Source organism: Drosophila guanche, unplaced genomic scaffold (assembly GCF_900245975.1).
Source record: "Drosophila guanche unplaced genomic scaffold, DGUA_6, whole genome shotgun sequence".
Classification (NCBI taxonomy): Eukaryota; Metazoa; Arthropoda; class Insecta; order Diptera; family Drosophilidae; genus Drosophila; species Drosophila guanche.
Window position 1 is genome coordinate 16430148 of NW_022995743.1, and position 50601 is coordinate 16480748.

Below are 50601 nucleotides of genomic sequence, written 5' to 3' on the forward strand. Positions count from 1 at the left end.
GCCCCCCCCCCCCCCCCCCCCCCCCCCCCCCCACTCGCCATGCCAGCCAGTGAAAATTGCAGGATAATCATAGAGACTTGAGTTCTCAAGTGAAAGCCGAAGGGGGAACTGAATGCCTTTGGGTGAGGCATGAGCACGGGAAGTATGGAGGAATGAGGAGCCAGACTCTGTTTATGCGTGCTAAGCCAATTCAGATATGAAGCCTTAGACCAAAAAATCTGTAAACGTGGGGAGAGATGAAAGCCGAAAAGGTTTGCCATTGTCAGAGTGCATGAGCCAAGTTATAAGATGATGAAACAGATTGGAATGGGCTGGCGATGGCGACAGAGTAATGACATTTTGAGCTCTATGACATCTTCACCTTCTACGAAGAAAATGTTAAATTGAAGTCATTTTTGCAACAATTTTTGGCTAAATAAATTTATGGCCATTCCTTAAACGAGTTAAGGGCTTTCCATTTTCAATGCATTGCAGCAATGCTGAAATCCATCAAGTCGGTATTGGATATTACTGCATTGCCCTTTTGAATGCAAGAACAGAGAAACCACATACACATTTACATCCAAATCAAAACCCGAAACGTTGTGTTGTGCTGAAAATGTATTTAATTTTTATTTCATTTCACATTTTCCCACAGAGTGTGAGACAGAGAATGATTGTAATGGCAGTCCCAGCTCAGGAAATACCCTGGAAGGGTCATATTTGACTCTGCTGCTGGTAGTTACCAGCAGCAACTGCTTAAAACAACTGCCAAACCGTTTTCAATTACGGAATTGACCCTTAAGCACAGCATTTTGCTGTGCAGAGTATTAGGGATTAGGTGGACTCGGCACTAAGAAATGCATTTCTATTATTGAACAGTGGTAAGGAAAACACTAAAAGCCGATTGGATAACGTTGTCGTATTCCGTTATTATGAAAGCTGAAAGCCCAATGCATTAAAAACCCTTTTGGCTTATGCAAAGAACATTTTTTCGCTTTGTTCGCTCCTTTTGGTGTATTAATAATGATGCATATTGGAAATCCCATTTATGTGTGTTAATTCGACAGACATTGAAATGTTTTTCTCTTTAGTTTTCATCGAATATTTTTCACTTGCGATCGAAAATGCCCCCCGTGATCTGCCCCGCTGCTATTTCCGCAAATCGTTTGTAAATCGTTTCAACTTTTCACTTGTGTCTCATTTTTGATGCACCCTTGAAAGACTTGTACTCAAATGCACGCTGGCCCCGCCCCCGCGGCACATACTCCACATAGCTCGGCAAATATTTTCCCATTTCACATGAAGCATGGAGCACAAGGACCATAAACCAAATAAATCAATACAAAATTATGCGAAGTAATGCATGCAAAAAAGAAATGGAAATGGAAATGGTAATGTAAATGGAGGAAAATTGTGAACGAAAAGCCGTAAGCAAGAGCAAACGAATCCGTAGAAGGCCGCAGCATTGAAATGAAAAACAAACTGTGCGCCACGGCATTCCTAGATGTTTTCCCATTCGTACTTACCGTATTTCCCCTTCATTTTTGTACTGACAATAAGAAATTTTAAACGGCATCTAAAGCTGCAAATATAAAACTTATGGCAATAATATTGATGTCGTCTTTGACTCATGGATACTCGAACCGAACCGAATCGAACCTGCTAAGAAACAGCAACCCGCATCAAAAGAGTGTGCCTGGCAGCGGCAAAAAGGACCCCGTTACGGAGCCCGCACCAGTACCAGTGGAAGATGGGGACGAGGAAGAGGACGAGGACGAGCTGAAGAAGGACAAACGAATTGCGATAAAGATAAATAAGCAGAGATACACTTGATGATGTCCTTGTTGCTCTTGTCGCGCTCACGGCTGCTTCTATCCTGTTGTGAAGAGTCCACCAGCGCAGAGGGGTAGCTTCATTTCTGGCAGATATTCGCAAGGCAACATAGCATATAGCCATATCGATTCCGTGCATAATCCAACAGGGTATCAACAGCTTCGTATAACCTTGTGGCGCTTTCCTGCTTGTTGTTGTTATCCTTGCTCGCTGTTGTTGGTTGCACGAACCGGTGTGAGGCACCACCACTCCGCCAGACGCCCTCTCGTATTGTATTATTTAAATTTGATTTTATTTCATGAAAATTGAGTTGCGTTTTTGCGGGGTTGTTGTTTTTTCATCCTCTTATTGCTGTTGTCCTTTCTGCTGCCTTTTTCAAGAAGGCTCGCCCTATCTGCTTATCATTTCTTACGTTTTCGTATTTTTCTTCGTTCTTTTGTTGCTGCCGCGCTTCGCTCTTTCGTGGCGTAGAAAGTTCGTAAACAAATTATAATATTGAACTTGTCATAGATACGCGCTTTTGATTGTGTCTTTATTTTTATAAGGGTAGAAAGTGGGCGGCCAGGACTGATTCGTGTAATCGGGAGGTAGGTCCGCCCCTTTTATAGGGATATGGCAAAGTGTGGGGCAGTCAGTCTATCGTTTGCGGTCTATCGTTGTTCTCTTCTTTGACGAATATTCCCTTTTATGAGGCCTATCCAAAGAATCAATTAATCCTGCCATCTGCCACCTGCCAGCTCCACCTCCCACCTGCAATCGTTTGCCACAAAGTTGTACGTAACGTTCTCAAATTTCCCGTTCATTCGCTTCCTTGCAGTTTTCCGCTTCATTGCGTGGCCATTAAACCACAACAGCGAGCTTCATTTATTTTCAATTAAAAGTCAATCATAACTTGCACTTATCAATGAAACCCCTCTTCATCCCTCTCTGACTTCCTCTCTTTGCCTCTTTCAACCCACTCCAAGAGAAGAGGAAAACAACTTTTCGAGAACAAAACAATAAAGTGGTTGCTCAGAGAGCAGCGACTGTGTGCGCCGCTCGCAGTTTCCCACAAAATGTTTGCCTTATGCGTTTTTCTATTTTCCATCGAAAACACACGAAGCCGAAGCTGAGCAAAGTTTTTTTTCTACCAATAAGCTCCGCCATTGTGCTCGACCTGGCGGTTCTGTTGATTTTTCCTCTTGCCATGGATTACCCATAAATGGGAATGGGATTGCCAATCTCTTCCCGATTTTGTTGCGGATTTTCCCTGGCTTACCTTTCGATGGCGGAAAAAGTTCTAATTAATGCAATGAAATACCATAAGCGGATTTTCATTTGTTTATACAGCTTAGCCAATAGTTTTTCCACTCTGTCCACATTCTTCAATATGTACGAGGATATTGTAATCATGTTTTTTTATTTAATTTGGTGCTTTAAATTCTCTGTTTTGTTTTGCTTACGACTTTAAAATATAAATCCACACATGTTTGGAATTATTGCAAATACAATTTAATAATAAATAATTCCCGAAAAGCGTTAGAAGAGTCCACTGTGCCAATGCTTTGTTAATATTTTTCCTTTTCTTATGCGAGTTTATGCTGGGGGTAAGTCCAACGAAGCATCCAGTGCAACAGCCAATTATTTTGATAAGGCAAAGAATACACGCCAGATAATCAGAGCAGAAATCCTTCAGGTGGAATCGCCACCCCAAGGAGCCCCATGTCTGTGAGCGACATCTACGCATTTGGGGCATTCAACCCCTTGATGGAATCGCAGGAGAATGGCCCTCTAAGCCCGCCACTAAGCCTCGTTGACGAGAAAATTTTCAGGGTTATGTTCAGCGAGTGTTTTGCTCCCCCTTGTAGCTGGTAGCTGGCGACTGGGTACTGTCATTGACGTGCATTTACAACGGGAAACAAACCCCAAAAGCATCAGACCAGAGCAGACCAGTCTCCAGCAGAAGTATGGGAACATGGGAAATGAAAGAGCATTTGGCAGGTCAGACCCAACTTGAAGTTTTCCAGACACTCGCCACAAATAGGAAGAAAGGACAATTCTTTCTGGCCAACAAAGTACAACAATTGCAAGGAGACAGATTCTGAGATAGAAAAAAAAAATACGAAAGGTTCGACCCAGAAATCCACAAAAAAATGTCTGTTTCAGTGTTTTTTAATGTGGGTGGATATTTTTACTCACGACTAAAGCCCCACAATAGGCGTAGACAGGGGCTTGAAAATTGAATTTCATTCGGTTTTCAATTTGCCTAGAGAGCGGGAGGGGTGGGTGGTTCTTTGTGATTTAGCTAATATATGGTCGTGCCCTCTAAGCTATGGTTTTTGTGGGTTTTGCTTCGCTCTCTCCTCTCTCCTCTCTCCCTCTCGCTCAGTGTCTCCATCCCTCTCCGGCTCTTAGAGAAAGTAAATATTTTATTACACACATTTATGACGCACTTTGGCTGCAGAGAAGGGAGCGCACGCTGCCAGAGAGTCAGTAGAAAAACTTTTGGGACGCAAAACTGCCAAGTGGAACTATTAAAGCTGTAAAAAAGTTTTCCCATACACACACACACACACACACACACACACATTAGAAAGAGCGACAGAGAGAGAGAGAGAGAGAGGGAAAGGATAGATAGTAAAGCCAGAGGGACACACACACAAACATGCGGCCGGGCTGTCAGCAGCCCAGCCCGCGTTCTCGTTCTCGTCCTCGACGTCGCTCTGTTTTCGTCCTAGTCGTCGTCGTCGTCATTTTGACCGGAAATGCGCAGTTTTTAGTGAAGTGCATGCCATTTTGAATTGCCAACACACACACACGCACACAGCTACACACACACACACTAAAACGCACATCCAGCTGGAGTCTGCTCACTCGCACACAGATGCTAACCACTGGCGTTTGTCAACACAACTCGCGCACTTTGGCTAAAAACAAAAACGAATAGGCAGCATCTAACCGTTTTGCCCGCACACCCACACTTACACCCACATGGCTTTGCGCTGCTGCATGCTGCCTGCATGCTGCATCCTGCATGCTACACTCGTTTGGTCAATATGCCGCGCTTTCCCCTATTTGTTTCGTTTTACTTTTCAGCTAAGCCTGGTGGCCCCTTCAAGAGATGTAAACGTGAGTGGTGCAAACACAGCTTATGGGTTTCTACTTGCATCTTGGTTTACATCCCTTTCTAATCAGTTTCCAAAATCAATTGGGAAGCACTAGAAATCAAACGATTATTTTAATAGTTTCTGCTCACTCGATCGGTGGGTTTCTGCTCCTCACGCTGCCATCTCTGGGAGGGAGTGTGTCGTGTCGTGTCGTGGTCAGTGAACCCCTTGCCCCATGTGTGCCAACTGTAAACTAGGCGCCTCTGTCGCTAACTGTCGCTGGTGCTGATGCTGTTGCAGTTCCTGTTGTTGTTGCTTCTGCAATGCTAATATCGACATTTCCGTTTAGGATTCATTTTGCTGGCGCTGCCTTGCCCGTTAGTTGTTAGCTTTACTTTTTTTCTTTGTGTGCCCTCCAATGTCTCACACATCTTTCACTCTCTGTCTCTGTCTCTGTTTCTGTTTCTCTCTATCTCACTTTCCCTTGTTCACATTTTCTCGTTCTTTGCTTGTGTTTATTGCACTTTGACCCATAGATAAATCGCCTCATTGTTGTCCGTTTCACTTTGCAGCTTTTCTGTGCTCTTTGAATTCGTTCCTCTCTCTCTGCTCGATGGCTTCTTGAAGTTGTTCAGGTTTTTACCCACTCGACAAGGCGTTTAATTAATGTCCACAATTTCTGCAAAGTGTAAATAAGTGGGGCCATTGAATGGCATCCGAAAAGGATCATTCATTGATTGTTTAAGACAATAGTTGATTTAATTTTATCCCAAACGAATAGTTATTCATTGTCCTCATTCTCTCTTTTGGCTACATTCGATTGCCCTAGCTTTCACGCTTTAACTTATGCAAATCTATTAACTGTTTTATTTCAAACACAACCCGCCGCCACCCCAACTTCTATCCTATTGCATTTGCCGACAGGAAAGTCTTTCGTAAAGTATTGGCCTACTTCCTCGCCCAGCAAGCCGCGCTCCTGCCAAGTTTTGCATTCGGCTCTTGCTCCCATTATTTTTGCAAAGCTGCAGGCTGCAAGCCCTCTTGGCTTTGGCAAGTTTTCTTGAATCCTTTCAGCGAACCGCTCACCCACACCTACATACAAACTTCTGTCTGCCACCTGAATTAGTTAGACTTTCCACTCAAGTCTGGCCCGTGTTTGATCGTCCCAACAATTTCTCACATTCCTATAGAGCTTAATTAGGCTTTCCAAGTTTTCGTTCTTCCTCTTTGGGACGACTCCAACTAGAGGTTTAATTCCCACATGTATCTTTCTAACCAAGCCAATTTATTGCCGTCTTTGTCCTAACAAGTCTGCAATTTTATTCTAAAATAAAACTAACACTTTTTTTATACTCAAAAATGTAATCAAATTCGAAACGTAACTCAATCAACTTTTGGGATGTTTCTTTTTCTGGCTACTCCCAATGACTGGCCAAAAGTGAGACAGCTCTATTCTGTCATTCAACAATTTTGTTGTGCTGTGTAAAATATTTGTCTCCCTACTTTTTCTGAAGTTGTATTCATATCTGCTCGTACTTGAGGCTTTCCTTTCTCTCTCCCTCTCTCTCTATCGCCGTGTTTGCATTTGTTGCTTACTCATTTGCCTGTTCCAGGCCCATTAGTTATATTAGTTCCAAGTGCAACTCATCCCAGCCACTGCCACCGACACCACTCCTGCCCCTTACAGGGGTGAGGAAACCTCTCACTTTAATCATACAATTTTGTATGTATGGATAGATGGATGGACATATTTATGTTTGTCTATCCATAATGACAAGTTGGTCCAAGCAACTATAAAAGGGGTTGAGGTAAAGGGTCCACAGATATGACATTAACTTTCCGCTATAAACACGCATAGTAAAAACATATGGAAGGTAACCCACCCACTCCCACGCTAAATTCATCTCTCTCCTTCATCGATCCCATGCACTGGAAAAATAACTTGGAAAAGAAAAGCTTAATATGTCAAGCAAGCGAGAGAATTATATTCAAAGAGTTGAAGATTGAAATCCCAACAATACTCATGTTTCACAACACGCACAAGTTCCAGATTATCTTTAGCTGTTTCTTTCGGTGTGGTAAAAACATATGGTTGCTGCTCCTCTCCCTCCCCGCATCAATCACCATATGCAGTATATGCGACACTTGAGCAAGTTTTAGCTTGAATGCGCCTGAAGATTTTTGATGGCTCCATTGAGTTTATTGCTAGATGTCGACGAGGACGTCGATTGCGCACTTTCTGCTGTACTACATCGAGGAGTACTCGAGCAGCGGCAAAAGGGGTTGGGTTTGGGGCGAGAGCCAATGAATTATTTTCATATTTTCTCTGTACTTTACTACCCAATCTATTGGATACTTGGATACTCTTTGGCCCAAGACGTGCCCTCTGCCCCAGTCACTCGCTTCAATCGCTCTCTGTCATTGTCAATCGTAAAAAAGCGTCCAAGAGCGCAGCAAACACAAAAGAGAAAATAACAACAAAAAAAAGATGCGATAAAAGGCTGCACAAATAATAAGCACAAAACAAAGATTTCGATATCAAGTAAATAAGGAGCAGAGAATGGGAAGAGCAGAGGAGAGAAGAGAAGAGAAGACCCTTCAACAGCGTCATTGTTCAGGGGGTGTGGAGTGGGTTGGTCGTGGGGTGGATGGTGGTGGTGTTGCAGCTCAGAGCGTTAACGGTAACTGTTAGCCAAGTTAGTCCAAGTGCGTGAAAAATGTAACAACAAGTGCCCTTTATGTCTGTATATCTTCCTATATGTGTGTGTGTGTGTGTGTGTGTCCGTGTGAGCCTGAATCTGTGGCAGTGTGCATCTGTGTGTGGATCTTATATTCATATTTATTGAATTTACGCTTGACAGCCTCAAGAAGCTGCAAGCCCGGGGGGAGCAGTGTGCGGAGCGGAGCGGTTCGGCAAGAGCCAGGGGGGTGTCTTTACTTTACTTAAGGGTAGCTTCTGGACCCACATGTGTGTGTGTGCATGTGCCTTAGTGGATATTTATATGGCTAACAGTGCTCTGCTCCCCAGCATCGACTTTAGTTTCTTTTTTCATAAATATTAAAACAGCTCAACGAGCAGCAGCAGCAAACAGCAGCAACAAGATCAGGCATGAACTTAGACAAAAACAACAACAGCAGAAACAACAACAACAATTACCCATTAAAGTCAAAAGTCGCATGCTACTTCAACCCCGCCACACCCCCCGCTACATTCATTCTTTTCGCGCGAGTTTGAGCAGCGGCATGCATAGCATTGCATACTGAGAAAGAGAGAGAGGAGACGGACCGCTGCATTGGCATCTGTCTGAATGCATTTAGCCAGACAGTCATGCAACCTGTCGCAACGCAACCTTGTCTGCTCAAGCATGTGCCAGTTGGTTGTGGTGGTTGGATGCGGTTGTTGCATTGGCTAAGGCAACTTCTAAAACGCGTGTATAAGAGCCGAAAATAAGTATGAGCTCGATTTAAGTAACAGTATAAGAGTTGCATAGGCATAGCATATAACAGTTCCATCGCTGCTCATGCATACAAGTTGCGTCTAAGCTGGAGTTGCAAGCATCTGCTTTGTTTACATCTGAAGGGTTCGACGCTGAGGCAAACGAACTTCGGCGCGCAACAGCCGACAACATGAAAGGGAGGGAAAACCTTAACGATATTTGGAGGAGGGGTTTCCACTAATGAAAATCCAGCTGTACGCTAAAAGAAACGTACGCTTTGGCAGAAAAATGGAAATTTAGTTTAGTTTATAATAATTACTTTAACATTTTCTATCCACTTTAATGACACATTTGTACCCCTCTTCGTTTTGGACAGTTCCCAACTTTTACTATCTAATCCTGTGCGAATTCCCTGGCCACCATAAAACCCCTTAAAAAAAGGAGCACAATGGAGCTTGATTAATTAGTCATCTAGGAGTGGCTGAAGTTCTCCAAGCGATTACCTTTTGTCTGCACGATTTCGTTTCGTTCTCCTCCACACATGAACATCCGTCAATGTTCCTTCCACTTTGCACTCAACAACCACCAAAATATAGTCGTCGCACACACACTCCCACCAAAAATGAAAATCTGAATAATTTGAAAAGCAAACGAAAAGCAGCATGACGATGAGGGTGCACCAGAGTCGAGTCAATGGGGCATGGTATGTGGCGCAGTGCGACGCGACGCAACGAGACGTAGAGCCAATAACTTCCAATTCTCACTCTCGGACACCGAGTTAAATGCACTGGACGATAGTTTTAGTTGCACTTGAAAGTTTCAACCTGCAGCCCGGCCACTCTACGGCAGTGGCTGAATGAGAAGTGCAATTCCAATGAAGGGGTTCAGGGAGAGCGGGGAACGGAGAACGGAACAGTCATGACCACCCGCAACTTTTTTGTGTGCCCGCAGAGCGGTAATGAAAATATTCTCCCCCTCTCTGTGTGAGTGTATGCCCCTGCCCCTGCCCCTGCCCCTGCCCCTGCCACAGCCACCACCCCTCTGTATTCCATGTGCATTGAATCGTGCAACGTTCAGCCCGTCAACTCGTTCATCTAAATTTCATTGGCCGCAGGCTGTAGAAACTGTAACTGACATTCCACCCAAGACCCGAAATTACGCAAACTGTCTGCTTGCTCCACAGGCTGTCCCTGTCCGCCCCACTCCCACCTGCCACAATTTTCAGCTAATTGAAATGTCTGTCTGTCTGTCTGTCTGTCAGCGAGGATGCGCCACATTGAGCGCTGAAATCTCCGCAAACTAAATGCAGCTCAATCAGTGAAAGTTTTCAATCAACTTTGGCAGCCATTAGACAAAGTTCTTCTTGCCCCCAAAAACCCAGCCCCATGCCCCCCACTAACCAGCACTTTTTCCTCTCTCTCTTTTTTGGTCAAATAATTGTACAAAAATAGCTGCAGAAGATGTGGAAGAAAACGATGCAGAAGCAGCAGCAGAAGCAAAAAAAATGGTGAACAATTAAACATGAATTATGTATTAACAATTTCTTCCACTGCAAGTGGGGTTGGGAAACACACACAAAGTGGGAGGAGCAGGGTGAGGGCGGTCTCCGGGTCCTGAAACTGATTCAGCTTCGTTGCTGCAACAGCAACAGCAGCGGCAGCGGTAGCCGCACAAAAGTTTTCTCAAACAAAACAAAACATTGAAAATGCTTCCCACGCGCCATCAAACAATAGTGGGAGAATTTTTCCGTTTCGTTTCGTATTTTTATGTTTTTCAGACATTGGATTGGTAATACTCGTACTACCGGCACAACACAAAAAGAGCTCCAACGACAGCCAAATACTGGCAAAAGAGGGCAAAAATCTTTTGGCCACATGCAAGAAACATAAAAGCAGAGGCGACCAGAAGCTCCAGAAAAGAATAGAGACAATGGGCAGATGTGGAATAAAACCAGAAACAAAGTTGTATCTGTGGCTATGGTAGTAATATTATGATGGCATATGTAAACAGATCAACACTCGGTTGGATTAAAAGATGCTTATTTATCAACAAAAATAATAAAAATAAAAGTGAAAACCAGCTTAGAAAGGCATCGATTAGACTCAATTCTTTGGTACTTTTTGCTAAATATAAAACTGTGATCAGATTAACAGACCTTTCCTCCCTAACACTGTATACCCTGGCAGTTGGAATTTCCAGTTTTTAGTCTTATTAAGCAACAAATTAAGTGTAAAAGTATTTATTTTTCTTACCGATAGAGAGTGATGATGCAACAAATTTGCAAGTAAAATAAATTTCATTTTAAATTGGTTTTACATAAATCTATGTACATATGTATGTACATACGTATATGAATATGCAGCAAGTCTAATTTGCCAAACTATTAATTATTTTCCATTTCCATTAAAATTTAAATCAGGTTTTTTGTTTGTTTCTGCTGATGGAACCATTTGTCCCATTGCAGCTCCGAGTGGCCCCATTGTGCTGCGTTTTGTTAAACAAAAGGCAAGAGAATTCTCACACACATACGGACAATGCGTGGGAGAACCACTGCAGTATGCACACACACAAATACATATATGAAAATTTGCACTCGTGTGTGCCGCCATTTTCATAAGCAGCCAAAGCCAACATTTACGAGTGGTATATGTACGTACGAGTATCTGGGGGTTATTCTGCCTGTTTCTATTGCTCTTTTTCCATATCATATATTCGTATTCGTATATATTCATTTAAGTATGTTTGTGTTGTTGTCTGGTGCTGCGGCGTCTAAATAAGTTTTTTCCGTTTCTTGTTTGCATATTTTAACTAAAGCAAAAGCAGCACGACTAAGTCCGTCTCTATCCCACACTCGAATGCCGTCTCTGTCTGGCTGATATCTGTATCTGCATCGCAGGCAGTCCTTTCATATTTATTCGTTTTCATTGCATTTTCATTGTGACTCTGCCTCTGGCTTTGGCACTCAGCTCCAGGGTCTTATCATTCCCATTTTAATTAAATGCATAAACCCAGCAGTCCGTTTGCCATCAAATGTTGTATTAAAAATCACTTCTCTCCCCAAAACAAACCCTACAAAAAAATGTTTATACATTATTATGTTGCCAGTATCCAGCAAAAGGGTATTTTAGTTTTAAGCAGATGTTTGTTACGTGCAAATGGGAGATGATTACATTTTGGAAGCTCTTAACTGGCGCAGACTTCACCAAAACAGACATCGTTCATCATATATCTTTATCGGAAGATGGTCAACTAAGCGTTGGAGAGTAACCAAAGATATGTACTCCATGTTGTGCCTTTCACTTGTGTTTTTACCATCTTTTTGCTCCACCAAACTGGAGACAAATTACCGAAGGGCCGCAGGCGGGGGTAGGGTCTGTTGCATCCTCCTTCCATTATGAGTTGTTTTTAATTGCATTGAATTTGCTGCTGGTAAAAATGCGGCAAAAATGCAACTCCACCACCCACACCTTTCCCACCCCCCAACCAAATCGAGGGCAGCAGGAAAACCACACAAAAACAGACCGAAGAAATTAAACTGTTAAGTAGGAAAAGTGGTGAACAAAAAAAAAAAACAGTGTGTTTGCCTTTGTTGTTGCCGGTGACGTTGATTAAAAACTTTTCGAGACACTTGACGTGGCAGAAAACCACCCAAAAACGGATGAAAAACTGGTAGCCGTGGTAGCCATCTACTAGAAGTCGCCTTGCGGAGTCGACTTTAAAATTAGGTTAGCCAAGACTTGTGGGGTGTTAGGGGGTGCCTGACTTTGTGGGGTCACATGTGCAATTTGATTAAAAACTTGCTGGCCACCAAAAAAACTGTTGCTAAAATGAGAGGGAAAACGAGTAGAGCTACTGACCAAATGGAAAGGAGCGTCGTCATGGTCAAGTCGCAGGCAATCGTTTGGTCAGGTAAGCGTGGGTCGGGTCGCCTATGACACAATTTAATTGATAAGCTGGATGGTGAGTCCAAAAATGTTAAAACATTCCAATGCTCCATCCATCCTATCGTGGTGGACACACCGCAAAATTGTCCCTTACATTTACAGATAGTTTATTGTGACCCAGGATCTTGGAAAAGATTCAGAAGCCCAAAAACATACAGACATAGCAGTACCATTATATGGAGAGATTCATTGAAAAGATTCGCAGAAATTCATCATCTTGATAATTTCTTATAGCATGCAGCTTTAGTCAGTCAGCGCCTGGTTCGTGTCTTTTTAGGTGGTTCGTGTCCACGTTATGTGACTGTACGTTTTAATGTAGCCAGTGATGTAGAGTTTTGGATGTGATTTTCTTTAGAAATAAAATCATATTTTTATATCGTAGAAAACATTATTCCCGATTCCCCAGAATAAATAAAACACACACAAACAGACATGGCTTCCATTGAATGATGTAATTTGCAATGCATTATGTATACATAATGTATTTAGATCTACATTTACTCTTCCTTTTCTTTACCAACAATCGACTCTTCCTACATTCGACTTATGTTGCTACATACATGTTTCCATCGAAGTGTTCCACGAGTCAAACGTCCTTTTATGCCTCAAGTACCTCACTTGTAGAGCCCGAATACCGTTAAACTTTTTGTAAATAAACATGGCCGCCAGGGTATGAGATACAAAGAGAGCGAGCGCGAGAGACTGTGAGAGAGCCAGGCAAAGAGTGAGAGAAACTCACTTGTTATGCGTGGGAGCGTTGGCTATGAATGCGCGCGCTTTTTTACACCACCAGCAACAAGAACAACAACCACGTAGAGTTGGGTGGCAGAAGGAAGCCGGCCATAAGGCTGCTAGAGTCAGAAGCAAAAAGCAGAAACAGCGGCAACGGCAGACAAGAAGCTTTTCCCAACAATTGCACAACATCGAGAGCGTGCGCAATTATTATTACGCGACTGGCAATCGGCGAGGCAACAACAGCGTGCCACGTAGCGCAATAACAAAAAACAAATCTATTTTCGAAGGGGGAAGAGGGGATCCCAACTAAGCCCCAACCCCCAAAACGCCCACCACCCTGTCGCGTCGGTAGCGCTCCTCCGCGACATTCATTCAGTTACACAGAACAGCAGCGCACTTTTCTCATTCGGTGTGTGAGTGTTGATGAGGTTAGTTGTGAAAGGGGAACGAATCGGTGCGTCTCCAAGAGATACTACTACGGTAACCCCAAAAAGTGCATCGTAAAAGGGGAGAAGTTCAATCGAAGAGGAGTATGTAAAATCATCACCCAACGGAAACGGAAGTGAATCAAAGAAAGCGGCTGACAAAATTTATTAGCGGTTGCTGTGAAAGCGGTTGAGAACCGAAGGAGGATTACGGATTGAATTGTGTTGCATACCTTGGGGCGGATCGCTGTAATTGCTGCGAACATGTTGGTAAGTGTAACTAACAAAAGCTGGCCATGTCAGCCATCATCATGGATAAGTAACTGTTTACAGGCAGATGGGCTGGTTGGCAAATTGATTTGTACGGGTCAATTAAAGACATTTTTCCCAACAGCATGATTTATTGATTTTTCCGCATTGCGTTGCCTTTCTCTGTGTTTGTTTGTGTGTGTGTGCGTACATATATTTTTCGGTATGCACTTTTTCCCAGAGAAACACCCCGCCAGAACAACAACAACTACTACAACCAACAACCCCCAAACTAAAAAGCGCCAACTTCTATTTTTCCATCATCAATACTTCCCCCTGCCACTACCTCCACCGCCACACGCAAATAGAGAGAGAGAGAGAGGGAAAATATCGCAATGGTAGTGGTGTGGAGCAGGCGCTCTCTATGCAACGGCCAACAACCCCCAAACAATGCATCCCCAACAACCCACACTCTCTCTGCCATTCGCTCACTCTTTCTCTCGCTTACGCTCTCCCAACAATGACTCTCCAGTGTTTTGGCATTTGAAAACTAAAAACCAGTTGTCAGCCCCTCCTACCAGTCACCCACATTCCGCCACCTTTTTGGGGGTGGGTCGTTGTTTTTCAGAGCCAGAGCCACATCATAAATTTCGTGTCTATAACAATTTTTGTTATTTCGCCCATGGGACAAGCCCACCCACTCTACTCTACGGAAAGTGCAAAGGAATTGTTGCAGTTCAACTTCCGCTCGCACGCTCTCACTCCGGGTGCAAGTGCATAAGCTTACGCTCTCTCCGGCTTGCTTTTGGCTCTCTTCTGCTGCCGCTTCTGCTGCTGCTGGTGCGTTTCTGCCGTTGATTCTGCCGCTGCTGCTGCTGCTGCTGACTGCACTTTCATTTCGATTTTTGGGGGCGTTGGGCGGTTTTTGCATATGGTTTTTTGGGTTTTGCTTTTATGCAACATATGCGACTTGCTAGTGTGTCTGTCTGTCCATGTGTGACTGTAATGGTATTGTATATAAATGCAAACACACTCGTACACACATTATACAATTTGTATTTGATTATTTTTGCCTTTGATGAATTCCCTTTATGGTATGGAGCTGAATGGCACCTAAAAATTTGTGACTCCTATGTTGCTAGGCAATGCATTCGTCCAATAAATTGTGGGCGGTCGTCTGCCATAGACTGTGGGGAGATAATACATATGCATACATATGTATGAATTGTAAAATACAGACATGCATTTTATAAATTTCTATATTCTATATTATATAAAATGCAATTTGCATGCACTTGAATTGCATGTATATGGGATTATGCTTATGTACATAGGTACGTACGTATGTACAAAATCCACATGGATGGGTGGTCTCCCTGGCTTATATGGAATTTAATTGTGCATTTAAGGCACCTCCCCTCGCAGACTGATAGCTTAATTGCTTTTTCCATGATTTCTGTATGGTGAAAATTGAAATTAGAGAGAAAACCAATGAAGGTAATGCGTAGAAGCAGACATTGCTGCCAGGCATTGACAATGTTCCAGATCGATAATGTAGTTTTCACAGTTCCAAAAGTTGTCTACAAAATGGCAATGCACTTTAAAATGGCAAAAGCATTTCCTTATTAACTTATCTGACTACTGACTGATACAAAGAGGCTCTTACAACTCCGAGATCGAATAATGAGATGAGATTTCTGCCGTCAAATTCCAACTAATCGAACAAGTTTTGTGGTCATAAAACAACTGAGAGGTCAACCATTTCCTGTCGATTCAATTTCATTCACACTCCACCATCAGCCATGGGGTCGGGACAGCCAGCAGAGCCAAGCAGTGACTCACACTCACCCAACCGCAGGCAAGAGAAGCGAAGACTGTACCCAACCCAGTACAGCACACACACACACACCCACAGAGACAGAGACGGCGGCCCACCCACTCACATGAGCCGCGTTGGAGTTTGAAGAGAATTGCGCATGCGTGGCCGTCCCACGCCCACCCGAGTAGGGGTGACGCCATATTGGATGTGAGAACGATCGTGAAACCACCACCCCAGGAGGGCTCGAGAGGCGACCCCCGGGCCCGTCGCTGTCGTCTTTTGTTGTTTTTTTCGAGTCTCCTGTTAAATGAGACGTGACAAAGTGCAACCCATTTCGGGGCTGAGGGAATGCAGATTTCTTCACCTCAAGTGGCGCCCATGAGAAGCCCTACGCTATGACAAAGGGGAACTTTCTCCCCGCCAAAAAGAAGGGCTTCGCGGGCAACAGGTTTTCGGCCAAAGGAAGCCATGTGTTACTGTTACCGCCGTTTTGTAATTGGCCCTGGCTCATTATGGCCCTTTGGTTATATCACAACCTCCACCGGTCCAAGGATGGACCAAGTAAAGGCTAACGGGTCCCCACATCCACCCAGCAAGATGTTACCATCAAGGTTTCCTTCACTTTGCAACGGCCAGAACCTCTTCTCTTTGGGGGGATTCGGACCGGTGTGTATTCCCCTCTGTCTATGTGTGTGTAGTGGTGGTGGCCCACATGTTGGATGGCAGCGTCGACGGCTGCTGTCAAACCGGTTCAATTTTTCCAGGCTGCTCCTTCAGCCCATCATCGTCGTCATCCACTTCCACTTGAGTGGCAATGAAGGTAAAGTAGGGTGCTCACGCTGCTCCATTTCGATGGTTAACCTGTTGCCTTCAAGCAAAGCATATGCGATTCTCTGGGCCAGTTGGTCACTCTAATCTTACCAACTAATATGATAGCAGTTTGTTAGATTTTGTTTATCCTCTAATGTTGCATTGGGTTCCTTAGATTAAGCCAATCCTAACGTAAGGCAGAGCATTTATAAGTCTGCCTTGATTGGCTATCATTTTTTTCGCTTCTTTTTTTTTGCCACAGTCTTTGGAGTTTTTCTTCGTTTCCTGGGGGGTGGGGAATACTCACGACGCCAGTTGCTTGATCAAAACGATCGGTCAACCACCACTACAAACACCATGGTCACCAGTGGACCCAAGATGATGCACTAGCGTCCCCGTTGATTGCGTTTAACTTTCAGTTTCAAAGAATTGTTGTTGTTGCTGTTGTTTTTGTTGCTGTCGTCGTTGCACTGCTTGAAGGCTAGGTGTTTCCCAATTTATGAGTCATGCATTTTGCATAGCAATTGAATCAGGGACTAGGCTGAACGGGAGTACGCAATGGTAACAGTTGAATGACAATACTTGAACCCTAAATCATATCGGGCTGGGATCAGACATCGATCCACGCCACTAAACAGCAGGTAGTGCCACCCAATACATATGCATGTACACCTTTACTATGTTATGTGTCTACCTGGACCATGTATCAGCACGCCCTCCCTCCTTCTGGCCATATAACAAACCAAACAAAAAAGCCCCGGCCCCGCTAATGAACGCAACAGTCACAGTCGCCTCCGCCACCGCCACCGCCACCGGCGCAGCAACAACAGCACCAACACAACCCACATGCAAGAAGATCATTACCAACCCGGCCAAAGCACAATACAAAATAGGTAGAAAAAATTAAAACACGTACGCAAAGGCCGAAAAATGAGATACCCTAATTTTATACAAATTTGACTGCCAAATAGTTTGTTGAATTTTATTGATAAATCCATCGCAATAAAAGAGCATTTCAAAAATCACATACTAACCTCTGCAAGGGTATACAAATCAAGTTGCTGACCTGCTTCTGCGCGACCCAAGTCGACCAAAAATTCTACCATCAAACCACCCTACGCTGTGCTTGTCTCTCCCACTCCCACTCTCGCTCTCTGCCGACGCGAACTGCGACGACGACTATGAGAGGAAGAGAAGGAGAGAGAGAAGGAACAACAAAAATAAACGTGAATGAGCGGGTGCGACCGACGGAATGCTTGCTTGTTGCAATTTCTCTTTTATGCGATCATTCGCTTGTAAGGTGGCCGTGTGCACAGTGGGCTTCAATGCATTTATTGTTGGAGAATGTTCATGATTTACTTAAGCAATTATACTGAATGTAACGATTCTTCAAAATAGCTTTAAACTGTTCACATGTATAAAATCATAATAAGTCAAGCATATCCATGGATTCTTTCTGCATGTGTGGTGTCTGTAGTTTAAGCTATCTCAAAGAATTTTGGACATGTCCATAACCCGAATAGGACTGATCAGACTATCTGACATATTGAAGTAAGAGAAATAGATAGTAACACATAAACAGCGTCATTGATGCTTGCCAAGTGCAAGGGTATATTATTATTATAAACATATCCCGACACCAAATATTTCGCTTCTCTCTTGCTGTTTGTCCCACTGTGCGCCGTTTTGTGCGTCGGCATCGTATCGCCAGCACGAGCAGCGCCAGAGCAGCGTCACTCCAAATTTAACCGTTGGCTCGCTTGGTTCGTCCGTTCTCGCTCGTCGTTCGCTTTTGTTGATAAATTTGGCACTATTCTTATTATAAAAAGTAAGCGATTAATTGTGCGTGGTTGCATTTGAATTGCACTTTATGGCAGTTGTCGCGCAGTGAAGAAATTGTGCAAAGTGATAGACTCATAAAAACATAAGAAAGTGTAAAAGCCGGTTAGGAAGCAAAATTCAGCAATGGCCTAAGGGCCGTTTACGCAAACTCGAAACAATCAACAGTAAAAGGTAGGCAAATCGTTATAGTCTACGAGTAGTGATTGCCAGGTTTGTCCGCGGGTGATGTGGGAATTTAAGTGCTGCTAGAAATTGATGTGATAAGGGGAAGCTTGGGAGTTTTACAGCCGTGAAGAAAATCAATCCCAGGAGAAGAAATTCTGAGAATGTGACGCATGTGTTTCCCAAGCTTAGCCCACTCAAGAAACTCTCGCACAGACCCGCGATCTTCGACCCATCCGAGAAATCATTCCGAAGGCCATGTGCAGAGCCCATCGGAGACAAGCCCAGCCAACCCACAGGTAGCTCTAATCGCAGCGCACAGAACCGGTTACCCAATTTCCAATTATACTCGAGTCCAAAAAAACAGCCACTCCAACGCCCAAAAAACTCTGTTGGGCACCCCTTTCCTGAGCTGGGACTGGGACGGGGTCTGGGTCTGCGATCGCGGCCCCAGAGACAAAAGATGCCAGCACACTCACACAAAAACAATCACGTGTGTGTGTACGCTCATCCAGGGCCCTCCCTCGCTTGGCGCAAATGCGACGCCGCAAGGGGCTCGAAAATAACCGAAAAAACCGATGATGAAACCCACCACCACCGCCAGCCAAATACCACCATCAATCCTTGGGCAGCTTGCGTGTGGTGGCCGCCTCTCCTACCCTCCCTCATTATCCTACTTTCTTCTGCGTCTGCTGCTTATCATCTTCGCCACACACACATACAAAGTCGCACACGTACACGGATATGGGAGTGGGTGATGTGAAAAATCTTGCCTGCCTTGGATCAACTCTGTCCCAGGGCCCAGCAACGACACAGAGAGTTGCTCAAGCAAAGCCGCCTACTCACATGGTCTCTCGTATTCCGCTGTGTCACATGTTCCTCTTCCTTTCCCTTTTGCTACCTCCCGGTGCCCTGCCCGGTCTGTCTCTTTCTATTACCCTGTTGCGCTCTTTAATTGCCGCTTCGTTGGCAGAGGGGTGAGCGAGACGGGGAGGGGCGGCGACTGACCGTCGCGACTCCCGCTGTTTCAAATGTTGATTTCTTGTAGGTTCTTATTTTGGCGGCACTCTCTCCTCTTTGCTTTATTCCTCCCTCTTTCTTGCACAGCCACACACACACATGCAAACCACTCTGGCATCATATACACACCCTCTTGTTGGTTTATCACAATTCTGCGACTTTGCCTGCCTGTGCACTCTTGCATTCGGATGAATTTTTTACACCCACCCATCATCGATGGCAACTTTTGCATTCAACCTACTGCGCCTTCTCCTCCTCCACCTCCTCCACCTTCTTCGACGTCCCCTACTTCTACTTCTGTTTTTTGCCTGCGTTGTCTCTGCTGGCGTCGCCACTGCCGCCCCCACAGACAGTCGCCCTCTATTATTTCCTTGTTTTCTTTGCCCCATCTTCGTGGATTGTGTATTTTTTTGCTTCTCTGTGTTCGTTTATTCTGCTCACTCAGCAAGGAGTTTATCTCTCACTGGAACGATCGACAGGAAAGGCTTGCCAAAGCTGATGCGAACAAAACCTGAGAAATCAATGCAAAGTTTATCCTTCACATTTCCCTTCTTTAATAAATTGAGTCATCTTTCTTCTCATATACTTGCATTCCCATTTCCCCGCAACTAGATGTACCCACCCCCATGCGAGACACAACTCCATGTTCCCATGACAAAAAAGAGCGACCCCAAAAAAAGGGCAAAAATAAATTACGCACTTCCCGTCGGTGCAGAGCAATTTTATTGGGCTAGTGGTGTCTGTAGGGGAGGGGGAGGGGAGCGGCCGCATGGAGGGGTGGTACACGACCGGTACCTGTCCTGTCACAAGGGAGGTTTTGTTCCCCTACTACTGCGGCTGGTGCTGCTGCTGTTGCTGCATCGACCCGATCGATTCGATACGATCCGATCTCGAACCCAGTGGCAGCAATCTTACCGAAAATCACATAGGAATTTCCTGTGTTACACCCGCCCCCTTCCAAACATCCCAGAAAAGTTACCTGCCCTCGATCGGCTTACCTGTTTTGGCCCTGCAGCAGTGGCAGGGACAGCAGCAGCAGCAGCTGTTTGTTTTGCGGCTTTCAAGGTTTTTACTTTTTACCTGTTGGCGTCGGAGTCCGATTCGGAGTCGAAATCGCGTCCCCTTTTGCAGCAGCCACCCCATTGCGTAGGATTCATTTCACTTTGGGCATCATTCCTTATTCTTTCTCCTTTTCTGCTTTGCTTTGTTCGCTTGGGTTCGGATTGGTGTTGATTGGGAGGGGGAGGAGTAGGAGGAAACCCACTTCTTCTTTACTTCGTCATTATCATCTTTCTTTTGTTGGCCCAAAACTCAAAAGGTCTTCAGAGTGGTCTCGTTTTTCGCTTTTGTGCTTTCTGATCATCATTATCTCCGTTTCGCTGCCTCATTCTATGGCACCACCACCACCATCATCAGCCTGGCCTGGCCCGACCCAGCCCCACCGTCGCATCTGCCTGCTGCCTCCTCCTACTACAATTTGCCTAAAAAACCTCAACCGTTTCGACCGTTTTTCAATATTCACAGCGGCCAGGCCAGGCCAACACAACACACAACAAAAAGGCAGAAACAGAAAAAAATAAGAGGAAGAAGACCACGACAGCAGACGGCGACGATGTCTGCTTGAAGGTTGTTGTGAAATTTCATTATGGGTCTGGGTCTGGTCTGTCTCCTCACCTCCACCTCCAACCACCAATCCTCCTCCTACTTCTTCCTCCTCCTCCCCCTTTTTGAACTCTTCTGATTGCCTGCTGCTGCCGCCGCCGCTGCTGTTATTTTTAAGAGGCGTCCAGCGTCAACATTTCAACGTTGGGTTTTCAGTTTTGGGTTGGGTTGGTTGGATATAGAGGGTAGGGTAGGGTATAGGGTATACATATACACAGTCGGCGGGATAGGCTGGCCGCCAGTCTGCTTCTGCCCGCCATGGGATGGGATGGGAAGGAATGATGATGGTGGAATGGTGGCCAACTTTGTGGCATTCCTCGTGTGTGTGTAGGTAGGTGGTTTCTTGGAAACCCATTTGTACATACATATGATAACCCAAAAACCAAAAAAAAACAAAAAAATTTACAAAAAACTGCCCGAGGAAATGCAGTCATTTGCTGACGCTGAGCTTAAGCCACAACCCGATCGCCATTCTGGGGGAAGAGTACGGATGGGGGGTACATACATAGTAGCTATGAAGATGTCATCCTCCTCTCCCACACACAGAAATTATATCAGATGGGAAGGGTTTTCATGAATGAGCAATGAAGAAATCGGAGACTTTCTGGGGTATTGGTAGGTGAATGCAGCCAGCGATTCAGCAGAAAGGAAAGTCACACTTAATGCATTTTCGGAGCAAACTAAATGAATACTGTGCCATACAAATCCATTTATCTGGTATTATACCAGACCTCCTCTCCTACACACGAACCTCACTCGTCACCCTCCCTCTTTCTCGCTCTCGTCTCGCTCTCCCCGAGGGAGGGCCTACGAGCATCCGTTAGTCCGCAACAAAAGCAACAGGATCAGTACTTAAACCCCTCTCCACTCCAATCTGCCACCACCACCCTATCCACAGCCATCAGTAGAATGGCAGCTGCAACCTGCAGCCCAGCCCTGCTTAGTGGCAACCCTAAAAGTGATCTCCGTCTGGTCCTGGGGCAGCAGGTTGTTCTGTGTCTGTGTCTGCGATGTGCGGAGAAAACCACCCCTAGCCGAAGAGGACAAAAAAAAAATAAATTGAAAGGACAAGAGGAATAAATTGCTACCCCATGGATGATCGGACAGGCACACCGACCGAAGCACATGTTGCATGCCTAAAGTGAGAGGCAAAGATTTCACAAGAAAGGGAGCAGGAGCAGCAAACGAAAGGAATGGGAATGGCAATGGGAGGGGTGCAACTGACACTCGGACCCAGGACGTGGGACAGGGCCAAGACGCCGTTCGAGTCGATTCGAATCGGGGTCGGGGCGGAGCATGTGCATCGTCTGCGCCTGCATTCTGTTGCTGTTTTTTTGTTGTTTTTGGGTTAGCCATTCGTTTTATGAGGGCGCGCACCTGCCAACAGCTGCCGCCAACGACTCCAGCAGCAGCAGCAAAGGCACCAGCAGCGGTAAAAAAAAAGAAGAAAAGTTATGCCAGCAAGCCATAAGTGATCATAGCCAAAAGCTAAAGTCCAAGTCAAAGACTTGACTTGTCTGCCCTTGAATGTATATGTTGAATGCCCGCCCACCAGGCGGCAGAGAGTGACCATTGAACCACCCAAAATTTCAGATGAAGAAACACTCATACAATATCTACGAGAAACCAGATTCGGAGACCATCAGCGACGATGGACCGAAAGCAATTTGCTTTTGTTGTCTGCTGGCCATCCGCCTCGGAAAGACGAGCTTAAAAAGTAGACGCCAAAAAAGAAGAAGTGGCGGCAACAGCAGCTGCCTTTCGGTTCGTGGTCGGGTCGGGTCGAGTCGAGTCCGTTCGACTGTTGGCCACAAAAAATACCACCTGCCGCCCATATACAGTCATACCTGTCCATGTCCTTTGTTTGTCCGCAGTCCCCCTCCCTCCCATTCACGCAACAAGGCATCAAGGATAATGAATTGGGAAGAGCTGTTGCCCCAAACTGCATTTCTATTTCGAGTCTCAGTTCTCAAATGTATAAGATACCCACGCAAAAGATTGAATGCAATCGATGACAGAAGCCACCATCCCTCACACACACACATCCACGTGTATACACACAGAGACTTGATGGCCTCACCTCTCCCCGCCCTTCCCACCACCCCCACTCCACCCGGCTTCGTCTGCGACTGCGTAGGCGTCGAAAGCCACAGAGAAACAGCAAGAGGCCGAGAGAATACCGTTTTGTTGTTGGTATTAGTGTTAGTGTTAATTTGGCTCGCATATAAAATCGAAGATTTTATTCGCCTGTCCGTTGGATCGGTCGAATCGTTTGGATCAGTGGGACTGGACTGGGACAGCTGTGGTCGGTCGGTGGCTAGTGCCAGTGCCTGTTGTTGTTGCTGTTGAGCACCACCCACCCACTTCGATGATTAGTGGTTGCTGCTAAAATGCTTCAGTCGGATCGAGTGCACAGTGGTACACAGAGATTTTGTTACGAATTTGGTCTAAAATAGTCATTAGTTACATTTCTGTGGGTGAACCCTATTGATATTTTCTTCTACCGAGATAAGTGTTGAAGAAGTCTTTAAGGACGTTTCCTTCCTTTCGTCCCACTGTGCCCGTCAGCGGGCAAAGCGTTTTTTAATAACTGCGTGCTGGCCTATAGCTTGTGGTATGATGGGGAGGGGGGTTCCGTTAGGTACTGTGGCGGCGTTAACATGTCATTAGCCAGGCGTCGTCTGCTGCGGGTACTCCTCCTACTGCAGCTCCCTCCCCCTATGCGCCCCTTTGTCTTTCTGTGGTTGGGCTATGGCCTTTCACCGCAACAACAAGTAAATGTTGTGGCTCACCCTGAGCTGCCAGGTCGCCGCAATCACTGATGCCTGATGCTGAATGCTGGTTTGGCTTTTTGCCCAACCCACGGGTGTTAAAAATTGTCCATATAACTCCAAACCACTGTATGCGTGTTCATGTCCATGTGTGTTTGTGTGTGTATTGTAATTTGCACTTTGATGACCGCCCCCGAATAGAGGCATTGATTAGCCGAAGCCATCCCGCAAATCTGGCACATAATAAAAAAGATATTGCACATAATAGCAAACAACACACAAATACCCAAATAAAAACCCCACAAAATAAAGCCCAGGAAAAGGGAAAAGCCAATAATAAGTTTACCGTTACCAGAAGCCCGGCATCTGCAAAAACAACTCCACCAAAATGCGACATCTGCCGCCAAACGACAGCTTCTCTCTCTCTCTTTTTCTACCTTCCTATCATCCTTCGTGTTTCTGCGGGGGATAAAGGGCAGGCACGATCACGAAGCGCTCTCACTTATTACGTGAGAGCGAAGCCAAAACGACAAACGCTAAAATTCCCCCAACCGGCATTTTTATTTCAGCTGCCCAACCGGTTCTGGCTCTCTCGCTGCCTTCGCTCTCCTCTCCCATTCCTACTCCCTCTCGTCTGCTCTTGCTGTTGCTCTCGCAACTCCCCCAAGTTGGCGTCTGTTTGAACACCCACCACACGACTCTGACGCTGACGTCGACGTAGCCGTCGACCGATCGCTGTTCTGATGTGCGCGCGTGGTGGTGTCGTCGTTGTTGTTGTTGCTGCTCTTTTTGTTGTAAATTGATTTTGTTGTCGGTGCTTGCGCGCCCATTTCAGCCCACTCCCGTTGTTGTCGTTGCTTCGATACCCTTCCTGAAAGAGAGTACATTGGCTTTTAACGAATGTTTTGGTCATAAAAGCCTTTTGTTTTGTAGTTCCACAACAGTGGGGGAATTTAAATAAAGATCAGCCCACGACTACACAAGTCTGATGACCACAAGCGATCGATCTTCAAGGGTATTCAAAGCTTCGGTAGTATTCCTTTCCTGTTTTGTTTGTTGCTGCTGTCTGTTATTAGCAAAGCGGATGTTGTTGCTGCCTGCTGGTGATGGTGGTGATGCCTCCCCCACACCCCACAACGGCACCCACTCGCGCGATATTTGCTGTTGCTGTTGGCAACGCATGACACTTTCTGTGTTGTCTGTCGTCTCGCCCACAATAGTTGACCCCATGTCTGTCGCCTTATCAGAGGAGGGGTGGGTGCTGCTGCTGGCTCCGGGAGTGTGAGCGAGTGTGGATGTGTGTGATAGAAATCTAGGGAGTGCTTTGAGTTTTATTTTCACTCTTCTCTCATTAAAGGAACATTTGAATGAATTGAGTTTATCTTGCATTTCCTATAAATTGGGATTTGTAAAAAAATCACAAAACTGGTATAGATACTCCTCTCAAACACTTGCACTTTCCACTCCCCACACTCGCACACACACAAACAGAGAGAAAGAGAGGGGCCTATAGTGCGGCATGATCTTGAGCATACCCCCAAAGTCAAACGGCAACAACCACAATGCCCTTGGCTTGAGAAACCACACGCAGAGAACTCAGAGTCAGGCCCAAGCCGCCAGATCAGGGCACAGATCGCAAATTCAGATCCCCAGACCCCCAGACCCCTGGCACACACACAAAGACACGACGAACAGGCCGCCACAGAGGCAAGGCAAACAGAAACAACAACTAACGAACGCCCCCATGGAGGCAGCAATGGCAGTGGCAGCCACAGCAACACCCAACTGTAAAAAGCACACGAAGCATAAAAAATCAAATATGCAAAACTCAAATACGAAATATGAACTCGAAAGAGACCAGAGAAACATGCTGGGGATCGTATCGGATCTGGGGACGCGGACTTTGACTGCGGGAGCTGCTATCGTGTGGGGGGCGTGGGTGGGCGCAGTTGGCGCGGTGCCATAGAACGTGCCCAAGGCACCACTACAACAACGAGGACAATTTTGTCGCCACAATGTGGCAAACGAAGAAATGTGTGTTGGCATCTCTCTAAAAACAAATGAAGGCGCAGCAACATGTGGCCAGGAGAGAGAGAGAGAGAGAGAGATAGGGAAAGCACCCAACCACCCACCCAAGAACAAAAGCACCGCCAAAAAGCGATTTAGCTGTTTTCTGATGCTGGAGATGAAGCCACTCCGGTGGGTTTTTGGGTTGGTTCACGTCACTCGGGTGGGCACGTCAAGGTGGTTCAATTTATTCAAAAATATGCAGCTGAAAGACTGAAAGAGATGTTGAGCACCCCGACAAGCCTGAGACTGAGCCCCAAAAATTAAGTAAAGTGTTTTGTGCGGGGGAATCGGCATATACAAAAGGTGGTGCTGGTGCAGCCGACAAATGTGTCAAAGACAATCTGTTGTGCAAAAGTAAAATAGGAAAACGGAAATGAATACATCTCAGTTATAAATAACCATCATAAAGAACCCGCCCGATCGTCTATAACAAAGTTCTTTTGAGTAAAAATGATTTCGACAAATTTGTCGCCTGTCACTACCTCAGCATCGACGCTCAATAAAGAAAAGAGCTGTAAACAAAAAGCGTGCTCCAATCAGTGGCGCGCCGGTGCTGACTCAGCTGATGCTGCGCCGTCGCCAGCAGCATCGTCAGAGCGAGCCACATCGCAACAAAAAACCCCCCACGCAAGCGCCCCAAGGCAGACCAGTCGAAGTCCCCGTCCCAGCTCCAAGCATTCACACACATACACATGCACATACTCGCACACCCAGGCCGCCCCCTCTCTCTGGGGGACAGACAGCCAGACAGACAGAGACCCAGAGACTAGCTTGATGTGTCAGCGGACAGTTCCCAGAACTGACGTCGCTCTGGGTATTTGTGTGCCGGATGTGGCTTCGACTTAGCTTAGCCAGATCGACTAACTCTCACTGTGGCAACCATTCAACTTATGCGCTCTCTTCCTCTCTGTTTTCGTTTCTTGCAGCTCTCGAAGGGTGGACGTCGTGGCAATAGCAAGAGTAGCAGCAGTAGCCGCAACTTGAGTGGAACGCGCCCGCAAGCCAAGGCCAACGGCAACTCCGCCAAAGAGTCGCAGTCGCAGTCGCTGTTGCTGCAATGGCAACACTAATCCCAGCGAACGGCGGCCATCCAGGAGCGAGCGCACAGTCCTCAAATGTTGAGGCTACATATGAAGATATGTTCAAGGAAATCACACGCAAATTGTACGGTGAGGAGACCGGCAACGGTTTGCATACGCTCGGAACGCCGGTGGCTCAGGTGGCCACCAGCGGACCGACAGCGGTACCAGAGGGAGAGCAACGTTCCTTCACGAACCTGGTAAGTGGCAGGAATAAAGTGCATCCATATTGGGCAGAAAACTAACCAGCTTTCTTTTTGGTTTCTCCAACTCTAGCAGCAGCTCGATCGCTCGGCAGCGCCCAGCATTGAATACGAATCTAGTGGAGCTGCCAACGGGGCAACAACCAGTAACAATGTGGCCACCTCCCAGGCCAATGTAATCCAACAGCAACAGCAGCAGCAACAGCAACAAACAGAGTCGGGTAACTCTGTGGTAGTCACAGCCACCAGCGGAGTAGGAGGAGCCACTGTGGTGCCGGCACCCAGTGTGGCTGTGGGTGGCTTCAAGTCCGAGGACCACCTAAGCACGGCCTTTGGCCTAGCAGCCCTCATGCAGAACGGATTTGCAGCGGGCCAGGCGGGACTCCTGAAGGCCGGGGGCGACCAGCAGCAGCGCTGGGCCCAGGACGGGGGTGCAGGTGTGATCGCCGCTGCGGCCGCAGACCAGCAGCCGCAGCTGGTGCAATGGACGACGGGTGGCAAACTGCAGAGCTATGCCCATGTCAGTCAGCAGCAGCAGCAACAACTGCAGCAGCAGCAGCAACAACAACAGCCACAGCAGCAGCACCACCACCAGAGCACACCCAAGTCCAAGTGAGTAGCATATACGCTGAATATTTAAAGAACTTTCACTAAAGTCTCTCCGTTTTTTGGTGTTCTTCCAGAAAACATCGCCAGGAGCATGCGGCGGAATTGATCTACGCCAGCCCCTCGACATCGGCCAATGCGGTAGTACAGAATTTAACCCAATCCACACCCACCTCAGCGCCCAGCAACAGCAGCGGCGGCAGCAGCAGTTCCGGGGGCAGTCGCAAGAAGTCCTCGGCCCAGGCGCAGGCAGCCGCCGCCGCCAATGGAGTGCACATCCAGAAGCGTTATGCCTGCACCCATTGCCCGTATTCCACAGATCGACGGGATCTGTACACACGGCACGAGAACATCCACAAGGACGAGAAGCCCTTCCAGTGCTATGCCTGCCTTAAGCAGTTCAACCGAGCCGATCATGTGAAGAAGCACTTCCTGCGCATGCATCGGGAGCTGCAGTACGACATCAACAAGACACGTCGCCATGTTTCCGCCGGCAGCAGCTCGGGCAGCGGCTCCTCCGGAAACTCTCATCACTCGGGCGGACGTGGCAATGTGACAATTAATGCCACGGGCGTTAATATCGATAATGCCTTCCTGGAGGCCCAACGGCATCCCACCTCGACCAGCATGAGCATTGTGGAGACCATCGAGGCGGTGGCCTCGGCCGGCGAGATGCCGCTGGCCCAGCTTAAGCAGGAGAAGATGGACGATGGCAGTGTGCTGCCGCTCCATGTGGGCGTCGTGATGAACAATGCCCAGCAGCCGGTGGCCAGCTCCAGTTCGGGCAGCAGCTCCGGTGGCGGCGGCAACGGTGGTGGCAACAGCAGCGGCTCGGGTCTGCTTAAGCCCAAGCGCGAGAAGCGATTCACCTGCTGCTACTGTCCGTGGTCGGGGGCCGACAAGTGGGGCCTGAAGCGTCATCTTAATACGCATACAAAGCCCTTTGTCTGCCTGCTCTGCGATTACAAGGCAGCGCGCTCCGAGCGCCTCGCCACCCACGTGCTGAAGGTGCACAACAAGCGGGCCTGCAGCAAGTGCTCCTATCTGGCGGACACCCAGGAGGAGTATCAGGTCCACATGAGTGATGTGCAGTAAGTATTCCTAAAAGCTCAATCCCCAAACCTCAGACAATGTGTTTCTGTGCGTGTGTGTGACAAAAACCAACTCTAAACAGCTTTTGAACTCTCTCTCTTTCTTACTCTCTCTCTCTCTCTCGTTGTTCTCCTAATCCTCCTTATCCCACAACAACTCCCAAACACACACTTTGATACCCCTTTGACCCGCGATATCAGTCCGCACGATAATCGACCATCTCGCAGCGGCAATTCGACAAACAACAATGGCAACAGCAACAACAATGGCAGTGGCGGTGGCAACAACAACAATGCCGGAGGCAACAATGTCTCACATAGCCAGAATCTGAATGTGTTGCGCACCATTGGCAATACCCTGGTGGCCAATAACCAACTAAACACCTATGCCGGCAATGCTTTTGGGTAACATTCTCAGACCGCCTACACTCCTCCCCCCCCCCCCAACCAAAAACCACACCTTCCCCCCACCCAAACAAAAAGTAAACCTTTAAACACACACAACCAAAACCGAAACCTGAACCCCAAGCCCAAGCCCCAAAAGCGCGCACAACGTTCCTAACTTTAGTTACTACCCTCCGTTCTCTCGTTCTCTCAACTCGCTCTCATGCTCTCGTGTCTCCAACTCTGAAACGACAACCGACAACAAATCCATTCACATGATCCTCATCATCATCATGATCACCATCAATCATCATCCACATCGACATCGACTTTATGCTTAGCTCCTCCAGTGGCAATGTGGGAAATGGGAATGGAGGCAATGCCGTTACCATCTACACCACATCCAACGAGGGCGGCGGCAGCGGCAGCGGAAACATCACTGGCGGCGGCGGCGGTGGCCCACTTCAAGAGATCATAGTGAATCCCACATCGATGGTCGGTTGGCGATTGAGCGCCAATGGATCGTTGATACCACCGCATGATCTGCTCACCGGCGGCCTTCCGAATGCTTCGACCCAAAAACGCGGATCGGAGCGTTTGTTTCAATACCTTGAGGCCGAGGGCAGCGATCCGGAGGACTATGCGCGGTATTTTGCATAAAATCTGTTTCTGTTTCTCTTTCTGTTTTGTGGCCCCCACAGTTATTTTGTGTTTTGTTTTTGCCGGTTTACCATTTTCTCGGGTTGTTTGTTTGCCGCTTTTGTTTGTTATTCGTTTCTTTTCATTAAGATTTCGAATATTTACTATTTTTATTGGTACACCCCCCCCCGCCCATTTGTTGTTATCTTTGTTAGCTGTTTATTTTTATGATAATTTCCGGTTAATTTTCATCCGCTTGTTCCTGTTTTGTATTGTTTATCCTTTGTTTATCGGAATCATTTTTTAATCGATATATTTTCGATTTGTTTCGATTCATTGCAGTCTGCTGAAAATGGACGCCATTAGTCGCAACACCGCTTCGGTCGCTCAGGATTTTCATAAGGCGGGAGGCGTGCACGAGTTGAAAATACCAGCAAATCATCAACTCCTGTTTAATAATAAACTGCCTTCGCAATGGACGACACGAGAGGCTGCTGCACTATTGTACAGCCTCAGCAACATGGGCACCCACAGCGGCAGCAACAGTAACAGTAACAGCAGCAGCAGTAGTTCCCAGCGACAAAAGTTTGGCATCCGTGCCCGGCAACATTCCACTGGGGAGGATGACGAGAACACACCATCGTCGGCATCCTCGTCGAGCTTCTCGGGCGATGAGTATAACATGTTGTCCACATCGCCAGTGAAGGTGTCGCGTCATGTGAAGCTGGAGAAGCACGAGGTGGCGGATGGGAAGGAGGAAAAGGTCCCAGTCCAAGTCCAGGCAAAGGCGATGATGGCAACGGCATTTCTGGAAGCGGCTAGCTACGAGCAGACGGCCATCGAGCTGCTCAGCAGCAAGCGCAAGATCAAGATCGAGAATGATGAGGATCAGGAGAACCAGGAACAGTCACAGCCACAGCTACAGCAGCGATTGCAGCTTATTAAATCGTCTCCCGCGTATAAATTGAATTCCAATAACAACAATAGCAACACAAACCACAAGGACAAGTCGTCGCACAGAAATGCCGTTCATCATAATCACCGTCAGGATGATAAGGAGAACAACACCAAATCTGCAGCAATTGCTGCTGCCGCAGCGGCGGTCACAGCAGCTGCAGCAGCAGCCGCAGCAGGAGGAGGAGGAGGAGGAGCAGGAGCAATCGCACCGAGCACCACGAATCAAACACCATTTCTCACCCAAATGGAATATCAGAATCTCAACCGCATTGGCACACAGTTTCACAATTATGTTAAAGACATCATCAACAAATACTACGCAGCCGAGACGCCTCTGATGCTGGCCGCAACGGCAGCAGCCCTGCCCACGGCCACCACCACGGGCCAGCAGAGGCAGCTGGATCTGGAGAACATGTCGCCGAGCAAGCGTCGCCGGTTGCTCAGCGAAACGGAGGAGTACATTGAGTATCTGCGCAACAAAGAGGACATCACCCTGACCATCACACCCAGGGCGCCCACAGTGAAGTCCTCGCCACCACAACCGCCAGCTGCGTCGCTGCTAAAGCGTCAGCTGGATCTGGCGGTGCCCCGCAAGAGTCCCAAAAAGGCGGCTCCAGCCCACAGTCACAGTCAGACCCATAGCCAGGCAGCTATGTCCAATGGCCACTCAGTGAATGCTGCCCGCAAATCCATCAGTCAACTGGCCACCCTGCTGCCCCTGCTGGCCGATGCAGCCAGCAAGCAGGAGTATCTGGCGGCACCGCTGGACTTTAGCAAGAAGTCGGATGGCGAGAACGGACGCAGCTCCCGCAAGCAGGCGCAGCCCAAGAAGATTCGCCTCACCCCGGAGGCGGTGGTGGGCCTGCTGCGCGACAAGTATCTGAATCGCATGGTCCGCCAAAAATTGGGCTGCCTGAAATGCAATCAGGTGCGACGCAACAGCACCATTAGCTTCAACTACCACACGATTGGGTCTCTGGCTCTGCACCGCTACTGGCGACATGGTCAGACACGAGCGTCCAGGCAGAGAGTGCAGGCAGAGTGCTGCTCAGGCGTGGCAGGCACAGTGCAGCTGCAGCCGAACAAATGACAGAGGACTCTCCGCAAGCTCTTTTGGGTTAATTGTCGTGTACATTTTGGTTCTCTTATTAATTAGCAAATGTTTGCTTGCCATATGGAATGCATTAGGCATTAACGTTGAAATTGTTTTAACAAATTGCATTTAATTTTGTAAATTTTAAGTTGTGATGTACCTGAAATATGATTTCTCTTAAAACAAACAAAAAATTACTTAACAAAACACACACGATTCATGGAACGAAATGGGCTCAAAAAGGCTCAAAAACGCAGCCGCCATCTCAAGTGAATTTCATTATAATTATTATCCATTTTATCCATTATCTTAGTTGTATAATTGAGCTCTCCATCGTATTACAGAAGCACACACACACATACTCACAAGAAGACAGATATTTAAAGATTAAGTAATATTTGAGCATTTATCAAATGTTTCAACCTAGTAGTATGATTTTACAGTTATGCTATGGATACACTGTATGATTTATTGAAATGTGAAGTAAAAGCTTTAATTTGCCATTTACAAAGCTTCAGTTAAGTTACGCGAAATGATTTGCCATTTATTTACAATTTACAATACCCTAGATTTTACTTTTGCTAGTTGCCTTAGTTTATTGTATAATTTATGAACAGACCTCATCGTCGTACCCTTTGCCTTATTTCTTAAACGTAAGACTTAAACGTGAAAATACATTTAGTTTTATTTAGTTTAGCCATCGTTTAGAGTAGCAGTCACGCCCACAAAATGCCCACACATCAAACATTCTCATAAGGAACATTTTAAGCATATTGAAAAAAACAAAAACAAAATCCAAACAAAACGTATATAAATATTAACGAACAAAGCAAACCATATTATTGTACGTGTAGTTGTACTTATGATTTTATCAAAGAAAAAGAAACTAAAGGAAACACAAGAACAAGCAACCATTCAACAAATACTCAAAAAACATGAATATAATATACATACATTCACCTTTTTACCACACTGAAAAAAACAAGAAATATTTGACTGAAAAGTGTCGGGGGGGATGATATATAGTATTATACATACAGTATATCATATGAATGGAAAGCATTATCGAATAAATGGTAATAAATATAAACAATTTTAGTGTACAATGTGTGTTTTTGCTAAATGTGGTAAACTTAAACGTAAATCTATTACACGAAAACTAAACTAAACTAAAAACAAAAATAACAAAGCATATAAAATGAGGAGAAATTCTTAAGTAAAGTAAATTTTTGGATGACAAGCCATTTAGACAAAATTTTTGAGACGAAAAAAGACATATGGGGAATGAAACAAAAAACAAAACAAAACTAAAGCAAGACCCAACAAATTACTTTAAATTTTATTTAAGCAAAAATTTGCAACAAAAAAAACCAACAAAAATGGAAAAATAAAGAATATATAATGTAATGTGAGTGTTTTTTAGTTTAAAAATTATATATTTCCAAAACATTCAAAATAAAAGATAATTAGTTTAAAATATAAAACAAAGAGGCTTTTCAATCATGTGTGGAAGAGGGTAGTACAGCACGGATACTTTGATGGATAAAATAATGGATACAATTTTGGATATTGTGCCACTTGGAGACGAAATACAAGATCCACAGATCTTGAATACAAACAAACGGCGCCTATATTTTTATATTTAGAGTACTTTTTATTGAAGCCCACACATTCAATTAAAAACGAATTCCTTATAGCTGTAGTAGTCCAACGTTCAGTTGGTTTCAGCGTGCATCAAAGACAACCACTGAAAGGCAAGAAAATAAATCGAAATATTCCATTAGCCGCTTGCGGGCGTACAGTTTGAGAGCAATTGAAGGCTGCTTTGCGCCAGGAGCACTACTTACGACGCTTGGTGCGCTTCTTGTACATGATGCGGTAGCCGCACTCGCGGCAACGTATGGGGTCACGTGGTCGCATCTCATTCTCATGATGGCATTCTAAAAGGAGTAGGACAATTATTTATAAAATATATGACAAATTTGTTTGACTAGATAGTGACGAAGATTCACGGCGCCATGTGCGTCGGCTTAAAATGGCCGTATTGATGATATGCACTTTTTCCCGGACTTACCGCCACAAATATAAGTCATTGCTGTCTTCACATTTTCCTTGGAGCTGGTCTCAGACATCTTTAGTTAGTAAAATTAACAAATTTTTTGTGGGTTTTGTAAAAAATGTGTTTTGTTTTTCGAACTTCAGTGTGACCGTGGATCTATCTTTAATATATACCGCACAACCTTCAAAAATATATTAAAATATACGTTCTCATTTTAGAAATATACCGTAGTCTTAAATCATATTCCTCGATTTGGATGTTCTATTTGATTTTAGCAGATTGCAAAGACTTTTAACACTGAAACAATAATTTAATCCGATTAAAAAATCAATTTTACTTATTATAAATACTCATTTGTATTGGATTGTATACCTTATGACCTTAAATTTTACAAATTTGTATCTGATTATCATTTGTTTTCATTATGTGTGTAACAATTAAATTTTTGAAAAATAGCGCGCTCAATTCAATAGGAAAAGAAATTCTAATGTTTTGTTGAAAGGGAAAGGAAACGTGAACATAGGTAAATATTATAAAAAGCTAGGCGGGGTTTGGGGGGGGGGGGGAGTTCTTCTATCTTCCCAACATAATTGGGGCTAAACTCCGATATATCCGCCCGAAATCGTAATATTGTTCTTCTGTGTGGAGGCCTCAATACAAGGAGCAACACATTCTTGTTGAATCCGTTCAAAAACAATTTTTTATATTCGCCCTTTGAAATCTGAACCGGGACTCTGACAGACTCTTACCACCTATTACACTCTTACGATCTAGGCTACCGTGATCCATGATCACTTCTCGAAGCATGCTGCCGTCCCATACAAATCATGCGTATAAAAGTTTAGATACCCTATATTCTTAAATATGGATTTAATATTCCATAAATATACATTGAACTCATTTGAAACTTAATTAGACACATTTAATTTTAAAATTTAATTTTTAAAAAATTTAATATTTTAAAAAATACCGACCCAAAATGTACTTTACACAGAGATGTAATTATCAGTAGAGCCACCTGACGACAAATTACACATTTATTGAACTAGTTCAAAATATCAATGGGTTCAATCGAACTGGTTCGATGTAACTATCGAACTTTGCTATCGACTAGTCCTGGAAAAAGAAGACCATGCATCAGTGTTGAGAAATGAAAGGAGCCCGCCACGTTTGATTTTAAGCATTGAATATTTAAAGACGAATGTAAAGTATAGGCAAATAAAGGATTCAAATGCATAGACAATGAGAATTTCAAAAGTTTTCCCACATGTTGTTTTCAAAGAGACAGTTTCGTATTTGTAGAACTTACACAATTTAAAATTGCCGTAAATAAATGAATGCATTTTAAATGACAGCGATAATTGACAGTGAATGGCATTTTGGGCCAAACAGCATAATAACTCGTGCCCGAGGCCGCACTATCTTAATTTGATAAGTGAGTGTCCCTCCTCCCCTCATTATCATCGCAGTCATCTAGCATAACATGTATAACCCTTTCCCCCAAGAGCAGCCACAGTCCCCCCGCTCCAGGCTCCTGCTCATGCTCCTTTTGCCACACACACTCGCACACTCACAGGATATCACAATAAAGAACAACCAAACCAAACAAACCGAAAAGAAGAACAATTTAATTAGCGATGACATGTTGCCATTTAATTTTCTTGTAAAAAGTGTAATTAAAAATGTTTGTCTCGCAGCTGGATAGTGGATGGTGGGGGTAGCATATGTGGTTGCGGAAGGGTAGAGCGTAGCCAAAGGTAAAGACGAAGGCAACACACAGGGGGTGGAGGTGGAGAAAGGACACGATCATATATCGGTTTCTCGGTGATAAATCATACAGCGACTACCTTTGGGTGCATTTTAGGCTCTAAACGATGAGATAATCTACGGTTAGAGCGACAACAAAATGCTGCCACCGGCAATAAATTTGGAAAATACAAAACATTTGACAATTTTCCAGACAAAGGTAGCTCCCGGCCTATGAATGTGTGATTGTGTGTGCCCATGTGCGTGTGTGTGTGTGTGTGTGTGTGTCTATCTAAAGGGTTTTGCTGGGGTCTGTCCAGCACAGCACACATCCAGGACACAGCACAGAGCAGTCACGTCAACACTTCCCAACTCTTTTGGTCGCCTTTTGTTTCGCCTTTCGTATCCTTTCGGCAATAAAAATTCCGTTTGCTATTTATCTTGATTGTCCCCAAGTCGCCATTTGCCAGGATATATTCAGGACATGCTCCGGACACTTCAATGTTGGCTTTGGCGTAGCCGTCGCCGTCTCCATCGCCATTGCGATGCCTGGACATTTTTTGCTTAATGAAATGTACATAAAACTAAATGAAATTAAGTTTGTGGCGTGCTCGTGGAGCAAAGTCCCATGTCCGTGCCCCCCCCCCCCCATCTCCTATGCTGTGAGCGCTCACTAGCTGCGTGTTTATTACCGCGTCGGGTATAAAATGCAAAACGCGTTCCCAAGCCAAGTCCCGCGCTTTCCCCCATCATGTGGCACAAAATGGCCGCCACTGCCCACCAGCCCAGCCCAGCGAACCCTTTTTCCAAGAACAAACTCGTCCAAGTCCGATTCTCATTCAAAAGTCCGATTAAAGCCTCAAACAGCTGTTCTGTGGAGCAGCGCTGAGGGTGCGCTTGAGATGTGCTGGTGTGGGAAAGCTCATAAAGTCGAAATTAAATAATTTGTCTTCTTAATTTTCAAATAAATTCTTCATCATACAAATAAAAGGAAAAGCAAACCCCAAGCAGCAAAAACAATTGTCAGGGCAGGGCAGCAGCCTGTCCTTGCCTGTCTCCCCCCTGTCCGCCCAGCCCGAAAAGTGAGCTCACTCAGCCAACCAGAAGCGTGGCGAAATCCCAACCAGCTCCGCATCCCTCAGTGCCATCGCATACCCATCCCCCATCCTTCAGCACCCATCACCCATCACCCATCACCCATCCCATCTTTCCTTCGAGAGAAGACGGAAAACACTCGAGATGTTGCCGAGCAGGAACGTTTTATTAAATTCGACCTACGCCATGCCATGAATATGCGAGAGCAGGCAGCAGGCAGAAGGCAGCCCCTGTTGCTGTTCCTGGGTTCAGATCCTGCCGCCCTCGCGACAGTTTTCGTATTGTATTTTTTAATATGTTTGTCTGTCAGTCCGTCCGTCCTTCTATCTGTCGCCCGGCACAAATAATCGTGTACACCATTAATCCTTATTTCACGGCATTGTCCTCCCCGCCCTTATCACGAGCAAGCACATCCCTCCGCAGCAGCCTCTCAGCCGCCCAGCCGCATGGCAAACACCCTCACACAAGGACAAGTGGCATGTAAGCGATTATCGCAAGGACATCAGGGCAAAGGCAAGCACAGAGGAAGCGGCAGAAGCAGAGGCAGAGGCAGAGGCGAGAGTATAATATCAGAGGGGGGAAAAAACAATAAATGTAAAAATAAATAAAAGGGTGTCAATGACTTTTGATAATACGAATGATTGTCAAAAAATTCTCAAACAATATTCAATATTAGAATACACGGCAAGAAAAGAATTTAATCCTCCGATCTAAAATATAAATCTGTAAATAGATTGAAAATGAAAGGAACAAATATTAGATATCAACTGACTTATATAAATATATTTTTTCATACATTTAGTATAATCAATCGCTAGTCTACTCTATTCTTAAAATACCTAAATGTACATATGTACATACATAAATAGTACATATATACATAATATACCACTTGGAAAAGTGAATTTATCTTTGGTCTAGTAACACCCTCAGTGCTATGGCCATCGCTCTGGAACTCGCCACTCAATCAGTTTCTCCCACTGCGAGTCCACTTTCTGGCAGTGCAGATGAAATCTCATTTTGGAAAACCAATAAAGTCCACAGACAGCTTTCAGCAATCACAAAACGATTTGGAATACACGCACAAGCACACGCACACCCATTGCCATAGCCGACTGGCCGACTGCTTCCCGTGGGGCGGCCATTTACCACCCTCTCGCTCTGTGAGTGACTGACTTGTCCTTTTTTATAGTTTCAGCACGCTTTCCGCTTGGCCTAATTGCCGGCTATGCTCTGGATCCGGAATCATGTCCGGATCCGGATCATCGGCGGGACTGAGGCAGTCTCTTCTTCCCCCTGGAATGTTGGACTTTTCGACGTATACAAATTTCGGGTGTGCGCAAAATGAAAAATGACAACACAGGCAGAAGGCAGAAGGCAGAAGGCAGAGGGACTGGGGACGGCAGCGTCGAGTGACGACCGCACGCACTTTTCCGAGCCGGGGACGGAGCAGGACTTTGACTGCTTTGTCCTCTTTGTATGCTGTGCCATGTGCCATGCTGTAGATCCCTTCATTGAATCCTTTTGATGCCGTGCGGGGTGGTGCGAAGCGTTTGAATGCGAAATTAAATGATAAAAGATAGCAATGACACACGCACCAGCACACACATCCCATCCCATGCCACACCAGACAACACAGGTTCCGCCCCCACCCTTCCAATTGAACCGTTTGAACGCTGAAGGTCGAGCACCTGTTTTATTAAAAAGCAAATAAACGAATTTGGTGAACGACCGAGAGAGAAGGGTGAGTACACAGGGCACAGGCACCAAAGGACCACCGCAGACAGCAGGGCAGAGGACAGGCAACAGGACCCGAGCTACTGTTAATAGCCGGATGATGATGATGATGATGATGAGAACGATAATGATGAGGATGAGGATGATGTTGATGTTGATGTTGATGCCAGGGTGCTGACTGCAGTGGTGGTGGCTGCCCTCCTAGATGAGCTGCAATACAGCTGGGCAGGAGCAGGAACACACACTACGTTCTCGGGCTCCGAGTTCTGGCTTGTGCTCTGGCTCATGGACTGTCAAGTGGTTGGCGTAGCATAATAATTGTGCATATTTGGCTTTTTAATAAAATCTAATCGTCATGGCATCGCAGCGGGGGTGGCGAGCGCAGCAGAGCCGGAACAAAACTGGACCAGAGCTCATGGGCGGCAATGAAATTTAATTAAATTTACCCAAACAACAAAACTTCAGGCTCTGGCCCTGTGGCCCTGTGGCCCAGCACTGTGCCCCCGCCGAGGGTGTTATGAGTGTTTCATATACGGAAACGGAGATGGTTATGGGAAGTGGTGGCCTGTTCGATATGCGAGCTCCATTGATTGAGCACCACAAATAGATGGTTCGTTATGGATATGGTTGAAATGGCCAATTACCTCTGCCAACAAATAGAAGATATTCCACGCTGAATACGGAATGCGGAATGGGAGTGAGATATGAAGATGCGAGGGAAGAGTTGGAGGAGAGAGCTCCAAAGAGTCACAGTCAGAGGTGGAGCAGGGCAAAATAAACAAAATGAAATTAAATGAAATGCCAAACATGAAACTTTGCAAAATGAAATTCTGTTTTTCTTATCTTCTTTGGAAGAGGAAGGGACAGGGGAGCCAGAGGCAAACCACACCGGATACTGAGGTAAACGTGATGATGCATTTAAGATTCTTCCGATTGGTCATTATTGTCTGGCATTTAATGTCCTGGCCTCGTCTTCGGACGGCTTTTTTGATTGATCTACTCATTGACGTTGCTGGATCCACTTGGACTCCTGCTCCTCCCCCCTCCCCCCCGCCCGATCCACACACCAAGATACAAGAAGAACCAGGCCAAAGACGACAATGACGCTGGCGATGGCACAGATGGCGGCATTCGATAAGCAAAAAGGGAAGAGAGAGAGATGACCACAAAAAGCTGCAATGGCGTTGACAAAATGGATGATGGGGATCCAAGGTTGTCGTTACAAAGGCACAACTACCGCCGCCGCAGTGCCCATCCCCCCGGGATGAGGGGGCCTTTGGCCTGATAGAGTTGTATAGGAAAATAGATCATCAATCTGCTGCTGAAAATGCTTCAAGATCTTCAAATTTTACGACTATTACCCATACAATTACTTTATTCCGGATCAATTCCAGTTATGCTGGCCTCTCGATGGAGAGCTCAGTGGACAGATATTCCACAATGCATGCCAGATAGATTTTTATAAATCTTTGAATCCACTTTAGGGCTCTAGGGTATTTGAAAACTTTGAACAACGCCTCGGAGAGGTTTGAAATATTGGAGATTTATTTCTTCAGTCTTTATCTCTCATCTATCTTTTCCATAACTTTCCCAAGTAATTTATATTTTACAAGGATCATTACATTCTTCTCTCTCTATTTTCTTTATAGTTTTAACAAATTCAAACTCTCTGTTGCCCCCTCTCAGTCGCTCAATAGACGAAACTGATCATCAAAAATGCGCAACGTCAAAAGCGTTTTGCAACTTGCCGCAAAAGCAAGAAACCAACACCATCTTGCAGTTGCATGCCCCGGCGTACACAGGAGGCATGCTATGCACTGCCCTGCCCCCTGTCCCCTGTCCCCTGTCCCCTCCCCAGCTGCACCATCTAGCCGCAGAGAAGGGGAAAAAACGTTTCTCAAGCTTGGGATTGGGTCTGGTTGGGATCGATCGTGCGTCATATGAATGTTTCGTTTAGTTGTGGCCAGGCCTGGGCTGGGCCCTCGTCCATCGTTGTCAAGAAACAAATTTGGTTGCTTCTCGTTCTCGTTCTCGTTTCTTTCATCGTTCGATCGTTCGATTGGGAGCGCACCAAAAGGGTCGTAAGGGTGGGCTGTGAGGCCGGGGAGGAGGCAGGGACACAACTGCTAACAACTGCATTCGAGTTGCAAGTTGAGAAGTTTTCAAGGCAGCAGCAGCACCGAAGCAGGAGAGGAGAAACAAAAACGACTTAAAAGCATTTTGCAGTCGAGCCGACTGCCGCAAGACTTCATCATCTTCGGCGGGTTGGAGGGCGGGAGCGAGAGGGAGAGCTGCCACATGCGGCAGAGGAGCAGGAATCAGTAGATCGTAGCAGAAGAGAGAGAGAGAGAGACAGAGTGAGAGAGGATGCCATTTAATTCTTAAGATCGGAGTGGAGTCTGCTTGGCCATTTGGCCATTTGCCGCCGCACGAGATAAGAAATTTCGCGATTCGCAGTTCTACAATTGGGAAAAACTAGAAAAGCAACAATTTGATTATCCCAGATGTGCGCTTCTACTGCTTCCCAGGAACCCCACACCCCAAACAGCGAACGGGGCAGCGGCGAATGCCTTATCAGTGCGGGTCCAGGGAGCTGCCGGCGGATCGTGTTCGATATCGAGTCTTAGAAATTTCGTCCTGTTTTGCCTGGTCCAAGAGATTGTCCATCGTGGGCTTTGTCTTTGTGCCGCCCCAACGGCCTGTAGTCTTGGGCCTTGGTTTTGGCCAGGGTCTGGATCGGGATCGGGTGCGGTTGTATGAACAGGTCCGACTCCAGGGTTCGGTGGGGCTGGGGTGCTGAGGGGAGGGGCGGCTGGAGGCTAGCAAAAACGCACCGAATATCAAAGTCAAAGCAGAGACTGCAAAACAGAAGCACGCACGGAATGTGAAAAGTTGGTTCCCATGACTCCATCTCCTTGGGACGAGCCGCTGTTCAAAGACACCGAAATTCGTCGTCGTCTTCGTTGTCTTCGTTGTCGTCGTTCGTGGGGTTTGCTTGTCTCTTCCGTCTGTGGCTCGTTTTGTATTGTACGAGTATTTGTTGTTCCAGCTACCGCTCCCTGCCCCATATGCCCCATGCCTCATGTCTCACCTGCCGCACACCGCACACCTCTTCGTCTGTTTATCAGCGATTTGAAGGCATTCAACATGCTGTTTCAACTTACATAAAAACATATTGAAACATTTGGCATTGCCGGAGATAAGGAGGCCTTTGGGTATACGGAACATACGGGCCGAGCGAAGGGTGCTTGGTGCTTGGTGCTTGGAGGGTGGTTGGGTGGGTGTGTCAGGAGAGTTGTTTGTAGCAATTTGATGGCACTTAAGCCACCGACGCCATTGTTCTGACAGACAATGCGTATTCGCTGGCATGCTGTTGTTCTAATTAAAATGTATCAAAATATACAATAAAAATGACACTGAAAAACCATCGGTGGAAAACGCTTCGTGTAGCTGCACGCTTGATGATGCTTTTTGTGGCAGGGGCAGGGGCAGGGGCAGGCCGTGCGCCTAGCATACTTCTGTGCGCATCCCGTTCATCCCGGGCACATCGCAAGAAGCCAACCATTCGCGATTACCTCAAAGTAAATACTTCGAAAACATTTTCATTACTCCAATTTGTCGTCGTCATCTTGGCTGCGTCGTGGGCGTCTGGTTCGTTGCCCGCCTGATTGTGCCTTCGCTATTCATAACTTCCACGTCCGGAGGTGGCACGCGGCGGTTGCCAAAGCATGGGGGGAGGCGGGGGAGGATGTGACCGGGTAATGCGCCAGGATAGAAATTACCAACGTTGCCATGGATTCGATGCCCTCCGGCAGTTCATCAAACCATTTGCCGGCCGTGTCTCCTTCAGCACCTTTCTCTCTATTTTTTCTTTCGTTCATACATTTCATTTGTGGGCCACGGAAAGTTCTGCCAGGCATTCGACGGTGCCTGGTATGTGACCTTCGGAAATATGTAGAAAACAATATTGAAGCGGGAGGAATGCCTCCAATGGGTTTATTGATGGAAAATGGATAAAGCCGTCACACATAAAAGGCCAGCGTAAAAAGAGTGAGTACGGACAGTGCACTGCTGAAGCTCCAGGAACGACCTGGAATGCAAACTCTATGGATGTGGTTCCGAGGTGTCTTTTCAGGTTACCTAACAACTCAAAAAGGAAACGACAGAAAGAAGCACATAAGCAAAATCCCCGTTTGCCCATAATCATTTACTTTTCCTTACTGCATTCTTATTGTACAAATCTCAATTCATTTTTTAATGGTGCGGCGACCTTAACAGATCCAGATGTACATCCATTTCGACCACAAATATAATAGGGTTTATTTACTCTTCGAGTACCGGGTAAAAATATAATCAAATTATAATAAAGTCTGGTGGAAACTCACCTTTAATTGTAGTTAACTTTGCTGATGCGATATTCTCTCTTTTTATTTTTTTTCTATTGCCCAAGTCAAAAATATACCTACACAAATGTCATATGGGCATACATATTTTCGATCTTTATAAGGTTCTTTTGGTAAATGTTATACATTTATTGTCCGCTCTTTATTAGGTTTGTCCGGTACATTTGGTTTTATTTTCCACTCTCGCACTTTCACTCGCTTTAAGTATAGCTCACTTTTGCTGAACCCGCCTGTCACCCCTTGCCAACATATTGACCATCCTTTACAAACGCTTGAACTTTACACAATTTTAAACAATTTTCCGACTCTTTGTGGTTTGTGAGTGTTTGTTGTTGTATTCTGTCAAAATTAATCTGAAATCTAAGAGGGCACTATTGCTGAGAGTGTTAAGAATCGCCTGTTTTTGTTCAATATGTATTTGTTTTTTGTGACGCTTTGATTCGTTGCTGCTGCCTCCTGTCTAAGCACTGTCTAAGTACAGCGGCGAAAAAAATAATAGCAGAACCAATTTTCAAATAGTTTCCCAACTCACATTTTTAACTTTAACGAAACTTTAAGCACATTTTTAGAAAGGGAAGACTCTTACAAATCTGAGAATAAGACAAAAATCGTACTTTTTTTTTTAGTTTTTTAAGTAATTTAAGAAAATTTAGTGCAAATTATAAAATTGGGCGAATTTAAAATTTAAAAATGAACTTAAAATTTAAAAAATTTGTAGTTAATCCTTTTGATCTATTAAAACTAAATCTATATTAATCATTCAAGATTTATTTCAGTGTCCTATTTCGGCAATAACAGATGCGCTGCCTCTTGGCTGGAATCCACTAAGTCCAGGCAAAGCTTTTGGAGAGCTCTGGACCAGGACCCTTAAATTTGTTCTCAAAGCAACTGCCTTCTGGACGTCGGACCACAGATTTTCAGTAGGTTTTATGTCAGGCGCCTGTGCAGGCCACTGTAACACGTTTAGTGTTGGCCCCGAACCATTCCTTTGCTTTCATGCTTGGGTTATTTACCTGTTGAAAGACCCATTCTAATGGCATTTCATATTCTGCAAACGGTAGCAGGCGTTTTTAATAATTTTATTGAAACTTCCTACCGATTGACCAAATTCTCTGTAAGTTTTTACGTCAAATATAAATTGTTTGCTAAGGTCGCTCTAATTTCCTTTTTAGAGCTTTCCACGTCTTATTGTATTGATTATTATTAGCTTTTATGATAGAAACAATGAAATATTAGTCAAAACTAATAAATACGTGGTTTATGCAAAGTCAATTCCCCGAAAATACGGAAATTCACTTAAATTTGTGTTAATGGTGCTAATATTTTGTTCGCCATATTTGTGGTATTTTTTCTTTAAGTTAAAAAAAATATATTAAGTCGGTAATTTGAAAAAAGGCAACACTTTTGTTGTTAATGGGGAATACTTAACTATATGAAAAAACGAAAAATTTTTAAAAATCGCAACAGTAATTGCTTTATTTTGGCCAAGAACAAAATGTGTTGTAGTGGTGCCATATTTTGGTTCGCAAATTTGTTTGTGAAAGGCTGATGAGCAGATGATGAGAATCGAAATGGTCTATTAATATGAAAAGTTCTTGTTTTTGATCCTCTCTTACCAACCAGTCAGCCCGTGACGAAAGTGAGGAGGCCAGTGATTGAACAAATAGCTCACCTTCGCGAACAGGATCTAAGAGATTCTTTGGTTTTGTTGTGCGGTAGATGTGGAGCACATACATAAGTACATATGTGTGTATTTATGTACATTTTTATGTTTTATGCATTAGAAGAAACACTTTCAGGGTTTGGCACAGACAATAGGCTTTCCCTTCTCTGCTGCGGCGTAGCACAATAATATCTATCAATCTTAATATCCTCTGAATTCTTAATTTCTCTTATTTTAAAGTAAAAGGTATCTGTAGTGCTGTGTATTTAATTTTTGTTCTTCTAATTATCCAATCGTAGACATAGTTTGTTCGAATTCGGAACCTCCGTGAGTTTGATTTAGCTAGAGTATCCCAGATTCGGCCGCTGTCCCGCTATGGCGTTCATTATCTTGGTTCATGCCCAGGACGACTCGTGTATCCGCATCCCATTCCCCATCCGTGCTGCATATTCGACACAAGTGCCGAACGCCAGGCGGCCAGGCATCAATTTCAACAGCTGCCCCAGGGCGGACAGTCGTGTTCGCGTCCGTCCTCTGCCCCTGCGCTGGTTGGGTGCAAACGAGGCGAGTGCTGAAAAATGCAAATCAAGTTTCAAATATTTGAGCAATAATATTTGTGGAATGCCACCGAAATTACTCACGCAGTCCGAGAACCCCAAAACAGGAGCAGAGCCCAGCGCGATGGATGGAGGGCACATCATACATATTTAAAATGTCGCGTGCCGTTAACTCTGAAATGCCAAAAATGAACGGTAACGGAGAAGTGGCATGGGCAGAGGGCAGGGGCACATAAGCAGCGACCATACATTCTAATTAATAGCGAAGTGGCAGGAGAAGAGTGGTGCGGTGCCAAGTAGATCCCGTAGGAAGTGCGGCACATTTGAAAGAGGCATTAGAAGCCGTCCAACCAGATGCTGATCCAGCCATCCCGATCGGTGGTCGCGTCGCTTCGCACCGGTCAGAGCTGTCAAATGAATGCATTATGCACATGGAATGAGGAGGATACATGGCGATACCCCACCCATACCCCTCGGAGTACAGTGTTCCATTTAGACAGAGACGCACCCAGAGCCAGTCCAGTCCAGTCCATGTCTCAGTCATCCATCCATCGTTATCAGGGGCCGAAACGGCTACTGCTGTCCGTCGCTTGAGTGCGCCATCCTCCATGGCTCCAACTGCGACGCGGCTCCTTCTGCAACTGTTGCTGTTGTGGTTTGCTGTTGCTGGGGATGCTGATTTAGCAGGCCACCGGGGCGCCGCACGACTTATCGATGACACATTGACAGGACATTATCGGCACACTTGTAAACGGCTTATCTTAATTGCTACTGACCTGCGCAACATACGGATACGAGTATCCATGCCCGTCGACCATCAGAGACTTGGGCTCTTGGTCTTGGAGTCAGGTTCTTAGGTATTTTAAATGCGTTTTCTGGTGTGCCCTGCCAAGAAGCTTCCCTCTCTGCCGTGTGTGTCATAATATTTTGCATATTTGCTCGGATTCGAATTCGACTTCGACTTTGGCTTCGGCTCCGGAGCGTTTTCCGTGTTCCCTTGTCTTTTCTGGTTTCTGTTCCGTGGTCATTGCTAATTAAAGATTATTCGCTGCGCGTGTCCCCAATGCATTCCCCGGATGGCTAACCAGTTGGGTGGGATTGTGATCAGGTTAGGTTAGGATATTGGCAGTGCTGTAAATGGCCATACCATATCGTTGAGTTGAGTTGAGGTGGATTGCCTGCCAGTTGCCATTTCCTCTGCCTCTGCCTCTGCGCTGGTCTCAGTTCAGTATTGGTTTGCTTTTGTTTTATTCCGCAGAAGTGTAAATTGCGGCTCAATGTGCGAAATTATCATTACCATATCGGGTTGTCAAGAATTTTAACGGCCATTTGTGTGAGTGTAAGCCGGAGCAAAGTCATGTAAGTGCTTCTCTTCAGGATTTACGCGGAATTGCATGGCAGCAGCAGCAGCTACTGGGCACTAGCTCTGAGTCTGACTCGGACTCGGACTCTGGCTCTATCTCTGGCTCTTCCTGATAGATGGAGTTGCCACAGCAGTACACACACACACACACTCGCGGTGGGTTACCCTCTAACTGACACACACAGGTGGACACCCAATATGGCTATTGAGTTATTCACTTTGACATGCCGGCAGCGACAGTGGCATTCCATTCCATTGTGAGTGGAGTGAAGTGGAGAGTGGATGATGGAGCCGAGCCGAGAGCCCTGACTGAATTCGCTCCTGTGGATCGAGCGGGCCGAATCACGCGGGGGTACTGGTGGACTACGATGGGAGCCAGTGGCTAAAACTGCAGCTGGAATGCGTATTAGCAATAACAGTGCGCATATTTCATACACGTACACTCCCCCCACCAGCCGCACGTGTGTGTGTTTGTCACTTTTTGTCATTTTTTGGGTGCGTGGTAGATGGAAGAATTATGACAGCATTGCATAGTTGGGGAAAGTATTTTGTATGCGGCAATTAAGAGAAAGAGAGAGAAAAAGAGCAGAGTGTACGCTGCCTATGCCTCCCACCTGGCGGTTGCATGCTAAGCCACCATTACCGCCCACCCACGACAGTCAGCCCTCCCATCCAGCCTACCCAAAATTTAATTACGCCCCTTTCACAAGAGTAAACTCCACAGAGAACGGGCTGGGCTGTTCACGCACATTTTTGGCCAATTTTGTTCGTGTTAAGGTCAGGCGCTGGCGCTCTCCTCCTGCAGCATTCGGAGTCGAGTCCTTTCGGCCGGGTCCAACCCTTGGAAAGATGTCTGCCACTGCCGCCACAGCACACAGCCACTGCTCACACACAAACGCACACACACAGCAACACATTCGGTGTACGATGTACGCACACAGCGGCATCAAACCGGTTTCAGACACAGACACACAACGGGGTTCAACCTCTTTGCCTTTTGGGGCGGAGACTTGAGCGAGGCACTGTGTTGTTGCTTTTTACTTGCTCTTATCTGATGGCAATAAGGCTCTGCGCCTCTCTTTCGCTCTGTCCTGTACACCCCCCTCCCCTCTCACCCAGCCAATATGCTGCATGAAATGAATTGTGTTTGCGATGCGAATATACATATATATCACGCCAGCAGTTTGAAGTACACTACAGTCGTCTCGCTCCAACGCAGGCCCACGGCAAGGCTGTGGATGGTTGGTTGTGTGGACAGCGGATGCTAGTGGGAGTAGGAGGGATGGACAACCGTAAAGTTTGCTTCTTTCGCAGCAAAAGTTTTGCCAAAATGTTGCAATTGTGTGTTCGAGGTGGTATGATTCAGGGGGTACGGTACAAGGAGTGGGGTGGACCGAGTTGAGTTTTTGTGTGGGGGGGATTGGCGGCCATTACCGTCACTCTCTCCCACTCACCCGCTGCGTAGCACGGCATTGAAATCGATTCAACGAAGTGCACTGCATTTGCGGCACTTGCACTTGGATGCATTTTAAAGCCCCAACAGCCGTAGAGCCATATCAAACATACCATACATACGGACACACATATCCTCGTACAATATTGTATTTTTGCAGCAACTTTCAACAATTTCAACAATTTGTATACGCCTTTGCCCTGCATTGCATCCAGCATTTGCCGTTATGAACTGCATATGTATGTATGTATGTACATACATATGTACGAATGTATGTTTGTGTGTGCGTGCATTTTTGTGCATGCAGAATCATGTCTGTGCGTGTTTCATTATTAACCAAATATTTTATATCCATCTGTCTGTTGTGTCTGTCTCTGTGTATTCTCTCTCTGTCTGTGCTTTTTTATTCATTTTTTTGCACCGCAATTCCGTGTGGGCGGTGCACTGAGGGAATCCCTTTTAATTAACTCAATTTCGTGGCATTTTCTCCTCTCTGCTTCTTCTTTTTTAACACATATTTCATATCCTTTTTACCCCCTGAAAACACCGCTCATCGGCTCGGATCCGGCAATAAGTTGCATTCTTTCGGTACATTTGTAATAATTTCACACAATATGATAATGAAAGAATGCCAAGAGAGAGAGAGACAGAAAGACAGACAGAGAGAGTGAGAGTCAATACACAATTCATTTATCAATGAAAAATCTGGCAATGCATTGTGCCTGCAACTGTGCAGGTTTTGGAGTATAATTAAATCAAGTATTATTAAATATTCGCACAAAACTCTTCCAAAATCCGAGTATATTTATTTATATTTTAATATTATCTACTACATATTGGAAAACATTCAGAAACGAATGTACATTTGCCCAAGAAATGCCCATGACATCTTTGTTTCCTATCATTACTTACGGATACATCTTTGATGGACATCAAAAACTCTTTTAAAAAAATTAAAAAATTAGTTGTACAATCCCTACTTTTAACTATGTATATAGTACATACGTACATGTCCTACGTAAATCATATTCTTATAACTCTCATGAAAATAATATCCCATGAACGGTTGACAGAATTTTGCGTACAAAAGGCAATCCCACATAAAGAAACCGTGTTACTAATCAAATGTACATATTTTACAGAACTTTATAACCCTGTCCCACTAACTAATTGAATTTTTCAACGCTCTTAACCAAGTTCTCGGCTCATTTACTAACCCAAAACTTAAGCAACTCCCCAACAGAAGTTGCCCTGCGCAAATTAGATCTGATTGCGCGGCATATTCCTAATACAGTTTATTCTCGGTTATACCCCTGCCCGCCTTAAGGGTCCCCCTTCTGGGAGGCTGGGAACCAATGGAGTAGACAGGCCTAACCCGGACCCAGCATCCAGCATTCAGCATCCAGTCTCCAACATCCTTTGCCAGGTCAAACTAATAAACTTTCCTGGTGCTTTTTTCCTGGTCTCTCCTTTATTCCGCAGAAACCTCATCCAGGGTCGGCTTTGTCTTCGTCTTGCGTCCCATCTAATTGCTGTTTAAAGGCCGGAACCGGAGCCAGAGGCAGTGGCAGACTCCCGTAGGCAGAGTCTTGGCTGCCGCAGGGGAGCCGGGAGGAGAAGCAAGTGCAATGCAGCTACAAACTTGAAGCTGAACATTTTTGTGAATTATTTTCCCATTATGAGCAGATTAAGTTTATTGTGCGGCCATTGGGAGTGGCGTAACGGGAGAATCTTGGCAACTCAGAGCCCTGGCACTGCCACTGTCAGTGGGGGGCTGATAAAATCAACCCGACATCTTGGCTTTGGCACTGGAAAATGTACTCCCACAGGCACACGCACACACACACATAGAAAGAGAGAGAGAGACAGGCAGACAGACAGACAGACTGACAGCAGGGGCCTTTGAAAAGGAATCATGGAAAAAGTCTGTTCCGTGGTCCTTGGCGCTGGCGCCATTGTTGAAGGGAAAGCAAAAATGAAAAGCACACAAAGGGGGAAAGGAACCGTAAGCGAGGAAAAGTATTTTAACGCGGTCTGAATTTCAAAAGTTTGCCAAGGTATAGCTCTGCTCCTGGATCTTGAGTATGGAATGGGGACTGGAGCTGGAGCTGTAGCTGGATCTCAGAAAATGACTGAGAAATTCTCGCTTTGAGTCGCTTTCTTTGTATGCAAAATGTTGTTTCATAATTTTCCATTTTATTACGTTTAACGTGTAAATTAGAAAATGCTTCAGAGAGAGGTGTATGGGAAAGCAGTGTGGGAGCGAGGTGGGGAGGGGTAACCAGATATTTTACACACATTAATTAGAATATCAATGAAGCATTTGGCGTTGCCTTTGTCACCGATACAGGAAATGTCACCTTGCCACACAACTGGCAGCCAGGAGTCAGGCTCCAGGACAGATACGCAGACGCAGATGATGATGATGATGAGGCTGCCAGCCACAGACAAATAAATCACACATAAACGCCACTCGAAATGTGGCCCCGGCATGACCGGACCAACCTACCAGCAGAGCAGCACCCGAACAGCAGCAACTCACATCCCGATCCAAACCAAAAACAAACCGGAGAGGAAAGTGGAGAGAAAGGAAACCGACCAGATGCACATGCAACCGCAGGCAGCA

At 45.7% G+C, this 50601-nt stretch overlaps 2 protein-coding genes and 1 long non-coding RNA gene across 8 annotated transcripts; 1 reads left to right on the forward strand and 2 right to left on the reverse strand.

Annotated features, from left to right (window-relative positions):
* The first annotated feature begins 13255 nt into the window (after positions 1-13255).
* Positions 13256-33268, forward strand: LOC117579919 (protein charlatan). Of its 5 annotated transcripts, none has more exons than XM_034266070.1 (7): positions 13256-13712; positions 26774-27126; positions 27203-27741; positions 27813-28826; positions 29028-29231; positions 29552-29857; positions 30192-33268. In XM_034266070.1, the coding sequence occupies exons 2-7, from the start codon at positions 26905-26907 to the stop codon at positions 31894-31896; spliced, it is 3990 nt and encodes a 1329-aa protein (XP_034121961.1). In that variant the 5' UTR covers positions 13256-13712; positions 26774-26904; the 3' UTR covers positions 31897-33268. The 5 variants fall into 5 exon arrangements, with proteins under 5 accessions (XP_034121961.1, XP_034121952.1, XP_034121970.1 ...); XM_034266061.1 differs by lacking the exon at positions 13256-13712 and adding an exon at positions 18071-18333; XM_034266079.1 differs by lacking the exon at positions 13256-13712 and adding an exon at positions 18071-18333 and having other exon boundaries at positions 27206-27741.
* Positions 33269-33528: 260 nt separating this feature from the next.
* On the reverse strand, positions 33529-34130 carry LOC117583358 (DNA-directed RNA polymerases I, II, and III subunit RPABC4). The gene is made up of 3 exons (XM_034271632.1): positions 33974-34130; positions 33747-33839; positions 33529-33646 (listed from the first exon to the last, which is right to left on the reverse strand). The coding sequence occupies exons 1-3, from the start codon at positions 34029-34031 to the stop codon at positions 33624-33626; spliced, it is 174 nt and encodes a 57-aa protein (XP_034127523.1). The 5' UTR covers positions 34032-34130; the 3' UTR covers positions 33529-33623.
* Positions 34131-44905: 10775 nt separating this feature from the next.
* On the reverse strand, positions 44906-45859 carry LOC117585440. Of its 2 annotated transcripts, XR_004573914.1 has the most exons (4): positions 45624-45859; positions 45409-45566; positions 45244-45333; positions 44906-45173 (listed from the first exon to the last, which is right to left on the reverse strand). It is a non-coding gene; the product is annotated as an uncharacterized LOC117585440 (long non-coding RNA). The 2 variants fall into 2 exon arrangements; XR_004573913.1 differs by having other exon boundaries at positions 45244-45566; positions 45624-45854.
* Positions 45860-50601: the final 4742 nt, after the last annotated feature.

Excerpts from the sequence above, each read along its gene's own strand:
- LOC117579919 (XM_034266070.1), top strand. The coding sequence starts at position 26,905 with ATGGCAACACTAATCCCAGCGAACGGCGGCCATCCAGGAGCGAGCGCA. Across the intron at positions 27,742-27,812 it reads CAGAGCACACCCAAGTCCAA|AAAACATCGCCAGGAGCATG; the intron begins GTGAGTAGCATA and ends GTGTTCTTCCAG. Across the intron at positions 29,858-30,191 it reads GATCCGGAGGACTATGCGCG|TCTGCTGAAAATGGACGCCA; the intron begins GTATTTTGCATA and ends GATTCATTGCAG.
- LOC117583358 (XM_034271632.1), bottom strand. The coding sequence starts at position 34,031 with ATGTCTGAGACCAGCTCCAAGGAAAATGTGAAGACAGCAATGACTTAT. Across the intron at positions 33,840-33,973 it reads AATGACTTATATTTGTGGCG|AATGCCATCATGAGAATGAG; the intron begins GTAAGTCCGGGA and ends TACTCCTTTTAG. Across the intron at positions 33,647-33,746 it reads CAAGAAGCGCACCAAGCGTC|TGGTTGTCTTTGATGCACGC; the intron begins GTAAGTAGTGCT and ends CTTGCCTTTCAG.